The sequence below is a fragment of the Danio rerio genome, chromosome 22, assembly GCF_049306965.1.
Source record: "Danio rerio strain Tuebingen ecotype United States chromosome 22, GRCz12tu, whole genome shotgun sequence".
In the NCBI taxonomy this organism is placed as follows: domain Eukaryota; kingdom Metazoa; phylum Chordata; class Actinopteri; order Cypriniformes; family Danionidae; genus Danio; species Danio rerio.
Genome location: NC_133197.1, coordinates 21,832,227 through 21,904,315, shown reverse-complemented (window position 1 = coordinate 21,904,315; position 72,089 = coordinate 21,832,227). Strand labels below are relative to the sequence as shown.

Here is a 72,089-nt window from a genome sequence, read left to right as displayed (position 1 = left end):
CTGTGTATATATATGAATATAAAACAATTAAAACACTACTTGAAATTTCTCAGTGTTTCTGAATGTACAATATAGAATTGTGTTTTGAGTAAAACATAATAAAACATAAAAACATATTTCTTTTAAATATATAATAAAAAGTTGTCATTCAGAAAATTAATTTGCATAAAACAACAAGAAATTGTTTCAGTTTTTTTTTGTCATGTTTTCAGACAATTAAGTTTCTTTTTAGACTTCAGAAGAGTTAAGAAAACAATGTCAGAAATAACCTTCCAAATATCCTGATTTTTAGTTTAAACAAAGGAAAATATTTGCTATTCTGACCTATTTAAAACAAATATATTTGCGATGTTCTTTCTACGCAGATGCCAAAAAGGAACGCCTTAAAGGCTTTACACAAAACCCAGTAGCTACGATTCAGTGACCATGGTATTTTGTCAATATTTACGTTGCTAAAAACTGCTGTGTCAAACATCACCCTACATTTAAAAATGTGACACAGTTCAGTGCGTGTTTTCTGGTCCGAGTGCAGATTCAATTTGTCTTGTAATGCTAAATAAATAAGGAAGTCTTTTCGGGCTGGTCTGACTTGCTCTTTGTGTACATTAGCAAGCTAATCTTTCATGACACTTTGAACAATAGCAGATGCCCCTGTGAGTCATTGGTCAAGACCTGCGCTGTCATGTGACCATTACGTTTAAACAGTCTTTGGATAATGCTTATCAACAGACCAAGAAACAAAAATTATAGTACAATGGATTTTTGTACACTTACAGCACATAAGTAACTTCTAGCTTCATGCTGAACGCTCCTGCAGGTTTTCAGTGTTTCATTGAAACTTCTTGAAAATGGCAATAAATTTGTGAATATTTGTACTAAATTTACTATATAGAATGAATCACAGAACAATATATAAGTATCATTTCATAAACATCCTTACTAATATATAGTATAGTATATGCATGGTAAACTATTATGAATTAAATAATTGTAAAGTAACAGTGTTTTCAGACTTTTATATTCAATTTTTAAACAACACAATGGCAATTATTTAGTTCATAAGTTACGAAATCAATATTTGGTGGAATAACCCTGTTTTCAATCACAACAAATGAAAAGATCTGTTAATCTGACCAACTGGCATTGTCTGGAAAAAAATGAAAAATGCTCAAAATGACAAAAATATAAGTAAATTTGTAAAAAGTACTGAACGAAGCAAATATTAACTTTTTGCTCAAACCCAAACCTTATGAATCCAGTACATAGAGAGAAACTGAGAATTTTTTAATGAATTTGGCTCATTATACAAAGCCAGTTTCATTATTGTCACATTTTTTTCACGTAGTACTAGAAAAAATAACATACTACTATTTGAAGTTGTTAACTTCATTGAATTTGATTAGACTATTAGCATCGCGATCAAAAATGAACAAAGAGTTTGGAAAATTTTCCTGTTTATGGTTTTCTTCTGCAGTTACAATATGTACTAAAACCAACGGGACATGAAAGTTGCTATTTGCTAGGCTAATATTGCTATATACTCTCAGTTCTCTGATTCCCAACCCAGGCTCATTCTGAAAATGTACCTCTATATACATTTCTGGAGACCATCAAATAAATCCCAGGAGCTACGTTTTTTTTGCAGTTTTTGTTTACACAAATGCACGAGAGGGCTCTGTGTGCGCTTTTTGAGATCTGTATTTTCTCTCATAAATGCCATTCGCACCTGCTGTTTTCTCGTAAATCCACCAAAGGCCGCTGACTGACTGACTGACTGATTGACTGATCCACCCGTTCTTCACCGGACTCAAACCCTGTCATCTTGGTCATCTCCTCTCTATGTCTCAAGTTTACCGACGTACATGTTAAGCTAACTGGATAAACTAGTAACAGCGGGAAAGCCATCCATAAGGAGGTAAGCGGTCAGCTGGTAAGCATGAAAAGGAACGGCGTCATACTGCCCCGTAGAGTTCATTAAAAAAATTAAATGCAGCCCTACGTACTTCTGGCTACATAATTCACGATCTCCACAAATGTATATAGAGCTACGTTTTCAGAATGAGCCTATGTTGCTTATTCTAGCTTAATAATCAACGACCGTAGCTGAAGCAGGGGCAATGTCTGAAAACAGGCACAATTGCAACTTTTCATTTTCTGTCCTTAATAGACAATGTAACTACAGAAGAGTCAAGCTTTAAATAGGTCTAACGCTAATGGTCTAATCTGATGCAAGGGTCTACGCTAATCTCAGCTAAAAGTTCTCATGTCAAACACTGCAGTTAGGCTGAATGGACTCAAAGAAGTGGTGTTTATTTAAGTTCTACACAGCACCTACCTTAAATTTTTAAAGATGGTGCTATGTAGCTATATTACGTTTACAAGCCTATAAGAACCATTTAGCGATGCTAAATAGTTCCTCAACTACCACAAAGAACTGTTGAAGAACCAATTTATTTGTGACCACATTATGATCAGCGTTCATGATTCTCTTTATTTTCACTTTGATCAGCTAAAGAACCAATACTCTTGCTATATAGCTCTTAAATTTTTTCCCTATGATTACGAGCCTATAAGAACCACTTAGCAATCCTAATTAGTTCCTCAACTATCACAAAGAACTGCTAAAGAAGCAATTTTTTGTGAACGCATTATGATCAGCGTCCATGATTCTCTTGATTTTCACTCTGATCAGCTAAAAAGCCAATACTCCTGCCACATAGCATTAAAATTGTTTCTCCTATGATTACAAGCCTATAAGAACCACTTAGCGAAGCTGAAAAGTTCCGCAAATAACACAAAGTACTGCTGAAAAAAAAATTGTGAACAGATCATGTTTCTCTTCATTTTCACTCCTCTTTTCCTCGTTTTTTATCGTGTCTGTGGATTTCAGAAGATCTTGTTTTTAGATTTCAGTTCGTGCAGGGTGATTATCAGTAGGCCATCGAATGTATTTCCCGACTGAGCTTTCGGCCAGACGAGTTAATCAGCATATGGGGCGACTCATTAGCAGAAATGACACTCTGAGTAAGTCCAATCTGAAACATTTTCTTTTGAGGCCCCAAAGTGATTGCAACCTGCCGAGAGATGAAACCCAGTCGACCAGACCAATTACGCGTTTGTCATAACCTGAGGTTATAGAGACGCACTCGCTATTAATCATAAGCCAGCAAAAGTTCTAGAGTTTTCTAGAGTTTAATGTTCATCAAAAAAGTATTAGTTTATTTTGTAAAAATGTAAATTCTGTCATTAATTACTCACCCTCGTGTCATTTCAAACCACTGAGAACTCTCCTCATCCTCCATAGAAAGAAACAGACATTCAAAGTCCAGAAAATTACCAAATTAAACATCCTTAAAAGAGACAATATGCGGTTCAATCAAGTTTATTAAGCTACGAGAATACTTTTGTGCGCACATAAAACCAAAATAAGCACTTTGTTAAACAGTTTTTTTCTCCTCAGTGTCAGTATATTGCGCACATTTTTAAAGATTTCATAAAGTGCTTCGAAATGTGTGTTTTTTAATTTGATGTTTGATGTAATCGCAACTTAAAAATGACGAAAGGACGGGACATCGAATGAAAAGCAAATGAAAAACATCTTGAAGAGGGCGGGGCATGTCAGATGCAAGAGAGCATTTGATTGGTCAAGAAACTAAAGTATTTGATGAGAAACTAAAGTATGAAGTGATGTGAAACAAATTGTCGATCCATTTAGAAGATAGTGACATGTTTATATCAGTTTTATATTTTCTAAACATGAGTTTTGTCAGGATACTAGCTTATAGATTTCCTAAAACTATTAATAATAAAAATAACTTTAATTTCTAGGGAGCATTAGGGTGCACACTGCTCTTGAATGCGCACAATATACTGAAACTGAGAAGAAGAAACTGTAGAATAAAGTTATAATTTTTGTTTTATATGCCCACAGAAGTATAGTCGCAGCTTAATAATATTCTGATTGTGCCACTGAAAGTGTAATCCCCACCGGTCCTACACCATCCAACCCGTTCCGAGCTGGGATCAAACTGGAGAGTCGGTTGCTCTAACAATGAGTTTAAAGTCCATGGCCTGTAGTGTCACTAGAGCACCTTTTCGGGTTCAGAGAAGTGAGGTTTGCACAGCACTTCACTAGCTGGCCTCTATTACACTCACCCCCCTAAACCTCACTCTCATCCGGGTCACGGCACCAATGCACCATCCAATCTGTTTTCGAGCTGGGAACGAACTGGCTACTCTCTGCATGAGAGAACCTTTTCGAGTTCAGAGGACAGAGGTTTACCTGGACAGCTCTTCACTAGCTGGCCTCTGTTACAAAAGCTGTTTTGAGGACGGTATTTTTCTAGACTCTCAAGTGAGCGCGGCTGTTTTTTAAACACCTCCTTAAAGGTCTGCATGTGATAGTGCTTCGATTTGTGCTTAAATGATAAACAATTAGAGGCTCTTCTCTCTCTCTCTCTCGGGTCACAAAAGAGCCTGTACAAGTGTGATGAGGCCTCTATAGCGATGACGATAAAAACCACTCAAGTACTTTCATCCGTTTGTCAAATAAATGGGGAAAGAGCGCAGGCAGAAGACGGGCAAAATTTAGCATGATGTAATTCCTCCAGTTGCAGCAGAAGCCTCCGGTGTGTGCTATTATTACTGTTCTCTGTGTGAAAAGCATGAAAAAGGGTGGTTTGAGAACTCCCGGACCCCTGGTTAGTTTAGTAAATAGGTTGTGGCGTGAAGTTATTGTGGTGTGGAGGAGAAGGTGAAGCAGGAGGATTACTGGAATATCCTCAAGCTTGAGTGGGTTATGATGGAGCAAAGCAATTCTGATGGGAAACAGACCATACACATAGTTTCAGCAAAAATACTTTTTTTTCTGTTGTTGTGTGGTCTTTGATTTTTTTTTCTTTTTTTAACTATTTCCCAAATGATGTCTAACAGTTTCAGGTAGATTCCACAGTAAGTCTGATGATATTTTTTTTCTTCTGGAGAAAGTCTTATTTGTTTTATTTCGGCTAGAGTAAAAGCAGTTTTAAATTTTTTAAACACACAATTTCAAGGTGAAAACTATTAGGCCCTTTAAGCTATATTTTTATCGATAGCTTACAGAACAAACCAACATTATACAATAAATTGCCTAATTACCCTAATCAGCCTAGTAAACCTAATTAACCTAATTAAGCCTTTAAATGTCACTTTAAGCTGTATAGAAGTGTCTTAAAAAATATCTAGTAAAGTATTATTTACTGCTATTAATAATTCTAACTTCAACTATATATATATATATATATATATATATATATATATATATATATATATATATATATATATATTTTCCATGTGTAATTTGTCTCTCCAAGTATGGAATAAACAAATGCAATACTTCAGCCACTGTCATTTAGCAAACCATGTTTATTCAGATTCATTCAGAGGACAGTTTTGTCCAATTTACTGAATTATTATTTAATTAAATTCCTTTCTTAATTGTTGATAATCACACACTTTATATTATTATATTAATCAAATCAGAAAATCTTCATAAAATGGTCAGAAGGTTGCATTTTGCTCCTAATAATGCTCAAAATATTATCAACGTGTCCAATGATTCAGTCATTAAAGCTCTAATCAGTATTGAAATTAACGGAAATCTGTAAGATATTAACCTTCACAACTGAAATGTCTTTCCAGAAAGCAGTTCAAATGGTCTCCAATGAGGATGAACCCCCTCGACATCTCAAAGCATCCCTATAGACTGGAGCTCATTGGTCAGAATGGTCTCCTTGACATCCATGAAGACCTTGCGGATGTTGTTGGTGTCTGTTGCACAGGTAAAGTGCATGTAAAATCCTCTGTGCATTCCACTTTCTCGGTTTGAAGCTTCTTTACGGTACAGGCTGCTGATGTACGTCTTGGCGTCGTTTTTGTCTCGTTTTTTGCCTGGCGTTATGATAGGGTGGAGATGGAAAAGATTAAGATTAAGAAAGGGAGATGTTTGACATATCTCTGTTATAGAACAAAATCAATGCCAAAAGTATTAAATTAAAAAAGCTTGTTAAATAGCACAAACTGAAAAAAAATAATACACTGAATTAACAAGTTCTTGCATTTTAATGACTTGTATTGCAGGGGTTGTTATTTTAGGTCCTGAAATTTAACATATCTGTTTATTTAAGCTGTGAATATTTCAACGAAAAATATTTCACACACGTTTTCATACTTATAAATTCAATAATTGACATTCAATTTCCAGGTTTCACTTAGAAAATATTCAATACCCTTTAAAAATATGATGTATAATATTCAAAATGAATTTTTTTAGTACATTTTATTTCAGTTCAAATATTTGCTTCCATAAATTCAGTGGTTCAAATTCGACTGTTAAAATTGAACATTACATCCGGGAACTGCAGGAAAAGCAAAAGATTGCAGATTGAAGATCGCCAGCTGCTTTTTCACCAGCAGGTGGTGATGAAATAATTTAAGATTTTTAACCCAGTAAATTGGTGATAAAAAAAGCTAACAAAGGCACAAAAGTAGCATTTAATATTAATATCAATGCCTTGGACATTATAAGTAATAAAAGAAGTATGAGTAAAATTAGTAAATGTTGTTTTGGTCATCTATATTTGCCCTTATGTAACGGAAGCCAGTTGGTGATCGCGTTAACCTCACTCCTCTGATTCAGCGTTGTTCAGCAATCTTAGCCTCTTCAGAGCGTCTCCCTGGGTCACAGATTTCGACGGTCACAGAATATGGTGTAACAACGGCATGCGAGACAAATGCTCTGAGGAGGCGAAGATTGCAGAACAACGTCTGTGTGAATATTTGAACTGAAACCAACTGAAAATTGCATTTTGAATATTATTGATCGTATTTTTAAAGGGTATTGAATATTTTGTAAATGAAATCTGGAAATTAAATATGAATTATGGAAATCACAAGTATGAAATTTCGTGTTTGAAATACTTTTCATTGAAATATTCACAGCTTAAATAAACATATGTTAAATTTCAGGACCTAAAAATACAACCCCTGCAATTCAAGTCATTAAAATGCAAGAACTTGTTATTCGGTGTATTATTTTATTTCAGTTTGTGCTATTCAATAAGCTTTTTAATTCAATACTTTTGGCATTGATTTTGTTCCATACTCTATAGAAAAACAAAGGCACTTCATTTACATGCACTTTTTATGACATGACTAGCACTTTCTAAAAGAGTTTACTAAAGAAATTGTCGTTTTAAATTTATTTGTCAAGTTTAACTTTCAAATCTGATAATAATAATAATAATAATAATTTAACCTCACGTTGGATCAATTATATTTACACTCAGCCTCCAAAACATTCGTCTATCCAAAATGAATGAAATATCAGGTATTGCTTTGTAATTAAAACAGTTTTTTTATCGCAGTGGAGTTAATTATATCTATCAGACTCTGCATCTATGTTTCTGTGCATGACGTTTTTTAAGGACAATGAATACAGAAGTTCATCCAAAAGTTTCACAGAAAGTAAAAAAAATAATAAATCCAAAGTATTTATTTTTCGTACTGTATTTTTGAAAACCGCATCATATCTTACCTGTAGTTTATGCTGGTGAGAAAATGATTTGCATGTCAAGTTAGTCATTCAGAGACTTTTGAATGTAATGATTTTTTTCATTAATTATTTTTTAGTTTTGATGACAATAAAATAACCCATATACATTAATACAAGTAAGTTTTAGCAGATATCAGTTTTGTGGCTTTACTATTATACTTGTTATATTAAACAAACAGACCATCAGAACTGTCAGAACAACTACATTTTGTACACAGATCAAATGCATGCACATCATATTGTACAGTACAAACGACTTCTTTCATTTTATCACAATTTAAACCTGTATGACATTAAAGTCAATAAGATATTGTAGATTATGACAATTAGCATAAAAGACACATCTCCAAATCCCAAGGAGATTGCTTTGTGGTAAATTTGTGTATTCAAAATACTGTATTTTCTAGATCAGTGGTTCTCAAACTGTGGTACACGTACAGTTGAAGTCAGAATTATTAGCCCCCTTTGAATTTTTTTTTCTTTTTTAAATACCCCCAAATGATGTTTAACAGATCAAGAAATTTCCATTTCACAGTATGTTTGATAACTTTTTTCTTCTGGAGAAAGTCTTATTTGTTTTATTTCGGCTAGAATGAAAACAGTTTTTAATTTTTTAAACTCCATTTTAGGGTCAAAATTATTAGCCCCTTTAAGCTATATATTTTTTCGATAATCTACAGAACAAACCATCGTTATACAATAACTCGCCTAATTACCCTAACCTGCCTAGTTAACCTAATTAAGCCTTTAAATGTAAAGCCTTTAAAGTGTCTTGAAAAGTATCTAGTCAAAAATTATTTACTGCTATCATGGCGAAGATAAAATAAATCAATGATGTGAGATGAGTTATTAAAACTATTAAGTTTAGAAATGTGTTCTAAATGTGTAAAAATCTTCTCTCCGTTAAACAGAAATTGGGGGGAAAAAAAAAACTAACAGGGGGTGAATAATTCTGACTTTAACTGTACCACAAGTGGTATGCAGGCTTCCTTCTAGTTGTACACGGAGGACTTGCTGAATAATTAAAATAAAAAATCAACACACTTTTAACCCTTTGATGCGTACGATAACACAGATGTGATCAGGAAATTGATTTTAATAGGCTAAACTTTTTATTTTATTTTACATTTTCCAATGTTTGTTATGTATTCTATCATTTGAAGATAATTTCCTGTCCATATTTGTAACAGTTGTTGGGGCGTATCCCGTATTTTTATATTCTAATGGTGACAGGTATGATTTAATCACTTGCTTTTCTGACACTCAAAGCCTTGTATTTTGATCTTACAAACTGGATGTGTTTTTTTTTTTAATTGTGTTTTTATCTTACAAACTGCATTTGTGTATTTATTTATCGTGTTTTGAATTTATGAATTGGATTTTTGTATTTACGAATTGTTTTTTGAACCTATGAACTGAATTTTGTAAATGTGACTTGTGTTGTGGATGTATTAATTATATTTTGTAAATGTATTATTTTTTAGACTCATCTAAAATGACATAGAATGACAGAAAATGTTGTTTGTGGACGTTTTCTTGAGCAACTGTATTGACTCAAAAATATTTTTTTTTTATACAACTTAATTGTTTTATGTTCATTCCACTTATATTTGTAAAAGCGAACTAGGTAACTTAATAAATTTTTGTTGGGACAACAAAGGAATTTTCTGCATTTTTTACAGTGTATCACATGTAAAAGTAATTTTCAAGTCAGAACTCAAATTGTTTGGTGACAGTTAAGGGGTTAAATGCTATTTGAGAACAGTTTGCCTTATCAACTCAAGTTTAAAATGTCATTTGTAAGCATAACCCAAAGTTAGGTCAAATTTGAATAAAAATAAGCAAGCGGAGGAATTTAAAAATTTTTTTTTTTTTTGGGAATAAAAACTATTGTGATGGAAAATCATATCATGAGCTGCAATCTAATCATTTTGACCACAAAGATTCAGGAAACCATATATCTTTTAAAAGAAATGTTGCTGTATTGTATGACACCTTAGGGGGCTGTTCACACAGAATATGTATTTCCATTCTAGTGTGCTACTTTTCCATTGTTTTTCTATGTAAACGTGCATGCACTTGATGGATGGACTTGACCATTGGGCTCACGTCTTGCATATTTTGTTTTTAAGATGGCGTGACAACACCATTTATTAATGTCAGTTCCAAAGCAGTGGACCAATCAGAAGAACTCAGAGGTCTTTCTGTGTGAACAGCCCCTTGGAATGCCAGTCACACCATATTTCAGATTACAAAGCACACACAATATTCTGGAAAATACAGTATTTATAATATTACTAAAGAAATATTTATTTTGTAGTAACATTTGATAAAAGAAACAGTCAAATGGTGCAGTAAGTAACTCTCCACTATTTTGCTTTGTTGAAGAAATGAAGTCAAACATTTGTGGAAAGTCTCTCATTGTTGTCCTTCTTGCTTGCAGCTATGCTGTGATTGTCCCACCACCCCCTCGAAACCAAAAACAAGGTGAAGATCTGTCTGCATTATGTCGTTCCCGAGGACTGACACGGCAGCTTCCTCATAGTTTCAGAGTGAGTAAGAGGCAGTGATCTGATTATAGGAATGAAGTGTGTCACAGCATAAGAAACTGCAGTTTTTATCTGGCAAAATAATGAACAGAAGAACCCTCTGCTAATATTGGCACCCTAAGCAAATATTAGCAAAATACGGCTGTGAAAGAAATTGTTTAACCTTTTGATCTTTTGCTCTAAATATTAAGAACCCTGCTCTCACTGAGGACAAACAATTGCAAACAGCGCAGTTTATTCAAAAACAATTATCTCTATAAATATATAAGCGCCAATATTATTGCCACCCCAATGAATTCATACAAGCAAAATATTTTTGAAGTATATTCCCATTGGTATTTTACTTGTTTAGTACACTCAATTAATCATTACAGGGCTACAAATATGAGGTAAAACTTAGGCCAAACTTGCTCAGTCATTCATCACGACCAAAAGACCAAAAACAGCAGTGATTTATTGCAAAATGTTGTCGAGTTGTACAAATTGGAGGAAATGGCCAGTTCCACCATCAACATCAATGCAAAGAAATGTCAGCAAACTGCAAGTCTAGAAGAGGACATGTGTCTATATTTGCCAAAGAGGATGGTTTCAGTGACTGAAAATCTCCAGGAATAACAGCTGGACAATTGCAGAAGTTACTTATGTCTTACTGTGGGTTTACACCAAACGTGGAGCCCTGTGTCATTTGATTTAGTTTTACTCGCTGGATGTTTTGCATGAGTTACATTTTTTGAAAACATGAAAGCGTCAAACTCATCAGGCAGTCTGTTATTTGTGGTGCCTGGTACAAATTTGCCTCTATTCACATATTTGCATTCACTTTATATGTAACTTATTCACGCGAATACATCGATTCCAGGAGCCAGGGAGTGAGCACCGCCTTGTGGTACTATCGCAGAGAGGCTATAAGTAAACTTGCTCGGAATCTGTGCAGGATTTCTGCAGATTTTTAGCCCATCATTGAGTCTATGTATTTACGTGTGTAAATTTATATTTATTCAATTATTATATGTATTTAAATTAATTTCAATATTATTATGATATAATATCAGTAATATTAAAATGTTTGTATGATCTATGTCCAATACAGTTTGTAGAGTAATATTTGTAGTGAGTAATTTATGTCTTTTAGTAGAGATTTAATATGAGACTTGCTTTGTTTAGCAAATAAATTACTGTAGACTTGCTTTGTAAACATCAAATAACAGTAAAAAATATATATTATTTTTTTATTTCATATATTAAGTTTGTACTTATGATACTCCTAAAATCATTCCGTATAAATCTGCAGAATTTTTTTACAAAATTCTCAGCAGAAATAGCAAAAAATGTTCGCAGATTCTGTCTGGCCCTAAGTTTTAGTCACTTTCCAAAACTTTTCATTCAATGTTCCTCGCTTTGTGGAATGATCTTCTCATTACTACATGGACGGCGGATTCATTGGTATCCTTTCATAGATTTATACATTAGATGTCGCCTACCCTGTTGTTATCTATTGGAAGGAATGCGCCAATATAACCCCCATTTTAGTACAGGGTTGCGCTCCTTTGAAATGAATGCGCGACCAAGCTGCAGTGGAGGACTGTGGCCATCCAAAGCCAGAGATACACACATGAACACATATATCTATGATTGGGAGTTTTCCTGGAGGTCAGTATACAATTTCTTTTTAATTAAGAAAATTATAATTTCACATCACTTTTCTACATTGATGGATAAGTGATCGCAAAGGCATTCCTAACAAAAAGCTTGTGTTTGTGTGTACCCCCCTGCACACCTCCTGCTTTCACTTCTCATACTGACAAGGGAAGCGATTCGTTTGTATGAATCTCTGTTATGAATGACACCTTCACTAGCTGACAATAATACAAGATTCTGGCACCACAGCATCTCATTGTCATACTTCTTTTGCATTGTTTGCTGATTTTATACAACAAAACTAGCATGAGCGAGTATTTAATGCGAGTTGGTGCTTCTTTGCCTTATGGTGAATGCAATAAGAGACTATTATTATCATTAACGTTACCTGTTTAGCACAAAAGTTCAAAACATACAAAAAAAACAACAAAAAAAAAAACAAAAAACAATCTTACCTATGAAATGTTCTGCTTTTTTGTTTCGTTTTCTTTGTTTGCTCGTTACTACACCTGTAGACAGCGCTAACGTCCAGCATCTTCACGTAGTAACACTTGTCTTGACTAGTGCGGTTGAAAGGCATTTTTCCTAGGAGCACTGTACCAATGTGGGGGCGCTATTGACGCAAGCTCAGGGTCCCTTTGCGATATCTAGACCATATATCTATGGTATCTGTCAAACGACAACTAAAAAACCCATCTTTTCTGAGAGCACCTAACCCCTGGTGAATAAAACCTAGACCTCTTTTCTTTATCTCCACCTCAACACACACCAACACAAAATACTATAAATTCTGAGTGTGCCTCACACAGATGAGTGGGCCTAACAAACCACCTGTAGAAAACACACTCATTCATCTCACTGACATTTTGACCGACTCAAATACTGTGCATTTATGAAGTGTGCTTCACACAGATGAGTTGGCTTGGCAAACCACCTGTAGAATCAACTTCGCAAAAACAATAAAACTCTAGCAGTCTTAAGCCGTGCTCACACTGCACGTTTTGCCCCATAGACTTTTATTTATGCGCATGCGAATACAGCAGACCAGAAACGTAAGCTCAGATGACAAGTTTGGCAGTTCGCTGCATTAGAAAGTTCAAGCTTGGTGAACTCTGATCTGTGAAATCGCATTACTTGGCTGTGTGAGACCAATCAAAGATCAAAACATGACCTCTCTGGACAAAAATTTAAAATATGCACCAATTGCTCGCTTTTTAAAATCATATTGTTTAATCCCGCCCCTTTTTGTAGCGCCGTACGACAGAATTTTGCATGCTTAAACTCTAATGTGAGCGCGGGATTACTCTAGCTCTTAATTCTCTGAGCACAAGCAAGTTACTTTGTATAACTTCTTGTGTGTATTACCTCTTCTTGTTGAATGCCTCCTCTTTTATAAGTCGCTTTGGACAAAAGCATCTGCTATATGACTAAATGCAAATGAATACTTCCACATTTGGTGTGAACCCAGCATACGTGTCAGAAACTCTCCAAAAACTCAAATCCAAGCTCATGTACAAGAAAAAAAAACCCTCTACTCTCATACAAAAGGAGCAAAAGGTTAAACAACAATAAAAAAATCTCTGAAAAAAAGCCTGATTAAATCTTTAGCATTGAGTTATTGCCGTACCCAATCTGACCCAATCAATCGCCATTGTGAGCATCTGTGTTTTGTCACCCTTAAACAAAAAAAGAGTGCCAATATTAATGGATTGTGATTGTCGGAAGTAGACAAAAATCAAAAGTGGTGAAAGACAAAGAAACGGAAGGTTGCATAGAAGTGGCAAAATAACATCCAAGCTCAGTTTAATCAAGCCTGCAGCAAAAAAGCAAGGCACGTCCTGAAAAGAAGTGGGCCACTCAGAGCACTCCATATTCCCTCAGAGACGTGATGAGGACAGTGTCTTTCACGTCACCGAAAACCTTCCGGATGTTATTGGTGTCCGTGGCGCAGGTGAAGTGAGGGTAGATCTGTTTGGACGTCTTTGTCTCGGTACATTTGGCTTTCTGTTCATACAAATGGGAGATGTAGCTCTTGGCGTCCTGCACGTCCCGTCGTCTGCCTGCGTGGGGCGGCACCACAGAGGAGGGGAGGGGTTAGTGCAAGCTTGCAAGAGAACTGGGAGGAGCACATGCAAATTAAAAGAGGCGGGGACAGAGGGAGAGTCTGACCAATCAAATTCTTTTGTTAAGAGCTTCTGCTAGAAAATTTAAGGCACAATATGTACAGATTGTTTTTTAAAGTAAAATATCCAAAAGCCCACTAGAACAGTGTTATAAATTTTGCTGACTTATGCACTTATAACAAATGTTTTGAAGAATATTTAAATCCAGAGTTTTAAGCAATTTTATAACTCTGGCATTATTACAGAACATTAAGATCTATTAATTATGATAAAACAGCGCTGCTTCTTTTGGAAGCTGTTGAGTGTCATAATAAAAGCTTCGCTGCTTTATTGCCACGTCAACTTTACTAATTCCCGCAGCTTTCCTCTGCTTCTTACTAGCATGATAATACATTCTGAATACTTTAGCTCATTAATGAATTTAAGGTCTTTGCACACTAAAGTCCGAAATTATCATACCTGTTTTTTTTCGTATTCATATGCAAAAATTCGCCACTTAAACAAACCTTGTGGACACTGAGTCCGATGCGTATTAATTAAACCATTTCGAAAAAAAATGCTAAATGTTTCTGAGTCAATTTAAGCAGTGATACATTATTCTCCTCTCCATAATAGAAATAGGAAGAGAAATATGCTCACCCAATACTAACCTGCATAGAGAGGAAGGAGAGTTCTCCTCCTTATCAAAGAGTTGCGCTGGATTATCCCCAAATGCAAAGTTTATTTTAAGAAATCAGTGGAATTTTGATACATTTCTTATGATAGTTCAAATGTTTACGTACGTAAACAAATCCTGAACAGAGACTGGCAGTAGCTTTAGACATTATAATAGATGATGGCCGCATTGACGTATCAAAGCAACTGACTGAATCGGACCATGACGCGATTATGTCTATGTCTATTATGTTGATTTTGTGTCAAATGTATGAGCACACACTAGGGTTGTCACGATTTCATCAATTCAGGCCACGATACTATACCAGCTGAAATATCATGATACCAAGTAGTATCGCAAAACTGTAATAATTCACAACTCAAATATACAAAATAAAGCAAATTGTCAGAAATACTATATTTTATGTCATAATATTTAAGTTTAATTGCCTTATTATTGAAAACATATTATTTGTACAGACTTTCTCTGCTTTTTTGTATATACTGTGACTCCTATGTTATTGCAATAATAATAAATAAATAATAATGACTGCAGCAATCTATGACCCGTATGCAGACAGTTAAAATGAAATTAAAATAAAGTGGTCTGTTGATTATTTGCTGGCACAAACATTTGAGCATTTTAGTGACTTTTCCATATTGTAAAACCGTAAATGACGATACTACCATTTACAAACTACAGTAGCACCACCAGTATTTTTGGGCCATAGTATTGCGGTGCTACCTAAGTACCAGTAAACCGTGCAACCCTAGCACACACACGTGCACACGCACCCCAAACAGCAGCAGCGGAGAGGCGTGACAGTCACAGAATATATCGTGGGTTCTCAACTGTCCACCACATTCTGTTTTATATTATGCACTGTGTTTGTCATAAAGTTATCTGAGGCTCAAGTGACAGCATTTTGTATTTTGCCGTTCGTTGTACGGTGGCTCTGCACTGTCAAAACACCTCTGATAAAAAGTGCTTTTTCAGATGCCAAAAAAAAAAAAAAAAATCATATCCAAATTTTTTTAATGATAGACGAAAGTTTCAGAAGCAGTGTGTTAGTAGGATTCAAACAACATGAGGTTGAATTAATTTTTTACGTTTCAAAAATCACGGATGAAAATTTCAGATTCAGTGTGTAATAACCTTTAATTTCCGCAGTTCCTTAGATATAATGAAGACCACAACTCCCATGAGTCATCAAGTCAAGTCATCTTTGTTTGTTGTGAATATGTGTCCTCTAGTGGCGAAAATATACTGTGAAACATACTGCATACTAAAACATACTGTGCCTTTTTTATTGAACCCTTTTGGGGCGAATTGAGACCAAAGTTAATAGCTGATTTTTGTGTTGGGTTAATGTTGTTTAAAAGAGACAGTTACTTCAAAAATGCAAATACAGACATATTATATTGACATTTTTGATTCCTGTTGCAGAATATAAATGGACATGCTAAGCAGAATGTGTGCACACAGCTCTTTTACAAACAAACTGTTTATGTAATCAGAAAATCCTTAAATTTATTTATACATTTAATAACTATTGATTTAAAAGTTTTATCTGCATTCTAGGTAGTTTTAAAATAGCAAAAATGATTTAGGGAGCCAAAAAACGTAAAAAAAGAAGAATAATATGTTAATAAATGTACATACTCATTTATTTTATCAGTAACATTGTGATTAATATATTTAATGTTTAAAAAAAAATATGTGATATTATTAATCATAGTTATTCTTTAGAAATCATTTAGTTGGACTTTTCGGTTGTTACTTTCAATGTCTTTGGTCTACAAGAGATCTATAGCACTCAAAACGAGGCCATTTTTTAACAAACAAAGCAAGAAATTGATAAAGGCGAGGAGCATAGCTGTCATTGTGATTTTAAGTCTTGTTTTCGTACCTTGAAACTCAGGGAAGTAGGCTTTTAAATCAGACGACTGGATCTTTTCCTCCAGGATGTCCATCTTGTTTAGGAAGAGAATGATGGAGGCACTGGCGAACCACGGCGAGTGGATGGTGGTGTAGAAGAGCGACAGGCTCTCTTTCATTCGATTCTAGAGCCGGAGAGAGAGGAAGCGTCAGTTAATTAAATGAGATAGAGACATGGGGTGCTAGAGACATTACGTAATTTATCAGTGCTACATGTGAAGAGAAGGTGCAAACAAACGTGGATCTGTCAAGAAATGGTTGAGTCATGTTTCTCCTCAATGGAATAAAAGGTAATATTTGTGCATAAATAAAATGAAGCCTATTTTTAGGACAACTTAGATGTTGTGACGTTATTTTTTGCATGAGTAAAATCAAGACATTCTTTTGCACAGATAAACAACCTTTAAACTGTAGGTTTGAAATGTTGGTGCTTGGTGTGGTAATTAAATTTCTGCACATTTTCATTTTTTGGAACTTTATCAAAAATGTTACATTAATGCAATACAAAATTAATTAAACATCAATTTCTCTTGGTTACACTGAATTAAATGTATGACATTGTGTAAAAAACCTGGGTTGAAACTAGATGATTTTCGTAAGTGAACTTTTCTTTTTAAAGGTGCAGTATGTTAGTTTGACACCCAGTGGGTGAACTAGGTATTGCATGCCCGATTCAAAACACACCCAATTGCCATATTAAAAACATCAACACAAGTGTGTGAAACTATCGAGCCTAAAGGCTGATTTATACCATGTTCTAAATAAAAGCAACGGCGCACGATAGAAAAAATATTTTCCATATTAAAATGGATATTTTTTCATTTTACAACACCTAAAATGTATATTTTAAAAACAGCTTCTATTTCTTGCAGCTGAAAAACAGGATAAATGTTTAACTCTGGTGCACCTCATATGCTGTATTTATTCAGTGCTAAATGCTAACAATGTGAGTTTGAATGCCATTTTACATGACATTTATTGCCATACTACTGAAAGCAGCAGCAGATAGTTCACCTCAGATCTTAAAAATAAAATAAACCATTTTAAATTGAACTTAAGAGCTATGGCTCAGTGTAAACCAACACATATCAGTGATTCAGCATGTACATGTAATAATGTTTAAGAGGTTTAATATGTATTACTTAGATTATAAACCTTACCATTTCGTTGGAGTGCAGTGAGTGAACTATACTGTGCTATTCTGTTGTGTTTCGTCTGATGCAAACAGCCAAATTGCGAATCACTGCTCACCTAATGTTGATGTTCGTAATATTTATATTATTTGCTAATTAATAAACCACCTCATGTGGAACTATGAATCTGCCTCTTATTTCAGAGGCTGCTACTGTCCACCAGAGATCACATTTTGTTAATGGACGCATGCTTTGAGAGCCTTCATGACTGAATGAATGAAATACGCTGCTTTCCAACGAGGCAACCCAGACTGCTAAAATATAATTGGCTAAACTGGCATTGGGTGGGTTAAAAACAAAAAACAAAACAAAAAACAAAAACAAAAACAGACGTTCCGCCATATAACAGCAGAATATCTAACTTTATCATTGTTTTTTAGATAATTACTGATTACTATAATATTACTATAATATTTAATGTATTATATATATATATATATATATATATATATATATATATATATATATATATATATATATATATATATATATATATATATATATATATATATATATATACTATAATAAAATTACTTTTTTTTTTTTTCATTTTAGTATTTCAACATAATTGTTTCAAATTTTTAACATTAGTAAGCTTGTGTTATGTAGCGGTTTTTAACATACCTTGGAATGTCACGACTGACCAATCAGAACTGAGTATTCCAGACAGCCGTGTATTAACTTTACTTAACAAACATAAAGAAATAGTGTAAAATATGTGGTTCATTCCTGGTTTATATCTTAAAATTAAACTGATGATTCTAAAAATAGCTTTTATTGAGCGAGCTGGAAAGATGCCTTGTATTTGTGGTAAATATTTGTCAGAGGCCAAACTAATGCAATGATCAAATGCATTGATTGAGAGTGAAGGAGAGAGATAGAGACAAAAAGGCTGATGGAGCTGCTCACCTCTTTGCTATTCTCCTCCAGCACCTGATCGTACTCACTGAGGGAGGCTAAAAATATAAGCGATGTCACATTCTCAAAGCAATGGATCCATTTTCTCCTCTCCGACTTCTGGCCACCCACATCCACAATCCTTCAGAAAACAACACCCAAATGAAAAGAAGTGGTAAGATGGAAGATCAAATTCTCTTGTTTATACTCGCCAACGTCTGTCAAAACCAAAAACATTCAACGCTAACTGTAAACCACTATAATTTGTTCCTACTTCCTTTTAGTCAAACATGTTTACCTCACAATTCCCACAAAGAATGTGGAAGCACAGTTATGTAGTTGAAATGTGATCCTAGTGGTTTTAGCCTGTTTCAGTTATGTTTTTGTGTTTTTTTAAAGTGGCAGAACCCATGAAATTGTTTGGGGAAAAGTGTATTAAAAGGTAAAAGACTGAAAATCATTGATTCAAAATGCCCCATTACACAGTTACGAAGTACATATAAAGTATTTAAAGTAGTCAATTATGCTTTGAGTATGTTGCTATTGTTGTTTTGGAGGTGTCCTGTTTTAGATAAACATTCATGCAAGGTTAATTTATTTACTCATATTGTATACAGTACACTGCAGTAACAGATCTTTTCTAACATTGTTTGAAATGGTTCGTTCCAGGATCCAGTCCCTCCAACCCCCTTCTACTCTTCTCTGATTGGTCAGCTGGCCCAGTGTGTTATGGTTTGGTCAGATGGATCTGCTGTGCTCTGATTGGTCAAATAGCGCAGTCTGCTGTAATTGGTAGGTGGGCCAGTCTAATATGATTAGCCAGATATCCATGCTCTGCTCTGATAGGTCAGATATCACCCTCTATTGTGACTGGTCAGATGAATCTATGCTGCTCTGATAGGTCAGATAGCGCAGTCTGTTGTGATTGCTCAGATGGGACAGTCTGATGGGATTGGTTAGATGGCCCTTCTCTAATCTAATTGATCAGATAGCGGAGTCTGTTGTGATTGGCCAGATGGCCGTACTTTTCTCTTCAAATCTTTTCAATCTCTTCTGTCTCAGTTTGTTGTCCATAAACAGCTGCATGAACTTTAATGCAATGTTTATTATGAAAAGTGTATTGATGAGGGTACCTGAGAGTGATCTTTTCCACACTGAAGGAGTAATCGTTGATGCCTGTGGTGGGAAAGCGCACTCGCAGGACATCCTGAGCTGTAGGGATGTAGTCTGGAGCCGTGATACGATCCAAATTCGTCATATAGCTAAAAAAAGAGAGAGAAGAAAATGTAACATACTTGAGTATATGCATTTCAGAACTGTGTGAGTGTGATAAAGTGCTGTGATGTTTGCCTTCTGCTTTATTGGTGTTTGTGCTTTGGACGGCAGTTTAATTAAACGTCCTGGTTTGTTTGTGTTTCTTATCATGGCCAGGTTTGTAGAAGTGAAAACACCATCGGGGAAGCAGGAGGAGAAAACCAGAAGGACATGCAGAACTGTGTTGGGGAGTGATTAGGTAACGATTAACAACAACCCTCTGATGAGCTTTACAGGAAATTTGCTCAACAATAAGCTTAATTTAATAGTCGTCAGGGGTGTTAGCAGCATTAGAAGAAAAATATATAATTTCTGCTTTGTAGTGTTTTGAGAGCTGAAAATAAGATGGAAATAAGACACAGCTGAAGACAAAAAACAGTGCCACATGTGTCATTGAAAGAGAATATAAAGAAAGCTGTTTTTATGTAGTGTTTAATGCAACTGAGTGGTTTACTGCAATACTGGCTTGTTTATCGATATAGCTGCATTGCCCTCCAATGGTGCCTTTTGGATCTGCACAAAACATTTCAGCTTTTTTACAACATTAACATCTCTATGTAATTTTATATTCATTTTATACACTAAAGTTTTTTTTACTTACATTAAACAAAAAGTTAAATGATAAAAATATTGTAATACTATATTTATTATATATATAGTATATATAGTAATATTATATTTATTGTTTACCTAATTATCAATTTAATGTTTAAAATATAATATAATATATATAAAATAATATTGTTTATTTAAGTATATAACAAATTCTAATAAAATGTAGTAAGATAAACAAATATAAATGAATGGCAAAATATAATATCAGAAATGTATTTATATTTATATAAAATTTGTAAATGTAAAATTCTAATTAACAAAATAAAATAATGAAAATTAAATAAATTTTAAAAAATGGAAAAACTATTTATATTGCACAAAAAATTAACTAAGTTTAAAATTATTAGATTTAAGTTATATTTACTTAAAGATTTAATATATCAGTTAGTTTAGTAAGTTTGTTTTTATAGCACATCTTTTACAACCCAACGTTGCTTAAAGTGCTGAACACAATCAATACTAATTAAAATAACGTCAAACCGCACATACATAACAACTAAACATAAGACAAAACCCTTAACATTAAAAAGGCTCAAATGCTAAAGAACAATCAGTAATTAATATCTTAAATTCTAATAAATAATTAGTTCTTGTTCTTTTGCGTGTCGTTTGATCAATTTGGTTCATGCTGAAATCAATATTCCATGTCCAGGGGTTTACTATTCAGTATGTTTTAATTTAATAAACATGTTATTGTGTAGTCAAAGGGAGATTGAGGCACTTACTATTCTGTGGAGTCCAGAAGCTGGTACTCTCTACGGCGACAGTAACAAGCCTTGATTCCTGGATCGGCCCAAAGCCGCCGAATTGCCTCCACATACATTCTGTCCAGCTGCGTCACCTGACGGATTTCCACGTCTTTAAACTGCCGTCCATATGCCTGAAGAAATGAATGGAAACATTTGGGGATATTGTGTAGATCTTTTTATTTTTTTTGTGTAGCAGAATATATAAAGTACAGAGTTCTATATGTGGTACTATTTATGCAAATATTAATATTTTTATATTTATGCAATTAATTTATTTTATTCTCTATATATAGACATAATATACAGTTTATATCACTTAACAAATTATCAATTTAAATTATATGATATAAAAATATATATATTTGGTATAATTCAATTTGAACATATCTTAATATTTATCTTATGTTTATGGATTTTTATAGTTATATATACTATGTTGTAAAGTGTTTATATAACTTTATATATGTATGTGTGTTTGTATATAATATATTTTTGAGTGTGTGTGTATATATGTGTGTTTATACTATGATTATAGTTTTTTTATTTGATATCATAAATAGACATGCACATGACAAAAATCACTCACACACACACACACACACACACACACACACACACACACACACACACACACACACACACACACATATATATATACAGTTGAAGTCAGAATTATTAGCCCCCATTTTAATAAAAAAAAAAAAAAAATATATATATATATATATATATATATATATATATATATATATATATATATATATATATATATATATATATATATATATATATATATATATATATATATCCTAAATGATGTTTAACAGAGCAGGGAAATTTTCACAGTATGTCAGATAATATTTTTTCTTCTAGAGAAAGTCTTCTTTGTTTTATTTTGGCTAGAATAAAAGCAATTTTTAATTTTTTAAAACCATTTTAGGGACAAAATTATTAGCCCCTTTAAGCTATTTTTTTGTTGTTGATAGTCTACAGAACAAATCATTGTTATACAATAACTTGCCTAATTACCCTAACCTGCCTAGTTAACCTAATTAACCTTATTAAATCTTTAAATGTCACGTTAAGCTGTATAGAAGTGTCTTGAAAAATATAAAGTAAAATATTATTTACTGTCATCATGGCAAAGATAAAATAAATCAGTTATTAGAGAGGAGTTATTAAAACTATTATGTTTAGAAATGTGTTGAAAAAATCTTCTGTCAAATAAACAGAAATTGGGGAAAAAATTAAACAAGGGGGCTAATTATTCAGGGGGGCTAATAATTCCGACTCCAACAGTATATATGTATGTACTTACTTTTTGAACTTACATATATAGAATTTAATGTATATTTAATGCATATTATTTTTAAAATAATTTATACGCAGTATATCACAGTTTTTGACAAACTAAAATAATAAAACTATTTATTTTGAGAGAATGACTCCATAATCTTTCAGCATGCCTATGAACGTGCCATGTAAAGCCAGTACCAGTTGCTTGTGTAAACTGTGTTCTCAGCGGATTTTAAAGGGACTTTGTGCACTTCATTTCAATTTTAAAACTGTGATGCTTTAAAAAAAAAAGTATCATCCCTTTCTTCACTCACTTACCTCATTCTGTGGGTTTGCGTAGGGAATTCTCAAGCTTTCCATCGCCCCCGTCATTGCCCTCATTGCTGTGAAAATATTCTGATAAACATTTTTAATGTATCCACGTCTGTCTTCTTCCGAAAATCCCTTTCCATGAATGATCCTCATCTGCTTGATAAAAGTGGTCTTCCCGCTTTCTCCAGTGCCTGAAATTAAAAGTCAATAAATCATTAATTTTTCTTCAGCTTAGTCTGATTTATCAGAGGTGGCCACAGCGGAGTCAACCACCAACCATTCTAGCATATGTTTAAAGCAGAGGAAGCCCTTCCAGACGCAGCCCAGTACTGGGAAACACTCATACACTCTACATTCACACGCACACTCATACACTACGGCCAGTTTAGTTCATTCAATTTATCTATAGCGAATGTCTTTGGACTGTGGGGGAAACCTCTCCACCAGGAAGAAACCCACACGAACACGGGGGGAACATGCACACAGAAATGTCAACTGGCCCAGCCGAGACTCAAACCAGAGACCTTCTTGTTGTGAGGCGACAGTGCTAACCACTGAGCCACCATCAATAAATCAAATACATGTAAATAATTAATATCATATCATGTATACAGAAGCACTTGTTCTTCAACCGGGTCATGAATGACAAAAATGGAGAAGAGTAAGGAATGCAAGCTGCAGGTGGTGGCCTGCAAGACTGTTCTCATGTACACAGGAATGTTATCTGTCCTGTTAACAAAGAAATCACGAAAGCGAGACGCTTTGCAGAGTCAGAAAGTATGCGGTCAGACATGTTTAAACTGAGATTAACATCATTTTCTCCACCAGTCTCTGCTCCAAAATCTATTGTCTTCGTTTAATTGATTTGAGCGAGTATTAGCTAGTTATCGCTGACTCACAGCTGCTGCTCTCAAACCACAAATATTTGACAGGCAAACAATCGCACATCATATCAGTGTGAGCGTTGACAACACAATTCGAATTCTTCTGCATTGCGAAATGCACCTTTGCGCCCACTCCATTACCAAAAAAAAAAAAATGTCAAGCATGCTCTGATCTTGATTTTTTTTCAAGAACGTGTCCTTTGTGATCTCACGTGACACATTTAAAAGTTGTTGAAGAGATTAGTCGTACTAACTTGTCAACTATCTTCGTGTAGGTGGACAGAATGTTTTTCTTTGTTTATTTATTTCACAACAAAGGACAGTGTACATTAATCAACATTCCACAAGCACCATGTGTGGTTCTTGTCGGAAAATATGTCGAAAAGTCGTACATGACGGTAATAGTTTGATTGCGGTGTTTACTTCAATAATGCCACTAATACATGCATACTCCACATGTCTTAATTCCATTTCAGTTTAGTTCAGTTATGACTTTAGTCGCATTAAGGTAATCAAAAATCGCTGTTTCGAACTTATGTAGGCCTACATTTCAAAATTTATGCTTAAGTGAATAAACAGTTAGTAAACACAGTGCATCTTATTGGACATCATTTATTTCCATCACCAATTATCATAGTAGAACAGTTTCTCAAGCAGTTTGTGATGCATTTTGGAAACAGGAGATGAACCCCTCGTCTAATGTGCTCCCTGACTTGAAAAACCCGCTCTCAAAAACTTACTTTTAGTGATTATTTGGGTAGCACACATATTCTGAATGCCTTCGACAGAATTCAAATGAGCCATTTTAATCTAGATTAATTCCAAAATTATAGTTAGATTCATCTAGATTTTAAAAATTAATCCATGCCCACCTTTAAAAAATACACATTCAAATTATAAACAAACTATACAATGGCAAGGGGATGTGACATGTCAAGCAGTGATTTTCTTTACAGTACATTTAAAAGCTACTTTTAATTTTCACAAGAGTGTGCTGTCACTGTGATATGTTCATTTTCCTCAACAAAAAGCAGTCAAAAATATGAATTCATGATTTAATTTATTTTATTTTACTTTTGTTTAGAACAAAAAAATCATTTAATACTTTAAAATATATCATGATGATGTTTTTTTCTGATCAAGTTCTGAAATCTCATCATGCATATTTAGAATGAGAATCACCTGATAGCAAATTTAATTATTTTGAGGATCACAGTGCAGCACCAAAATACTGATACAGTGTGTAATATTTTACTTTTTCAAATATTCAAACCACTAAGTTTTACCCATTTGACTAAGCCTTTGTCTTTTAAAGTATGCTGAAGTTCAGTATTATGACGTTTCCTGAAATATTTTCAGTAAATAACAGTAGGATCAAATATGCAGTTTCATGTTTACATTAATATGACATGAGAATTGTCCTCTTTTGTGTGTTTATTATTTTATAAAAGAAAACATGAAACATGTCAGCGGACACCTACAGTACATTTAACATGCTTTATCAGTTTATAAAATGTCTGTTGAAGAATGTATTAAATTTGTGTCTGTGATTTGTCAACTTATTCAAAATGTCACTGCCAATCAAAGCCTGCATAAACAAGTATTTTCAATAATAATTGTTTACTCTCTTACTCTTAACATTTAAGATGACTCGGAGATCCACTTAAGGCTATTATAATTTAATAATTTTTAAATATACGAACTCATAAATAGCTGAAGAATCTCACCCAATAAAAGCACTTTGATTTCCCTTCTCTCCCGCTTCTTCTGCTCTGCAAGGATTCTTTTGATTTCATTGTGAATGACGATGGCGTTTTTATCCTCTTCAGACAAGCAACAGATGCACGTCGTGTAGCACCATCTCCAGCAGCCCATCTCCCCTAATAGAGAGAAAAGGAACATTTAAACTTGATAGAAACATCTGACATGTACTGTAATGTTCGGTTTAGAAAACTAAGCACTTAATAAGTACATAATAACTATTAACAACTACAAAATAATAACCAAAACGTGTAATTTAAAACGCGTAGCGAAGTTGTTTTGAATTGAAACTGTTTCGATGAACCGATCGAACCGGTTCACAATCCGCTCTCGAGTTCAACTCGTGTTCTTCAGTGAAGACTTGTAGCTATATACGTTAGTATATTTGTAGCAAATTGCACGGATTTACAAATATGCTTTGTTTTAAGGATAGATTTATGTTGCAACGATGTCAACTGTGAAAGTTTGTAATATGCCATCCATAGACAGGTGCGTTGTGATAAAAGATTCACAGAATCGTACATTGTTCAAAAGAACCGATTCGCAAAAATGAGCCGAACTTCTATTATCAGTATACTTAAAAATTGTATGAAATTCCATTTGAAAGTATGTATACCTGTGAATTACACGCATGTCTACAATAAGATATTATCTGTGTAAAAAGCAAAAGAGTTTAATTTTGATATTGATGTAAAAGCTCTATTGACACATTTCCCAATCTCGGACTTCCCCTAAGAAGAAAAGAGGAAACCTAATACTTGTTCCAGGTGCGCGATTTATTTTTGCTACAATCATTAAAAATGAGAAAAGTCAAATAGAGAAGCGCGAATCTCTTACCTGCATTCGTCGACACACCTGTACAGAGTCAGTAATGCCTTTACGAAACACAATCCATTATTCCCTAAATCGAACTGGGTTTGGACTAACGTAATCCTGTTGAAGTTTTCTCAAAAGTTTCCCCTTGTACATCCAAACTCTTCTGTAAACGTTACTTCATTTCCCCTTTGGCTTCAGTCAGCTCTACCTACAATCCAGGAAAGTTCTCCTTCAGCGCAGACTGTCCGTCAGCAGATTATGGGCTGTCTCAACACCTGGTCACCTGCCTACTAAAGACAGCGGTTTGGGGAATCAGGATGCGCGCGCACCGCACGCGCTCTCTTGTCTGAATGTTGCTGACAGATTATATTAGCGCGCGGGGGTCTCGAGGCGTGTTTCTGAAAGTTTTTAGTTTGACTAAATGCGACGCATGCGTATTTAAAGCAAAACTAGTATCGAGATGTTGCCCCATCTGAATGCCTCCCTAGGCGTGTACCAGTCAGCATTTTCATGTATCACTATCATCTCCTAGGCAGAGAGCTTGCTGTGTTTTGAGACAGGCATTAGATTAACAGCAGAGTAAGCGCTGAAGTTATGTAAACATTAAAACTGAATATAATAAATAAACTAATAGGCAGTACTTGGTAAAAACATTATTACACTGGCTTTACGAAAATAAGCCATGGGTTTACAAAAAATTAAAGCATTTGTAGTATATAAAATATATAATTTCTGTCTGAAGGCAGAAAACTACAAAACTTGTTTCACAAGTCACAAGGGGTGTAAAGTTCTTCAATGGCCGTGCAGGTATTTGACACTCCTCTCTCTTGGGCTCTACTGAAAGTCTTTCTTTTGTCTCTACAGGCAGAACCGGTTTATCAAGCCTTTCACGGTCTTGTGAGATATTGAGATTGCCTATAGTCCACATATTGCCATAGAAACCAGGTAAGTCAAAGTCACACTCAAAAAGACACTAACCCAATTGCCAAATACTGTTCTAGTTTAGTTATCCCAGACTAATCCAGTTTCCAGCAAAAAAATAAAAATAAAATTATATATATATAAATAGTCCATACTTAATTTGTGTGCACAGATTTTTGGATCTTAAGTTATTTATATGTGTCTGACATAAGTTTTATCACCTATCTAAGTTGACAGCAAATAATAACTTGACTTCTAGTTGATCATTTGGTATCAGAAGTGGCTCATATGAATGGCAAAGGCCTCTAGATTATGCTTATTTTACCAAAATGAAATATGATCATGCCTTAACTTTAATTGTTTAATTAGGACGGTAAAAACTGACTTTGCTTAGACAAAAGTCTTGTCACTTACCTGAAATAATGTATAGAGTATAAAGTCATGGTGCAGTGGAAAAAGTATTAATATTGTGACTCCCTTGAGCTTGGACGACTGCATCCATACATCTCTACAATGACTCAAATAACTCAAATAATGTAATCTGGAATGGCAAAGAAAAGTGTTCTTGCAGAACTCACAGAGTTCATCAAGAATCTTTGGATTCATGTTCAATGCCTCCTCCTTCATCTTACCTCAGAAATGCTCAATAATGTTCATATCTGGTGACTGGGCTGGCCAATCCTGATGCACCTTGACCTTCTTTGCTTTCAGGAACTTTGATGTGGAGGCTTAAGTATGAGAAGGAGAGCTGTCTGCTCAAGACTTTGCCCTCTCCTGTGGTTTTTAATGTAATGGGCAGCACAAATACCTCAGGCTGTTGATGTTGCCATCCACTCTGCTGATCTCTCGCACTCCCCCATACTGAATATAACCCCAAACCATGATTTTTCATTCACCAAACTTGACTGATTTCTCTGAGAATCTTGGGTCTATGCGGGTTCCAATAAGTCCTCTGCAGTATTTGTGATGATTGGGATGCAGTTCAACAGATGATTGATCAGAAAATTCTACCTTCTGCCACTTTTCCAAATGATCATCTAAAAGATATTATTTGTTGCTCTTACAACTAGGATCGACAACAAGACAGGTAGTGTCAGGTAGAGTATATATGTCCTGTCTGCCATTGTTGTTTAGAATCTCAAGAATTATGGTATAATATGATTGATATTCACAGACATATATATATATATATATATATATATATATATATATATATATATATATATATATATATATATATATATATATATATATACTAATCAGCATTTTCATCAAGAAATGATGCTAAAGATTTCAGGCCCCCAAAATGCTGTTATCATGTAAATGAACAGGCAAAACTTGTAGAAGCTTTTAGTCATGCAAATATACTGTTTAAATGAAAGCATTCCATTTGTTTATGTATACATTTAAGCATGTACTGTATAATGACTTTCATGTTTGGAGAGTAAATCATAGGCCGGTATACTAAGGAAATGTTACTTGCTTTTTTCGTTGTGTATGATGTTAAAGACTTAGAAAAAAAGAACAGCTCCACCTTCAGACCTACTTTCAGCTTTGTTTGGTTCACAGCTGGTTTGGGTGGAAAAGGTGACCTGGAAAGTACTTGAATGATGAGGGCTTTTGCATTCAGGCAAGTACAATTAAAACAAACAGCGTGTATTAGGCTGCTGGGTGTCCTGCTAATGTCAATATGTTAATACTTTCAGTTTCATTATAATATAATATAATATAATATAATATAATATAATATAATATAATATAATATAATATAATATAATATAATATAATAATATAGTAATAATTTCATTACAAGGATGAGGAGGATATGTTTTTTAAACCTAGGTTTTTATGTGTGAATATTATTTGCATCATCTGTTGTGACGGCTGCAGTGCAATAGAATATCTGTTCCCTTCAAATGCAAAACTGATTGTTTTTTTGGCACACACAATCTACCTGCAATGCAATAAATATGCAGATTCAGACCTTCAAGAATGATTTAGCTTTGATACTAAAACGATTCCAATGTTTTGGATTTTTTGAACTGCCATAAACGATATCAAATTGAAGCATGTGCTTCTATTTACCAGAATATGTACTTTTTCCCCTTCTTTTGTTCAATGACCTATTGTCGGTTGGAAAATGCATGTATCCTCTGTTTCTTGTGTTATAGGTTTAAGTGGTCATGGGATGCTGTGGCTTTTTGGTTACAACAAGACACTGTGTTCTTGTATTATTGGCCTGTAAAGCAGCTAGATTATGTGTATGCTTAGTGTTCCTGGAAATCCTTGACATTGTATTTAATTTAATATTTTTGACTGGTCCAGTGTTAACTGCTGCTATAATCTGTTTTAACACAGCACTGTGACTTTCTTGTCTGCATGTTTACATATTGCTGAAAAACTGTTATATGCCAGTAGATGGTGACAGTTGACTGCATTTTTTATTTATTTACTCGGCTGATTCTATAAAAACCATTATACTAGCTTAAGCAATTCACTAGCACTGAACTAAATGAGTAGATGAAAACAGGTGAGCAAATTTGGACCTTGAGTGATATAATTTTTGAAGAAATGCCATATTCTGGCAAGATGAGCATGTAGAGAATACTCTAATTTGACAACAATAAATAACTTGACTTCTAGTTGATCATTTGGTATCAATGTGCTAATATAAAAGGTAAAGACCTCTAGATTACGCTTATTTTACCCAAATAAAATATGATCATGCCTAGATTTTTAACTATTTAATTAAGAAAGTAAGGTCTGGCATTGCTTAGTTCAAAGTCTTGTCACCTAACAGGAATAATGTATAGAGTATAAAGTCATGGTGCAGTGTAAAAAGAATTAACATTGTTTATGACTCCTATGAGCTTGGACGACTGCATCTATACATCTCATACATCTGGAATGGCAAAGAAAGCGTTCTTGCAGGACTCCCAGAGTTCATCAAGATTCTTTGGATTCATCTTCAATGCCTCCTCCATCTTACCCCAGACATGCATGTCTGATGACTTGGCTGGCCTGGAGCACCTTGACCTTCTTTGCTTTCAGGAACTTTAATGTGGAGGCTGAAGTATGATAAGAAGCGATATCCTGCTGAAGAATTTGCCCTCTCCTGTTGTTTGTAGTCTAATGTGCAGCACGAATGTCTTGATACCTCAGGCTGTTGATGTTGCCAACCACTCTGCAGATCTTTCGCACTTCCCCATACTTATTGTAACCCTAAACCATGATTTTTCCTTCACCAAACTTGACTGATTTCTATACAAATCTTGAGTCCATGCGGGTTCTATTTTTTGCTCTTACAACTGGGATCAATCAGGTAGTGTATGTGCACATCAGAAGTCCGATTTCCCTTTTTGGAATGAGAAAACTGATTACTGCCATATTCTGGTTTATTCATATATTCTGGTTTAAAGATTCTGCCTCTGAATAAGCATACTTTCTTACTATTTAGTAAACTAAAAGCAGACTGTGGGGATTATTATGTTTAGAATTACTGTATTTATAAAACATTTTATGCAAAGTACCCAGAATGACCTGCTACTTCTGAAGTGTGTTTCCAATTGACACTTTATTATCCCATGATGTCACGAGACATGAGTGAAATGACTCAACTAATGCTGGACAAGATGGTAAATGTAGAATTGGACACATTTTCCATCTTTGAGTTTGGGAAAAAATTGGTTGTTTTAGTTTTTGTTTTGAGTTTTACTATATAAAAATGGCTCATTATTCATTCATCCATTTTCTTTTTGGTTTAGTCCCTTTATTAATCTGGGGTCGCCATAGTGGAATGAACCGCCAACTTATCCAGCATATATTTCTCACAGCAGATGCCCTTCCAGCTGCAACCCATCAATGGGAAACATCCATACACACTCATTCACACACATACCACCATGGACAATTTAGCCTACCCAATACACCTATACCATGTCTTTGGACTTGTGGGGGAAACCCGGAGGAAACCCAGGAAGAACATGCAAACTCCATACAAAAATGCCAACTGACCTAGCTGGGGCTCGAGCCAGCGACCATCATGCTGTGAGGCGATTGTGCTACCTCAGAAGCTACTTCTGAAGTGTGTTTCTGATCGACACTTTATTATCCTATGATGTCATGACTCATGAGACATGAGTGAAATGACTTAACTAATGCTGGTAGTTCATGTGACGAGGACAAGATGGTAAATGTAGAATTGCAGAAATGGATCATGTAACTCTCTGGAACCAAGTCTGCCATGTCTCTTGGAAGTATATTTGGAAGCCAAAGGAAGCATACTGTTAACCCTCCCATTTTGCACAGATTTTCCTGTGTTTTACCAGTCTATCTCGCTATCATCCCTTTTAAGTATTTATCTATATTTTTTCCGGTATTTTTAATCTTTCTATGAAAACTGAAAGCAGCATCAAAAGAGCCGATCTCAAATGTGAAATAATTGTAAAAGCTGTTCAAAAGAGAAATGCTTTCGCTTTATTTCACATTTAATTTAACTCGAGAATTTAGTTCTTAAAAGCATATTGAAATTGATATTAAAACAGCTGCGTTCACTTCATTTCCATTAAAGCTATCCATTGAATGTTGCCCTACTTATGCAATCTATAACTCGGTCCAGTCATGTATCGATACTGACTGAATAAAGCCCTTCTTAGTAATAAAGACACTGTTTACAGATCAGCTTCTGTTCACGAGATTTGAAGAAGCATTGTTTGAAAGTAAATGAATGATTTCATTATAAATCGGTGGATTCTTAGAGTGACACTGCTGTTATCAAACAAAACAGTGGATCAAAATGAGAGATTCGCTGCTCTTCACTAAACAACTATAGTAACTTAAACTTTTACATCCTAATGTTGAACGGTATGCTTGGAAACGTGAAAACATAGCAACTTTTGGACAGCACGTTTACATTTATCAACTAACATTACATGCCTGTGTGACTATGCCAGGGGTGCTTAAACTGAAAGGTTTATGACATCATCAACCCGGTTGTATTTCGCTGTAGTATGCTCTGCTATGTTAACTATGTAAAAGGCAATTTCTCAGTTTCCATTGAACGTTGAATGTTGTAACTTTACAGATCTTGTTTATGCACACACAGCTACATTTCACACTAGGTAAAGTTTGAAATGTAAGATCGTAGTGGACCACCTCTATACATGTTGAGGCATATCTACTCATCCAAAAAGAAAAGACACTAAGCTAAGATATACAGTTATGGACTAAAACCTTTGTTTGGTACATTACATAGATTTATTTGAAGCACAGATTCTGTTTTTTTTTTCCCATCAGTATTCTTTCATTCATTCATTTCCTTTGGCTTGGTCCCTTTATTCATCAGGGGTTGCCAAAGTGGTATGAACCGCAAACTTATCCAGCATATGTTTTATGCAGTGGATGGCTGCCCTTCTAGCCACAACCCAGTACTGGGAAACACTTTTGAACTTACACTCATACACTACAGCCAATTTAGTTTTGATTCAATTCACCTGTAGCACATGTCTTTGGACTGTGGGAGAAACTGGAGCACCAGGAGGAAACCCATACGACCATGGGGAGAACATGCAAACTCCACACAGAAATGTCAAACTGGTCCAGTCGTCACTCGAACCAACAACCTTCTTGATGTGAGGTGACAGTGCTAACCACTGAGCAACCATGCCACCTTGCCATCAGTATTACTTTTTAAAACAAAAAATGGTTTGATAAACACTATATGCTTAGAAGGTGACATATTGATCGTTAGTGCAAACATATTTTGGACACATTTTCCCTCTTTGAGTTTGGGAGAAGTTCACTGTTTTAGTTTTATTTTGAATTGTACTATATAAAAAAATGGCTCATTATTCATTCATCCATTTTCTTTTTGGCTTCGTCCCTTTATTAAGCTGGGGTCGCCACAGCGGAATGTTTAACACAGCAGATGCCCTTCCAGCTGCAACCCATCAATGGGAAACATCCATACACACTCATTCACAGATGCATCACTGTGGACAATTTAGCCCACCCAATACACCTATACCATGTCTTTGGACTAGTGGGGGAAACCTGGAGGAAACCCACGGGAACACAGGAAGAACATGCATACTCCATACAAAAATGCCAACGGACCCAGCTGGAGCTCGAACCAGCAACCTTCTTGCTGTGAGGCGATTGTGCTACCTCAAAGCCTCAGGACAAACTGAGGAATCCAGAATTGTTCAGTGAAGTTCATTACAAATCTCCCTTTTTATACAATAAACTAAGTTTACCTTATAAATATAGATCATTTATCAATTAACCCAGCATTTTGGTCAAGTCAATAAAAAGTGTTTTTCAGTGCACAGTGGATTGACGTTAAAATCAATGCAGTGTAATTCCAAAAACATAAATGTGCCTATTTATGCCATCTCAAAGTCCTGTAAGGCCTTGAGGAGGAGAATGTCTTTCACGTCAGAGAAGACGCTCCGGATGTTATTTGTGTCCGTGGCGCAGGTGTAGTGAAAGTAGACGTTTTTGGAACTCTTTGTCTCAGAGGAATACGCGTTGTGGGTATATAATTCTTTGATGAACTGAATGGCATCCTGACCGTTCCGAGGTTTTCCTGGGGGTGGCGCCAAAACCGTAGAAAAAAAGCAAGAAAGAGTGAATCAGGAACAGAAAACGTAATCATTTTGTATTTCACTTCGTTTAATGTGTGCACCAAACTACCTTTAAATTCCGGAAAGTAGGATTTCAGATTTGAAAACTGAATCTTCTCTTCTAGGATGTCTATTTTGTTCAAGAAAAGGATGACGGAGGAATAAGCAAACCACTTTGAGTGGATGGTTGTGTAGAACAGAGATAAACTCTCCAGCATGCGGTTCTGGAAAGAAAGAGAAGAGCAAACGAAAAAAAAAAACTGTTTATCAATATTATACATAAAGGGCAGGAGAAATACACTATGATAGGAAAGATACAGAATCTTACGTCTTTGTTATTCTCCTCAAGACGCTGGTCGTATTCACTAAGGGAGGCCACAAATATGAGTGACGTCACATTCTCAAAGCAATGGATCCACTTTTTTCTCTGTCCTCGCTGACCACCGACATCTACAATCCTGAAAAGAGTTGAGTTTTTATCCGCTTCTCTATTTGGTCTATGGTGGTTAGTTGTGCCATTGATCTGGATTACTGACACAAACTCACAGACGGATGCCAATGTAAATGCATGTGTTTTTTTATCGCAGTGTTTTATTTGTCTTTTAAATATGTATGCTATCTTAGACCTCAAGTTCTTTTTCTCTACTTTTAAAGGGGCAGTTCACACTAAAATTAAGATGACTACTGACATCCAAAATACTATGGATGTCAGTAGCTACGTTTCCATCCACCTATTTTTTATGCGCATAAGAATTGGTTGATGGAAACGGCAAGATGTGCATAAGTTTTGAAAATGAGCATAAGAAACGTACGCGCATAACTGAGGATAAATTTTTATTCAATAAGAGAAGATGCGCATAAACTACGATGGAAAAACTTTTGCCGAACAAACTCCAGTATGTGCATAAAATATGTAATTTTGTTATGAGATCATGTGATGATATAAATGGCCAGACTGGCAGGCTGAGCACATTGTAAAACATGTAAAATGTTGTTTTGGTCATTCTAAAATGCCATTATTAATGTTATTATATTATTAATCACCTCCAAAATTCCCAAGAGCGTTTGTTCTCCACGTCTGACACCTTTAAACGCCACCACATGTTCATTGCATGTCGGCATACTGTCTTCTGATGCGCAAGTCATTTATTAAATAAAGAAAAGATTCACGCAACTTCTTCTACCACAAGAAATTCTGTTTTTACTTTTGATATTTGGCGCCAGTTAATCAGGAAGTTACTATTTTGTTCTTTTTGACTCATTGGGTGGAAACGCTGCTTTTTTTGCCTGTCTTTCATGCAATACCAGCTATGCGCATACATTTAATTCACATCTTTGGATGGAAAATAGCTAGTAACTTTTTTTTTTTTTCCAAAATTCTTCTCTATCTTTTAGGGGTGTCAAACTTACTTTCTGGAGGACCGCAGCCCTGCACAGTTTAGTTGCACACTTGCAGTACCTGTATATTTCAAACGAGCCCGTGTTTAATTAGGGTTGGAACAAAACTAGAGAGCTGCTGCCTTCCAGGAACTGAGTTTGGAACCTGCTCTTTAGAAGTTTACTAAAAGAAACACAAACAGGTTTGGAACTTGTAATTTTCCAGGTAAACTAGCCCTTTAATTAAATTCTATTCATCATTTTTAACTGCTTTTTGTTTCTCTCAGAGAAAACGTTTGGAAGTTTTTTGCTTATAATATTAAAATTTAACATTTCTTTTGTCTCCTTCTGCTTGTATCTTTGTCTGTGTTCAAACTAATTGATTTCTTTTTTGTACAAAAAAAGAAAATTATACATTTCATTTATACATTCTAGTTTGAGGCGACACAGTGGCGAAGCAGGTAGTGCTGTCACGTCACAGCAAGAATGTTGTTGCAATGATCACATCTTTTTAAAGTCCTTCCTGTGATTTGTAATGACCCAAGATAACGTCATGAATAAAAGTGAAGTGAAGCATCTGATGCTGGTAGGTCATGTTATAACAACAGATAGCAAATGTAGTATGTCTGGATTCCATTCACACTAGTCATATTTTACACTCTAGACTCAAAAATGTGAGGTTTTCATACAACATTAGCACAAAGATGAGCAAATCTAGTGTTGGGTTAATTATTTTCAGTTCAATTTAAAGGACATTTTTTAACCCAATAGTTCCATATTTTACTTTTTTCAGTCTAGAGTAAAGATTTCACTTTTCTGACTGTCATGAAGATCTTTGTCAGGTCTTTTCTTTGCATTGGCTGAAGGTTTGGATTTTTTTATTCTTGTTTCCTGGTTGGCTGGATTATGTTTTTTTTTTTTTTTGACTGCAAATTGATCCTCTCTTCTCCTGTTCCCTGCCATTGTGTGACAAACAGACTTTGGACCTTTAGACCAATAATGTAGATTAAAGGGTAATGTTGTCTGACTGCATTGAATAGCAAGACCTCTGTGTTTTATCAGGTGCTAAATGTATTTGATTTGTATTGCCTGTAAGTGTTTTTTCAGAAAAAATTGGACAGTATGGAAAATGCAAAAAAAAAGAAAAAAAAAAAGAATGAAGTGATTTCTAAATTAACACATTTTTTAAAAAGTTGCACCAATTTACCACTTTGTTATGTTGCTATTCCTTTTCACAACACTTTAAAAGATGTTTAAGGACTGAAGACACCAAATGATGAAGAGTTGCAGGTGCAATTTTGTCCCATTCTTTCTGCAAACAAGTCTTAAGGTGGGCAACAGTATGGGGTCTTCATTGTCGCATTTTGTGCTTCAAAATGCACCACACATTCTCTATTGGATAACAGATCGGGACTGTAAACAGGTCAGTCAAGTACCTGTATCCTTTTCCTCTGCAGCCAGGACTTTGTAATGTGTGCAGAATGTGGTTTTGCATTGTCTTGTTGACATGTCCATGGGCATCCCTGGAAATGAAGGCAGCCTACTGTGCTTCAACATTTCTATGTACTTTTCAGCATTAATGGTGCTATCACAGAAGTGAAGGTTACCACTGACCCAACCCAACACCATGACAGAACCTGGCTTTTGTACTTGTTGCTGGTAATAGTCTGATCCTTTTTTTCTTTGGTCTGGAGCAACAGCATCCATTTCTCCATACCTGACCCAAAAAACTTCTGACAATAATACTAGTATCCACTGTTTGATGGTCCATCCCAAACACCTTCGAGCCCAGAAAAGTTAATGGCACTTCTGGACACTGTTAACATAGGGCTTCCTTTTGGCACAGTGCAGTTTTAACTGGCATTTGTGGATGTAACCTTGTATTCTGGTGCTTGACAAAGGTTTGCCAAAGTAGTCCTGAGCCCATGTAGTACTTATAGATGAATGACGATTCTTGGTGCAGTGCTGCCTGAGGGATCGGAGATCACGTTTGTTTAGCGAAGGCTTGTGCCCTTGTCCTTTATGCACTGAAACTCCTCTAGATTCCTTGAATCTTGTAATTATGTTATGCTCTGTTGAAAATGAAATATTCAAATGTCTTCCTATCTTTCTTTGGGGAACATTGTTTTTAAACTTTTCAAATATTTTCTCAGGTATTTGTTGGCAAACTTGCGATCTTCGGCCCATCTTTGCTTCTGAAGGTCTAGACCTTTCTTGGGTGCCGCTTTTGTACCAAATCATAATTACAATCTCCTACAATCTCCTGTTGACAATGACTCCTGTTTTTTTTGCAAGAACAAAAATTGTAATTGTAATGTTTATTTAAAAAAAATAATAAATAAAAATCAGGAGGAACACATTAAATATTGTTTATTGTATTGTCTGCAATGAAATACTATTCAAAGTAAATTTAGAAAATCACTATCTTTTTTAATTGTGTTTTCCATACTGTCCCAACTTTGTCCAATTTGGGGTTGTATATGAATTAAGACCTAAATATTTTACTTTAATGTATCACAGAAAAAAATAATTGTTTCTTTCTGCCAGCATGATTTACGTTATTATTGGCTTTAGTTGTTCATCCCCTTACCTGAGAATCATCTTCTCGAAATTGAAGCTATGATCTGTGATGCCACTAGTGGGGAATCGGACCTGAAGAATATCTTGATTTGTAGGGATATAGATATCAGCTGCGATGCGGTCCAAGTTACTAAGAAAGCTTTAAAAAAACATATATTGGTATAAAATTGCATATGAAGGCCTTATTTTCATAATATTCATTGTGAAGCGATGTTACAGCATCAGGAAAGTAGACAAAGGTTCAGGGGCTGACAGGAACTGTTAAACACACTTACTATTTAGTTGAGTCCAGTAGCTGATACTCTCTGCGCCGACTGTAGCAACTCTTAATACCTTTGTCTGCCCATAGATGACGAATAGCCTCTACGTAACTTCTCTGCAACTTTGTTATCTTATGTGGGTCTTGATCCTGGAACCATGTTGCATAAACCTGATAATACAGACTTAATGAGACTGACAATACAGTACAGAAACTAGATATCTTTCATCTTTTTCACTTATTAAATCACCTCGCTCTGTGGATTGGCGTAAGGAATCTTTAGCTCGCTCATGGCTTCTGTCATTGCTTGCATAGACTTGAAGATGTTCTGGTACACCAGTTTGGTGAAAACATGCCTCTCGTCATCTGAGAAGCCCTGTCCATGAATAATTCTCATCTGCTTCAGAAAGGTTGTCTTTCCACTTTCTCCAGAACCTAAATGAAAGCAAAAAAGTCATTTAACAATGCTTTAACTAAAAGTTCTTGTTGATTCAAAATAAAAAATTTAATGGCAACCTGCAATTTGAGAGTCGTAAAAACATCCAGGCAATACGAAGTCATACCTGTGGGTAATGATTTCCTGAGTTTCCACCGTCACTCTGTGTTAATGTTCATTTTAAAGTTTTGCATGAGAAAGTAGTGAAAAAAATGCCAAATTTAGAGTTGAGGTGGTTTACGACTGAGAAAAGAGGTTTACATTCCACTTTTTATAAAAATTACTTTTATTTTACAAGTCATCTAGAGATAAACAGTTGAGTTTTACCATTTTTTAAAATTTATTTAGCCAATCTTTGTGTATCAAAGGAGCACTTATAGCTTAGCTTAGCATAAATTATTGAATCAGATTAGACCATTAGCATCAAAAACGTTTTTATTAAAATTTTCTTATTTAAATGTTGACTCTTCTGTAGTTACATTGTGTACAAAAGGCAATATAAAATAAAAATGTGCTATGTTCTAAGCCTATATGGCTAGGCATTGTACTCTCATTCCAGCCTGGAAAATAGCAACTTTTAATTTCCCACCAGTCTTATGGACATGATGTACTGTAACTACTGAAGACTAAAACTTCACAAAATAAATTAGACTTTTACTGTTACTAAGTTACAATACTACAGTCGACTCAAACAAGATGGAAAAGCACCTATTTCACATTCCTGAATTCAAAAAGAATGACAATAACATTCAGTTTCTTGTATAGTTGGATTGTTTCACTACAAACGTGGTCAATATATCTTTAGTTTGTATCCATGGATACTTACCTGAATGTTAATTATTTATTTCTTGACTTTTACATTAGAGTCTGGTAACACTACTGGTCAAAAGTTTGGGATAAGTTTTTTTTTAAATTATTAATTTTATTTAAAAATTTAAAAAAGGCGGCATTTATTAAATGTAAAAAATGTTATATAGTCAAATAGTTATTTTTTAAAAATATTTATTAATTATCTATTGGATGTGAAATGATTGAAATGATTACTCCAGTCTTTATTCCTTTTAATACTATTAAAATTAATAACATTATTATTGATAATAATAATTAATATTAGAGTGATTTCTGAAGGATCATGTGACTAAAGACTGCAGTATAAAGCTGACTATTCATCGTTAAAAGCACTGGAATAAATTATAAAATTAAATTATAAACTACTTTTGAACAGTTATGGCAAGGCAGTGGTGCAGAAGGTAGTGCTGTCGCCTCACAGCAAGAAGGTTGCTGGGTCGCTGGTTCAAACCTCGGCTCAGTTGGCGTTTCTGTGTGGAGTTTGCATGTTCTCCCTGCCTTCGTGTGGGTTTGCTCCGGGTGCTCCGGTTTCCCCCACAGTCCAAAGACATGTGGTACAGGTGAATTGGGTAGGCTAAATTGTCAGTAGTGTGTGTGGATGTTTCCCAGAGATGGGTTGCGGCTGGAAGGGCATCCGCTGTGTAAAAACTTGCTGGATAAGTTGGTGGTTCATTCCGCTGTGGCAACCCTTGGTTAAGGGACTAAGCCGACAAGAAAATGTATGAATGATGTGTGTATATATATATATATATATATATATATATATATATATATATATATATATATTTATTTATTTATTTTTTTGATGAACCTTGGTGAGCAGGATAAGCTTATTTTAAAACATAGTAGTAAAATGGTAGTGTATATAACATATAAAAAAACATATATCCACAATTATTAGTTATTATGTTGGCTTGAGAAAGCCAACATACTGTTATACTACTCTGTCCTTGAAAACAAACGTATCTCCTCCTAGGCCGTTTATGCCACAAGGCCCAAATGTGGTCAAAATGTGCTTTCTGCATTTAAGATTGTTGCTATATCTCCTCATGCCTGTAAGACTTATAATTTTATAAATAAAAAATGTTAAATATTAAATTTTTATAATCCGTACATATAAAAAAATTATACAAGCCTCAAATTTGGCCAAAAGCTGTATTTAGATGCGTTAGATTTTGTTGCTATATCTTTAAGGTTTATCAGACTTATAGTTTTCCAATAAATAATTTTTAAGCATTATTTTTCTCAAAATATGACTAGCCATTTTTGACTTAAACTCAATATTTTTTACTGATATGGCAAGCCATTATTGCATGTATCACCTTCACACTTATTAAGCATTGTATTTTCAAAAAAATACAGCAAGCCATTTTTACATAATGTTCATTCCCTTAGTCCCTTTATTAATCAGGGGTCGCCACAACGGAATGAACCGCTAACTTATCCAGCATTTGTTTTACACAACGAATGTCCTTCCAGCCCAAAACCAGGAATACATAATGTTCAAGTCCAGTTTTTGCACTCATAAAGACTGTCATAGAAACATCGGGGTTCATTAAGATCACTCATATTGCCAAGAAGCTTTGATGTATCATCTCTAACCTGTCAAATGTCCCCATAGCAATAAAACAGTAAAACCTAGCAAATATTTAAAAATAGCAATATCTCTACATCAGAACATCTTAGGGACCTGGGCATTGGCTTGTTTGACTCATGCTAGCAAATGAGACTTCCTGTGTACTTTGCATGGTAACAATGATAATGGAAGCCAAGTGCTAAAAACGATTAGCTACATGCTATGAATGATTATCTAAATGCAATAACATATGCTAGGAATGCCTACTAAGTTTTAGCATTTGATCAAACATGTACACGAGCATTACCATTTAGCAACTAGTTAGCAACCACCTAACAATGCCATAAACATTTGACTTTCTCAAGCCAACATCAAAGTTTATCAATGAACTTTAGGTTCATGTATGTCATATGGAAATGTATGATTTTCAAATATAAAGTAGTTCAATATTGAACCAATTGACATGGAAACACAGGTAGACTTAAAAAAAAAAAAGCATTTCATAAAGAGGAACTTGAGTCGCATCTATTGAAATGACCTCAACCAGAAAAGTGAAGTTAGTTTTGAGAACTAAATGTTTAATCAGCTCTTAGATCATCAGGAATGTTTCCTCAAAATATGACCCAAATCCAAAAATTACATTAACAGACATAACATTTAATGCGCTGAATAAATTCATTTCAGACAAAGAAAATAAGAGTTTATCTTATTCCATTTCTTTTATGTCTTTGCAAGTTTTTAAAAACTCACCTAATAAAAGCACCTTAATTTCTTTTCTTTGTTGTTTCTTCTGCTCCTGAAGAATTCGTTTGATTTCATTATTTATGTCGATGGCATTCTTCTCTTCTTCAGACAAGAACCAGACAATACATGGACAGGTGTAGTAGTAATGACCCATTTCAGAGACAGAGTCACTACAAAAACAACAGTAAATCATATATTTAATTGTTTATTAGGATATCCAGCATGTTTGTAAATTCTGCATCTCAAGCACAAAATAGTGGAAATCTCAACTCTGTTAGCTTAAGTTTTTTTAGTAACAAAATCTCCAATTACAAAATGTTCCAATTACATTTTAATTTAAATGTTAAATTACATTAAATCATTTTTAGTTTGCTGTAAGTCGTACATCGTCTGTTAGGAAAATTAATAGAAAATGACTGAAATGTACCAGCAATCCTGGAGTGAGTCATATATAGCCTATAGAATGCAATCCTAATATTTCAAAAGAGGTTTAACAGTGCAAGTCATTGTCAAAATTACTGTGATAGCCAATTTGATTAGAGAAAATAGACTTTAGGTTACTGTTCATAGAAGTGACCTGGGATTTCGGTTTGAGGAAGGTTTAAAGAAATAGTATTTGACCATTTTTTTATAGATGCAAATGTACAAAGTAGTACAAGCAATGCAAACTTGACAGTTTTTGATTAAAATGTATTCTGCATCACAAACACAAAATGGTGGAAAATGGCAAATGTTAGTAGTTATAAAAACTTTAACATTAGTCTAAGTTAAACAACATTTAATAACATAATCGAATGTTCTAATTACATTTTACTTGACATGTTAAATTACATTAAACATTTTTAATTTGCTGTAAATTGTTCATTGTTGTCTGTCATTAGATATTAAGGAAAATTAATGGAAAATTACTTAAAATGTCAAAAAAAAAAAAAAAATTGGCACACTGCCATTTTAGCTCTCAATTTTTTTTAATGCAAAAATGTTTCGACCTACATGATCAGGTTAAACAGGACAATTGGAAAACTCAAGAAATAGTCAAGCTCTGTTCCTCACAACTGCAAACAATAATCACACCAGCCAACCAACGACACAGTGAACAAGGGGAAAAAACCAAAACAAATACACACATACAACAAAATATATATGACAACATAATACATACAATTACAAAAACGATTTCAAAACAAAATCCAAATTTAAACTCCAGCGGAAACAAAGTATTCAGTGTACACACCTGCAAACAATAATCACATCAATCAACCAACAGGCCAGTAACGGAATACATATGACAATATGAGATACATACATACAATTACAGAGAAGAAGGTGATGTGTAGAGCTTGACTATTTCTTGAGTTCTTCAATTGTCCAATTGTCTTGCTTAACCTGATGAAGACCATCTAAATTGAGAGCTAAAGTGGCAGTGTGCCAATTTTCTTTTGACCTTTTGCCACAGTGTTTGTTTTTGATCGAGCACCTGCCTTTGAGAATCCCAGATGTGTGCATATTTCTGTTTTTTGTTGCTAAATGACTAAAATGTATGTCCTAGAATAAGTCATATATAGCCTATAGATTGCTAGCTTGACAGAGATTTATTTTTAACTGTGTTGGGGAAAAAAGTAATATATTACAATCTGTAGTTAAAAAAAAAACATAACTCTCTCTCTCTCTCTATATATATATATATATAGCTTATATATATATATATATATATATATATATATATATATGCTTTAAACAACAAATACATGACAATAGAACAAATAGAACAAAAGTTTCTATAGCACTATTCAAAAAAAGTAAGTGTTCAGTTCCTTATAAACAAAGTAAAACAGTTTTTTTTGTTGGAAAATTTACACTTATGAATTTGAAACTTAATCAACAAAAGAAATAGATTAATAACAAAAACTTCATTATTCAGATAATTAAAATATACAAAATTTCCGTTTTTAAAATGCTAATTAAAATGAAAGAAACCATCATACCAAAGCTTTTTAACATAACCACAGTGCCAAAAGATTGGTGTTTCCAAATGCAAAGAACAAAAAGAGCAATTTTTGTCAATATCCTTTTTAAATTTACTGAGAAAATGTTTAACCGGATAGAATTTATGAATTAGTGTAAAAGATATTTCTTTTATCTTACTTATCAATCTTGACCTGAGATATTTAAAAAGAGGTTTAACAGTGCTCGTCTATGTCAATACTACTGGCAAAGTCAATGGGATTAGAGAAGATGGGCTTTAGGTTACTGTTCATAGAAGTGAAGTAAGATTTCGGTTTGAGGAAATATTTAAAAAATTGTATGTGACCATCTTTATAGATTCAAATGTACAAAAAATGGTACAAGCAGTGCAAACTTGATAGTTTTCCATTAAAATGTATTATGTAGACTATTTATAATGTTACTTTAGGTCACATATGAGGATAAAAACAATAAAACTGTTAACGATTACAATTGGCTTAAGAGTAATAATGAAAATTTGCAAATTGCAACCAGCAGAACCTGGAATATATATATATATATATATATATATATATATATATATATATATATATATATATATATATATATATATATATATATATATATATAATAAACATACCCATAAAACTGGTTTGTTCAAGTCTTTTACAAGACTTTACAATATTATGGGTGGATCCTAACCACTGTGTAAATTTTGCTCTAGTCTTTCTGTGCTAAAATATATGAGTCTGAGTCTAATGAAAAGAAATTAAAAATATTTGGAAACCAACCGAACAATCAGACATACATTACTGTATTAAATAACTATAAAACAGCGTTAAATGTCTCACCTTCATTCGTCAAAACCACCGAGTGAAAGGGAAGACATAATCCATCTTCCGTGAAGTGAACAGCGGCTGTGCCAACAGTGAGTGTTATGTCATTTGCGTCACGTTGGTTCACTTGGCTACAGTACAAACTAGTCAAGCTTCCCGAAAGTCTTTAATGCATAACATGCAGGGTATGTAAGCCAGAGGAATGCGCCCTGACGTTATTCCTCAGGTTACGAACTACCGTTTACAGTGGCACGCATGTTTTTAACTTAAAAGTGCTTTTTACAAAATGTTGATTTATTATAGACCTATGGTTTCTTTCATTTTAATGTATTTATTTAGCATTTCATTAAGAAGGTATTTTTATTCAATTTGAGGATGTAAATTGACAATACTGTGTCAGCTTTTGTGGAGTTATTTGCTATCTCTCATGCTCTCTCTGTGGGTTTGTGTTTATGAAAACACAAATGTGTTTAATGACATGGTATGACAGTGTTACAATGTTGATGTGGTAGGCTATATGAGGACATGGCTTTTGTCCTCATCATTTAAAATACTTTTTAAATCCTACTTAACAACATTTTTTCATTCAAATGTTGCCACGGGCTTCCTGTAAGAGTTGGTTTTAAGGGTAGAGTAAGGCAATTTAATAGGCAGTTTTACAGTATAAAATACATTATGCCTATGAATTGTGGGCCCCATAAATAGCATACTTAAACATGTGTGAGTGAGTGTGTGTTTACAGATTGATGTCAATTTGGCACTATTGAATAACTGAAGTGTCAACCCATGCGTCCTCTGCACTTATTGGTGATTTTTCCCCTTAAATTTTGAGGCATGGTGCATGAATTTATTAGCATAACATTTACAATTTACATCACCCCTTCTGTGTTATGACTATGGTTACAGCCAAACAGTGACAGTTGCATTATATGTTTTCTTTAATGAAAGCAACATTTAAATGAGAGAAAGTCAATCAGCAAACAATGGATAGTTTACTTTAATTTATTACCCAGCACTCTCTCTCTCTCTCTCTCTCTCTCTCTCTCTCTGTGTGTGTGTGTGTGTGTGTATGTGTGTGTGTGTGTGTGTGTGTATGTATTTACATAGACAACAGTTCTGTCTGGTTCTTAAATCTAATTGGCTGATAGCCTTGTAATATTCTGCAAATAACAGGACTGGTCCAGGTCTTCCCTCTTCACCTTTGTGTTTTACTCCGCCCACATACAGCAACAAGCAGAGGACACTCTACAGTTTGACAAATATTGCTGCTGTTGGCAGTGGTGTACTCCTAAAAAATGGTGGTGTACTATTATCCACCCAACCCAAATTTAAAATAAAAGTATAAAAAATAAACATTTTTTCCATCATGAACTGAACAAATGTAATTTCCAGCACATCTCAATATACAGCTTATTTCAAAATGAAATAAATGATGGCAGTCAAACATTGTCTAAGATCATTTTTATATCTAGTTTAACCAATCTTTCCACAATATATATAATAAGTATACATTTGTCAATAAAATAAATTGGTTGTATGCTGAACTGTACACCTGTCACACTCTAAAATTTAATATTTATTTGGTTAAGAGCTTATTAAAAATAAAAAAAAACTAAATTTGTAAATTAAATAGAGCATGAACTTATATATTGTGAACACACTTTTAATGTGTGATGACAACTTTTTATATATTTTTTCAAAACGTGTGTGGTGGTGGAAATGACATTTCCACAGTTTATTGTGAAAAAATCAAAAATAGCTTCACCGATTAGCTTTGAATTGATATTAGCCTTTCATGTATACAAGACAATCTCATTTACCTTCATTTCGTTTGGTTTTTAAAAACATCTTTGAAGGTAAACATGTTTGGAAATGACTTGTATAAAATGTATTTGCTAATCAAGCAATATTTACCTTGATTTTTCTTCAAGTGTTGTTCATAAAAATGCAAATTCCCTCCATCTTGAACATGTTCTCAGATGGCACTATTCATTTTCATAGAAACCACCTAAATAATCTTTCATACAAACTTTTAAAGTGACATTACAGTGTTGTGGTGGAAATGACACTCATACTGTGCGACAGCTGTATTTTGTATAAAAAATAATATTGCTAATAGTCTCAAAGTAATAACTATAAAATATTTTATTTATTTCACTAGCGCTTAATTAAGATACATTAATAGATACCAGATAAATAATATTTTAAAATGGTATTTTCATTGTTGAAGTTTAAAACTCTGGGGGCTCTATTTTGATGGTCCATGCGCAGAGTGCAAAACGCAGGGCGCAAACGCTTTCAGGGCGTTACAGAACACATTTGTGCTAATTTAAGGACGGGAAAATCTGCTTTGCGCCGCGGCGCATGGTCTAAAATGGTTGAGTTTATTTTCTTAATCAGTTATAGGTGTGTTTTGAGAATAAACCAATTAGATTCTCATCTCCCATTCCCTTTAAGAGCCACACAGCAAATTCATCTGAGTTAAATTCTCGGTGTTGAAGCATTTCAGAGTAAAGTGTTGACGTTAAAGAGTTAGATTTTGATAAATGAATATAATAAGAGTTAGAATTGATTTTATTCAGTGCGAAATCAAGGAGTTATCGTTTCTACACTTGGTGGTGTTATTTCCAACATCCGGGAACTCATGCAGCCCCAGTCACTGAAGAATTTTCCATACGCCATTTTCCATCTGAGGTTTAGAACAGCAACTGGTGAGTCAAACTACCTAAATGTTGGTATTTTACTGACTTTCTCTAAGGAAATACAGTTGTAAACATATTGTTAAGTTAATAACTTTAGAATGGAGTGACAATTTTAATCTTCTGCGGTTCATTCATGGTCGTTTGTGTATCTAGCTTAACTGCATTACTATTGACTTCTTTTCAAGAATGTTTTATATATGCTCACGCATACATAGTGCATAAAAACATCAAATGTTCATATTCAACACATTTCTGTCACGCGTAATGCCATTTTGTGCGTTGTTACCCATCTGTAAAATAAAATCGACACTTCTCCTTTAATTCGAAGCAAACTAGCGAGGGAATCACCGGAGCAGCCTAACCTTAGCCTACTCTGCCCGGATGCTAACGGCAACACAGGACGGTTTCCATAAGCTCTGGAGAGTTTCTAAAACATATCTGGTGAGTAAATGAACATATGCTTACTTGTAAAAGGCTTCCTGACTAAAACATATGATTGTTTGTTATTCGTGTACGTTAATTTGGTTGTTTTAAACACCGCGGCCCTTTTAAACTGGTTCATTCGTGGCCGTCCATAACTTATACCATTAGTCCATAGACTCGTGTGATAACGTACGCTTGAATTATATTAAGCGTTGACAACCATTAAAGTCGGAATGTTAACATTAATGTCTTTAAATGACCGCGTTTGCACTTTCTCAGACTTTTAAGGTTACAGAAGTCTCCCGGAAGTTGTGGGACTAACATTAACGTTATCCCGCAAATGCACAGAGACTCCCAGATGCCCAAGTAGATGCCCGCAAATGAATGATAATCTCCCGGAAATCGCGCGTCTCCCGCCCGGTCATTAAACACTTTGCACACCCCTCTCCACCGCATCCCTCCCAGCTCTTCAGGTACGTCGCGCGCAAGTCACCCCCACCGCTCTTTAGCTACGTCGCGCGCAACTCATACCATTGCTCTATAGGTACTCATTTCTCCCGCTACCTCCCGCAAATCAACTCTGTATCCCCCGAAAATGACTTTTCCCAACTCGGGATGTCTGACGTTAGTAAGTTAGGCTATTTCTGTAGTCAGGAACATCTTAGTCAAGCTTTTTCTCCCGCATGATATTGTGCTTAAAACTATAGGCTAAACTTAGCATGTACTGTACACAACATTTCCGTTTTATTAAAGACAATTTAGTGCGTTGTAAACAGCCACCTGTCTGTAAAATTAATCAACTGATTCATATTTGAGCAGCCTAATGATGATACAGGTTTGATTTGTAGATTTATTATCAATAATCAACATCTGAATCAAAAGATATCTGAAAAAGTGTGAGGCATACTTTGTGATGTTCATCTCTTCTTTTATCTGAAGGTTATGCATATGTGTTAGATACTAATTTTTTGTTGTTTTTTTAACAGCCACAGTTCTCTATACAATAACACAAGACCCTGTGACGGTGGCTGATTAGAGACGGATGGTGTATTTCCAGAGTTGGTGAAATGACCAAGCACACCTTCTTGGTCATATGTGGTGATAATAATATAGGTATGTTTGATAAAGTTCTGTATTTGTTTCACAATAAGCTGAGAGGGTATTAGAGCATTAAAGAATAATGAATGACATGAAGGTGATAAGTTTTGTATTGTGGGTGAACTGTTACTTAAATAATGTTTTGCTCTTTACTTTGCACTTTTCCTCTTCTGCTTATCCTAATATTTTAGATTATATTTGGACCTGAAACATCTGCTAGACTCCAGTAAAGGTGGCCTCAATACTGGACCTGAAAGGGCCTAACAAGTTGAATCTGGTAAAGAAACACGCACACACACGCATGCACGCACGCACACGCTTACAGAAAACTGTTGTTTATGAAGTTTATGAATATTTTTTACACTGTGGGCAATATTTTGGGGAAATCAGCATCACTAAATGATATAAAAGATTTTAAGCTCCTCTAAATTTTGCTCCAAGTGTTGTGTTAAATTCAGGATTCTGGACAGACAGCTGCCTGTTTTTCCAGTTCTAGTCATAGTGGTTAACCTAATTGTTTTTGGAGATTCCAACAGTGATGTATGTGTTTTTTTCTACTTTTCCATATCCTGTCACCTCAACCAGCTGGGAGAGTCAAGTTGTGGATCATCATGAAGATGTTCAAAAGGTGAGTTTAGATTTCTTGAATGTTTTATTTACTTTAAATGTTCTTTTAAATATATCATAGAATTTGATTGCAATTTGTTTTCAAACATTTTTCTTAGTCATGCTGGAGTCTTGAAGAGTTCTTAGATGAGCATCACCCTATATCCGTGCATCAAGAACCACCAGACGAGCGATCAGCAGCTACTACATCATCATGGATAAAAAGGTCATCCTGTGGCTGGGAAGCACTTCATTCACAGGACATGCTTGATGAGATTTCCTAGCTCCAGTTTGTTTTCACACAAGTTTACAGCATTTATACCTTCATATAAACTGCTGTGTTTGATATGGAGGAACAAGGAAACACCTGAAGTGAAAGATTTGCACGCCAAGTTTAAAATGTAATTTCAGAAGAAAACTATGAGTTCAGAAGAAAACTATGAGTGACGCTATATTGAACTTTCAAATTGCTCTGATAACACATCAAGTTTGGACCAAAGGACTGAAACAGCCTTTTTGAGCACTGGTCATACATATTTTGTTGATACTGTTTGTACTAATAAAACATTTAAAGCATATTTGACATTGTTGCATTTTAAAAACTGAATGAATTGTTGAAGTGGTGAATGTTTTCAAATAAAATGTTTTTTCTTTTGTAATTTACAGTCTATTTGACCTTTTTACCATATTTACACTCAAGAGAGTTGAATAAAATAACAATATATTACACCAGGCGGTGTTAAATATAGTTAAATTTTTTAACTCTGCCCAGAGTTAAAATTAACCCTTACTTCAGTGTCAATGTGCCAACCCTTTTGAAAGTGTTGATTTAACTCTGTTTTGAGTGGACCCCATGAGACACTTTCAAAATGTTGAAATTAACACCCATAGAGTTGTTTTGGGTCCCCATAATTTGCTGTGCAGCTGCGTCGCGCCAAGAGCGCATTTGCTATTTACAGGACGCAAAGTAAGTCTAAGTGGAAAAAATGAGCATTTCACTAGCAAACAGTTAACAGGTAACAGTTTTTTTTTAACAGAAAACTGTTAAACAGAGCATCTACTGTGAGAATGAGAGATAATGGATCACTTTCACATTCGCTCTTTGATAGGGAAACCTTTACGCACAGACATCAATTAGTCTATAAATAAATAATTTTGTTTGTTAAGCGCAAATATTCGTTTCAAAACTATTTCTAAATTCAGTTCTAATTTCCAGCAAACAAATAAACGAACAATAATAACAAAATGTGCTCAAAAACCTGAGTTATATCCTAAAACACATGCTGTGCCCCATATGGTCTAAAACCTGACAGGTGGGCAAATCTAAGCTTGTTTTTAATAAAACAAATATAAATATGGATATAATAAATAATACTGCTAATAATAACATTATACAAAAGCAAATTGTTATGAATGAACTGAAAAAGCCTCCCGAGATGAAGAAGACATAAAAGCAGTGATTTTTCATATTTATGTAGGCTAGAAAATAATATGTTTTGTAATATTTTAATCCTTTATATTTATATTCTATATCTATTGTTATTATATCCAATATATATCCTAAATATTAAATTTTTTTCATATGTAAAGATATTTGCCTATTGCTCTCTTGTGCGTATTAAGCAGTGCATAAGCAAGGCACAACTCTATTATACTATATAAAACTATTATAGATTCTCAAAATAGCAACGCGCCAGCAGTGTGCCTCAGAACGCCTTTCTTTTTAGACCAGAACACCTATGGGCGCACAAATGAGAGCTAATGCATTTGCTATTTAAACAGCGTAGTGCAACGCCTCAAAACGACTCTTGCGCCAAGCTGAAACTACCAAAAGACTACTGCGCCACGCCTTGCGCCACATTGCGCCGGGTGTATGATAGGGCCCTGGGTGTGCGACAAAGTGAAAACATTGAATTTGACACCTAAAAGGAGGTTGAATAATATGAAAAATATATAATAGAAAGCTAGTAAAAAAATTTAAAGTAGGTTTTAATGTTAGTTTGACAAAGAAAAAGGAATTTGAACAATTATATATATATATATATATATATATATATATATATATATATATATATCTATATATATATATATATATATATATATATATATAATCAAAGGACATAAAAGTGCCCGTAGTTGAAGAATTACCCATTTATGAAATGAACCTGCTCCATAGCAGGTTTGAGCTACCAGAACTGTTGCTTTGAAAGTCTCAGATAAGTTTTGAAGAACGAAACGATCCTGGATCATGCCAAATCATCAATATCCAAATCCAGCTAGCTGAGAAATCCACCTACAAAGAACTTACCCCTGGGCTTCAGTTCATGGCATCAGGAAAACACAGTGGGGACTTCCCTGCTTGCTTCAGCCTATGTAACCCGGTGTGCGATAAAACAATGCAGTCTTCTGTAGCACACCGTCATGTTGTCTATACTAGTGTTGTCCTGGGGTCTGTTCTTCGTACTTCGCTTGAATGATCGAAGATGATTTGACAGATCCTGGATCTTTTAATCTTGATAACCAATCTCTGGCTATTTTGGTTCTTCAAACAAGTTTGCGAATCAGATTAAAATGTCTGGATGAATTGATCCTAGATCGCTGCGTGTGTTGTGAAGGGCAATCTATCGATCCTCGAAATCATGATCAGCAATGCAACGATTGGCTGACAGCACAGCAGCATAATGACATCATCTGAGTAATATTCAATTATCCATGTGAACAAAATTACATCAAATTTGTAGTAAGCGGTTTGTTAAAGGGCCATGAAACCCCCTCGTTTCAGCAGTGTGTTTTCACACCTCTACTTTGGAAAAAGTCAGAAAAGTGGGTGTGTCCAGCTCTGTTTAGGGGGGAGTGTCGGAGGAAGAAAAGAGGCTTGGTATGGGAGTGTCTATTTGGGCGCGCTGAATTTCAGAGTCAAAACACACACCCACAGCAGACAATGTGACTGTGTTTACATGGACATCTGTAGTCGAATTATTTGCCAAATTATTAAATGGTGGACTTTAACTGCAGTTTGGCTCTTTCATTCTGTAAGGTGTTGGTTTAGGTGAGGATTGAACCCGGGTCTCCTGGACATAAAGCTGGGGCTTTTCCCAGTTGAGCTAACTCCTCACTAGATGAACCCAAGAGCAGAAGAAAAATAAGGGAACTTGAGGCTTTGGTTTCAGAAAAAATAAACAGATGATCTTTACTAGAAAAATAGAATTCAAAAGTACAATAGAAATAACTGAAGCCGAGCTTCTAGTAAACAGGCAAAACAAATTAGACACAAGGGTCAAAAAACACAACAGTAGAATGTGACTTAGCTTTCTCTAGACAATCTGGAGAACACCGGGTGGTACTGGCTCAAGACTGAACACAGTAGCTTGTAACACACACACTTATATAGGGCAAGACACAGGTGTTGCAAATCAAGCTTGAGTGGTGGCACACAGCAGATGGTGAGAAAGTGGTGCCATCCACTGTTCAGGAGGAAGCATGAAACTTGGATCATGTTGTGCAAGGAGACAGGAGCACCTCCTTCAGGTCAGGAGGAGGAATGCGGCTTAATGAGTTCTTACAGGAGCCTCTCCTCTAAGAACGGCTCCTGACGTTCTTCTGGAGCTTCTTTGGGCACGATTGAAGTCAGTGATAAGCACTGGGTCCAGTATATCCTTAGCCGGCACCCATGATCGCTCCTCTGGGCCATAGCCCTCCCAGTCGACAAGGTACTGCACCTTCCCACGGACCAGTCGAGAATCCAGAAGCCTGCGTACTGTGTAAGCCGGTCTACCCTCAATGATCCGGGGTCTTGGTATGGGCTTGCTGGGTGGGGAGAAAGAGGAACATACAACAGGTTTTAATTTGGACACATGAAAGGTGGGGTGAATCCTCATGGACCTGGGCAGGAGTAGCCGGTAGGATACAGGATTTATCTTTCGGAGGATCTTAAATGGACCAATATAGCGTGGGGCTAGTTTGCGAGACTCTACCCGAAGAGGAAGATCCCTGGTTGAAAGCCACACTCTCTGACCTGGGCGAAGTGTGGGCCCTGGCCTTCGGCGCTTATTTGCCTGTCTCCGCTGCTGTTCGGTAGCTTTAAGTAAGGCTACTCGAGCTCTCTGCCATGATCGTCTGCATCGGCGGACCAGTTGTGTAGCAGCAGGGACACTGACTTCTGGTTCCTGTCCTGGAAACATAAGGGGTGGGAAACCATACTGGCACTCAAAAGGAGACATTCCTAGGGAAGAGTGGTAAAGGGTGTTATGTGCAAACTCAGCCCAGACCAACCGGGAGCTCCAAGTGGTTTGATTGTCTGAAACCAAGCATCTCAAAGACCTTTCAATCTCTTGGTTTACCCTCTCTGTCTGACCATTGGATTGGGGGTGAAAGCCAGATGAGAGACTAATGGAGGATCCAATGAGTCGGCCAAATGCCTTCCAGAACCTGGACGTGAACTGTGGCCCCCGATCGGAGACCATGTCCTGCGGAAAGCCATGGATCCTAAACACATTCTGCATGAGAAGCTATGCTGTCTGACTAGCTGTTGGGAGTTTGGGCAAAGGGAGTAGATGACATGCCTTAGAAAATCTGTCCACCACCACCAGAATGACTGTATTACCTTTGGACTCTGGTAGGCCTGTAACGAAGTCCAATGATATATGTGTCCATGGATGTTTAGGTATAGGCAGTGGGTGCAGCAGGCCTTGAGGTCGGGTTCTTGGTTCCTTGTTTTGTGCACAAACAGAGCAAGCAGCAACAAAGTTGCGGACATCCTTCTGCAGTCTTGGCCACCAAAATTTCCTCTGGATGAGCTTGTGGGTTCTAGTAGTCCCAGGGTGCCCCGATTGGAGGGAAGCATGAGCCCACTGCAACACTTCAGAGCGTAAATGATTAGGTACAAAGAGACACCCTGGAGGACAATTACCTGGCACTGTCTGTGGCTGTGCTCTCCTGACCGTCTCTTCAATTCCCCACTGGATTGCGCCGACCACTCTCGAGGTAGGTATTATTAGTTCTGGTGTGGTCTCACTGTCTAGAGAACCAAACTGTCTTAACAGTGCATCTGGCTTTGAGTTCTTTGAGCCTGGGCGATAAGAGAGAGTAAAATCAAAACGATTAAAGAAAAGGGCCCAGCGAGCTTGCCTGGAGTTTAACCTCTTTGCCTCTCTAATGTAGGTGAGGTTCTTGTGGTCGGTCCAGATGAGAAATGGATGTTTGGCCCCCTCCAACCAGTGTCTCCATTCTTCTAATGCCACCTTGACTGCCAAAAGCTCACGGTTCCCAATGTCATAGTTCCTCTGTGCTGGTGTAAGCCTGTGAGAAAGATAAGCACATGGGTGAAGCTTGTTATCAGTCTTACTTCTCTGAGAGAGGACCGCTCCTATGCCTATGTCAGAAGCATCAACCTCCACTACAAAAGGAAGCTCTGGATCTGGAAGAGCTAAAATGGGGGCAGATGTGAAGAGACTCTTCAGTCTGTTGAAGGCCTTGTTGGCCATCTCAGTCCACACAAATGACTTGGCAGTCTTCTTGGTGAGGGCAGTGAGGGGTTCTGCAATGGAGCTGAAGCCTCTAATAAATCTCCGATAAAAATTGGCAAACCCCAAAAATCGTTGTACCTCTTTAACTGAACGTGGTTGTGGCCAATCCAGTACTGCCTTAATCTTGCCAGGATCCATCTGAAGGCTACATTTGGATACAATGAACCCAAGAAACGACACTTTGGAGACATGGAATTCGCTCTTCTCCAGCTTAACGAACAGTCTGTGTCTCAACAACTGGGAGAGAACCTGCCGGACATGTTGTACATGCTCTTCATAGCTACTTGAAAAAATAAGTATGTCATCCAAGTAAACGAAAACAAATCTGTTCAACATCTCCCTGAGGACATCATTAATGAATGCCTGGAAGACGGCTGGGGCATTTACAAGGCCAAAGGGCATTACCTGATATTCATAGTGGCCTGTAGGGGTGTTAAAAGCGGTCTTCCACTCATCTCCTTCTTTGATCCTGACCAGATGGTAAGCATTTCTGAGGTCCAACTTTGTAAAGATAGTGGCGCCCTGCAGTATCTCAAAAGCAGTGTTCATTAGGGGTAATGGGTAACGATTCTTAATGGTGATGTGATTCAAACCTCTATAATCAATACAGGGTCGAAGACTCCCATCCTTCTTGGAAACAAAAAAGAAGCCTGCTCCTGCAGGTGAGGTTGAAGGGCGAATGAATCCACTGTCTAGAGCCTCGTTCAAGTATTTCTCCATGGCAGTTCTTTCAGGAATGGAGAGGGAGTACAATCTACCTCGAGGTGGACTTGCTCCAGGTACAAGTTCAATAGAACAATCATATGGACGATGCGGGGGTAATGAAGTAGCCTGAGACTTACTAAAGACTTCACTGAGATCCATGTATTCTTGGGGAACTCGAGACAAACATGGAGGAAGAACCTTAGGTGGCTCTGGCAAGGGGGCTGGAGACTCGAAAGTTAATGGCTTGAGCTTGGGTATTACCCGCACTTCTGTGGTAGGTATGGATATAGTGTGGGTTGAGGGTGATCTGGAGGGATCGGGGTGAGGTCCAAGAAATGTCTCCAGTGGCTCGAGAGGATGGCAAAAAGAAAAATCAGAAACACAGCAGTTAGTACCCCAACTCTTTACCACACGCTTGGACCAGTCTATAAAAGGGTTGTGGTGGAATAGCCAAGGGAAACCAAGCACTAAGGGGTGTTCTGGTGAATGGATCAAAAAGAACTGTATCTCTTCCCGGTGTGCACCTATCTTTAACTGGAGGGATGTAGTGCAGTGACTAACCTGTCCTGAACCAAGAGGTCTGCCATCTAGGGCTGTAATGGTGAGGGGTCTCTGGAGGATTATGGTTCTAATACCCAGCTCACTGGCCACATTGATATCCATAAAATTACCAGCAGCTCCAGAGTCAATGAAGGCACTAAGATGGTGAAGCTGGTTGCCTTGGGTGATAGTGGCTTGAACGGATACTCCGGAAGTGATGGCACAGGGGGAAGTATCTACTCTCGCCCGGGACCCCCTCTCCCTGGACGAGAGCTGGCTTTTCCCTTCAGTTCAGGGCAAGTGGAGCGGAAGTGGCCTGGCTTTCCACAGTAGAGGCAGCATCTGTCTTTCATTCGCCGATCCCGTTCGGTCTGGGTCAATCTAGTTCTCCCCAATTGCATTGGTTCATCAAGATCATTGGACTGAAGGGGCTGAGTGATGGTGCTAGAATGTACATCAGGGTCAAATAACCTGGTCTCTCTACCTCGTTCCAGTTGTCGTTCTCTTAGGCGATGGTCAACACGGATGGCAACATCAATAAGGGACTCAAGATCTGGTGCAGGATCTCTAAAGGCCAGTTCATCCTTTAATTCAGAGGACAAGGCACGGTGAAAAGTGGCTTTTAGTGCTCGCTGGTCCCATCCACTCTCTGAGGCCAGGGTTCTGAACTCGATAGAAAATTCTGCCACACTCCTCTCACCCTGAGAGAGTTGAAGTAGGCGATAACTCACATCTCCTTTACTGGCTGGATGTTGGAAGACCTTCTTCATCTCCGCAATAAAACTGGTACTGTTGCTGGTAAGGGGAGATTTCTGGTCCCATAAAGATGTGGCCCAATTCAAGGCTTTGCCAGTAAGTAGAGTGATGATATATGCTACCTTACTGTTCTCTGTGGGAAAGCTGCTGGGTTGCAATTGAAAGGCCAGCGTGCACTGTGTGACAAACCCTCGACACCTCTCTGGGTCTCCATCAAATCTCTCAGGTGCTGGTAACTTGGGCTCAGATGAAGCAACAAAAACTGTTGGAGGAATGGCTACTGGTTGGCTTCCTTGAGAAGTTAAACGTTGAGGATTTAGTAACTGGAGGATCTCACCAAGAATCTGCTCATGGTTCTGGATAGTGGTTGCTTGATCAGACAAAGCAGACAGAATACGATCAACATTGGAAGGTGGTGAGGCTTCTCCTGCTGGGTTCACTTCCATGGTTCAGTCTTGCTGTAAGGTGTTGGTTTAGGTGAGGATTGAACCCGGGTCTCCTGGACATAAAGCTGGGGCTTTTCCCAGTTGAGCTAACTCCTCACTAGATGAACCCAAGAGCAGAAGAAAAATAAGGGAACTTGAGGCTTTGGTTTCAGAAAAAATAAACAGATGATTTTTACTAGAAAAATAGAATTCAAAAGTACAACAGAAATAACTGAAGCCGAGCTTCTAGTAAACAGGCAAAACAAATTAGACACAAGAGTCAAAAAACACAACAGTAGAATGTGACTTAGCTTTCTCTAGACAATCTGGAGAACACCGGGTGGTACTGGCTCAAGACTGAACACAGTAGCTTGTAACACACACACTTATATAGGGCAAGACACAGGTGTTGCAAATCAAGCTTGAGTGGTGGCACACAGCAGATGGTGAGAAAGTGGTGCCATCCACTGTTCAGGAGGAAGCATGAAACTTGGATCATGTTGTGCAAGGAGACAGGAGCACCTCCTTCAGGTCAGGAGGAGGAATGCGGCTTAATGAGTTCTTACACATTCAGGGAATTCATTAATGTCCCTCCCGACAAACATGATATTTGATTCGAGGCGCTGCTCTAAGCGTGTATTTTTCATGCAATGTTTGATACCGCACGGCGAATGAGAAAAAAAAAACTCAGAATTTCCCGGAAACTTAGATACACATGGCAGGTAGCGTCAGAAAGCCGCGTGTGTTATTCCGGTCACAAAATCCAACACGAGGTTATAGTTTGGTTGTAACTGTTAGTGCTAACTATTGCACTCGGTGCAATAGTTTGTTTGATACGAATAAAATACGAACTGAATAAACAAAGAGCACTGGTCGCTCACTTACCAAATCTGTGGAGACAGGACAATCACCAGCAACTAGAGCCGTGTCTTTATTTAGAGGAGACTACAAGCGAATCTGGATCTCAGCGTTTGCAGATGAGAACAGCTCTCAGGTAAACAATAATCCTCCTTAGACACGAAAGTTATTGTTGTCGAGCGTCGCGTACACTGTAATCCACACGTGAGTCTGAGCTCTCACAGAGAGAAAATGAAAACGAAACTTAACTGCAGCAAACTATAAAAGCAACACTTCACGCTTGTTTTGCCAACACAACGTGACGTCTTTGCCGTCTACACTCTGACAGTAATGAATATTAATGAAGTTGCACAATAGAGCGTGCTGATTGGTTTGAACCAAGCCTTACTCATGCATTAATGCAAGACACTGTAAGATGTAATAAGACTCACTCTGGCACAGACGTCCAGTCTGCACGCTGGAATACAACGCTATTATGTCATGACCGTGACGCAGCTTCAAAAATTCGTTTCAAACCGGAAGTATGAATTTGCTTGACATAATGCAAAAACAACCAATTTACACTTTTTAGTGAAATATAGGTGTCCTAATAGTGTTTTTAGCAGTGTGGAACACATATACGACTGTCAACAGCTCAAAAAATGTGTTTTGGTGTTTCGTGACCCTTTAAATATGACGCAATAACTATCCACCTTGTTGTGGGCTGCATGCTGTACACTTTCATGTGTCAAGAGCAATTTATTTAGTTTTACAGTTAGTTGTGTAGGGTCCACCCAGTTGGCCCAATGCCGGTATCCACTGGTGGATGAAGGTTCACTGCATGTTCGGTCTTTCCAGTGCACAATGTTGATTCATATTAAACTTAACTCATATCTGACTCCAATTTTAGTATGAGGTGGTTTAGAATATTAATATATTTATCCTCGTTTTATCTGACTCCAATTATAAAACATTAAGAAGATTATATCAATATGTAATTTAGATAAATGTTTGTTTCACTAGTAACTATTACATCCGTTCATTCGGGTGCTCATGTCGCTCAGAGAAATCGCCTCGGCCGAAGGCGTCCCTCACGGTCACACTCCGGTCAGTCTTGAATATTAAACAGAGGTAAATTGACTAATACTTTAGATGGCCGCTACCAGCGCGCTCGTTCTAAAATACTTTAGTTAGTCCCGCTTAGATGTACACCTTTGAGTTAAGACAATCATCATTTCTAATTAGAGGTTAGGGCATTAATATAAATGTACCCGACTACTGGACTCTATAGTAACTTTGGTTTTCACCAAGCCCATAGTTTCCCATATGAACTTAATTTAGAATAATACTACCTTCAAACAAAGGTCGGGTACCCAATCTAGGTTAGTCGTGCAACACCTTGTTGACCTAGACGGAAGTTATCGCCCTTTCCACCTAAGTACACATGAATCAATATCAAGAGTCAGCCGGATCGCTAAAACACAATTAGTGTGCCCAATGCTCCATCTCAATTGGATTTTAGTCCGTCTACTGACCTGACGCAAGACGTGCGGAAACAAGGATACAGCGTAATCTACTTGAATTAATAATTACAGAGTGAGCAAAATATGGTCAAACATTACAATTTATTAGTCAGGTAAATGTATTATGCCAATTCAATCAGTTAATTCATAAATGATCAATACAAAACATCAAATTATCAAAGATAAATCCAAGATGAAAAAGATGCATTCCTGACTTTGTAATATACATAACATGGCGCAAGCCATGTTATGGGCTGATCTGGTTAGGCAGAATCGCGCTGAGTCTTTCTTAGACCTTACCTTAAATAATCCAAGAATTCCCTCAAGGAAGGGGGTGTGTGTATAGAAAGTCACACCCTTCACAGTGGTTCAAAAGATGCCTGAAGTTATATATTTATTGTTTTGATTATGTCTATTTCTGAGAGAATGAGACCATTGTACCAATCGCACTGAGACATTTCAAATGATATCAAACATGATAGCTAAAGTCAGCTTGGTTAATCTAGAACATTCAAACATTGAAATGACCATATGCGTGAGTTGGGGGATGAAGCTGAGTTTCAGCATACTCAGATGCAAATGCCACTTTTCCCGCATTCCCCCCTGGTGGGTTGTGGAGTCCATTGGCCCTGTTTTCAGCTCATGTTTTGAGTTGTCAAAGACATCAAAAATATTTGTAATACCTTAATTCTTACAGTTGTAAAGAATCACTGGATGTTTACAAAAGCATTTCAATATTGGTAAAGATGTCTGCAACTTCTGTGAAGCATCAAATCACCAGCATATTAACTGTCAAAACATGTTTATGACTGCATAAATATATTATTGCTTTTAAAAAACTCACATAATGTAACAAATATGGCCGACCAGACACATAATTATTTTGCTTTTATTCCACAACCGAGCCAACTTTGCCCAGAGAAGACTCAAAACCTGATTCCAAGGTATTTATGACCCAAAAGGAATGTGCCATGCAGCATCGAACAAAGAACGGTTCAGGACTCTTTAAGCTGCTTGTTTAAGACTGATGTTTTCATATAAACTTTACTCTCTTTGTGTAACCATGTGTTTTGCAACATTTCCCTTGCTCTTGTATTAACATTTTCATTTTAAATACTTCTGTATAAAATGTTTAACTGTACTGAAGCTAAGCAAGCTCTTTTACTGTTCGTGTTTAGACTTTTTGTAAAACTTACTTGCTGTACTAATTGATCATTGACATTTTATGTTAATACGAGTGCAACATATTAACATTTTAAGAGACTTTAACATTTCTGTTCCGATTTGCATAAAATTAGCCAATGCAAATTCTTCTGCCTCGGACAAAGCCCCATAAACTTATTATGCAGAGAGGTTAGTTCTAATTGGTCAACTTTCCATGGAGGATGGATCCGAACCCGCCCTATATAAGCTTGGGACCAAGCTACGCCTCTCCCTCTCTCTCGGCTCCAAAGCAACTCTCTTGCTCTCCCGGCTCCAAAGCTCTCTTGTCCAAACTGCAACTCTCTGCCCTGAAACTCTCTGCAACTTCTTCAGAAAGAACTCTTAACTCTCTTCTCTGAAACCTCTTCATCTGCAACGATCTAAGGACGAGACCTAACCAGAGAAACCTCCAAGAAACCAGGCGGAGACGCAGACGGAAAGGGTTAATCGCACAGCTCGGACATTTCACATCTCAGAATCCTTTTGCTGCTTCAACTTGAAACTACGGACTCCCCCCACTTCAAGCCTCGCGAGGAACAAAGGAAAAACCAGCCGAACCACGTGCTCAACAACGGGAGCTCTGACACGGACAGACCGTAAGTATCCACTCTCTTCCAACATCTAAACTAGTGTGAACTAAATTCAACCCTGACGAGACAATAGAAGGGTGAGTTTGATTATGTTTGGTTTGCTTGGTTTGCTCTTACAAACTCCAACGTTTTCCCATCATTACATCTTCTCAACCTCTCTTACTTTCCCTTCTTCACTCTCCTCTACACTTGTATGAATGTGTGTTTGTGTTAGGTGTTAGTTTCTGTTAGATTAGTTAATAAAGTTTAATTTTGTATGAAGAAAAGTATTTGTGTATATTTATGAATCTAATGTTTTAAACTTCGATGTTGTTACCCTGCTCAAACTTAATGGGTTTATTTTTGATAGCATCGCGGGACGATTCGTTTGTTCGGATCTAAAGAGTCGATTCATTTGAAGCCCCGTTCAAATGAATCTTCCTCCTTCTTTAAGCTAGTCCGCAATATATATAATGGTCCAGAAGACACGCTACCACTGTAATCTAAATCATAACTCGCAAGCGTGGTTATATGTACAAACTTTATACAAGTATCTACTGATAATTTTGTGATTCACTGCTGTTTTATGTTTATTTACGGTTATGTTGGAAATTAATATGTGCTCTGCTGAGTTTTAATGCTGGAAAATTCAACTCTGTGACTATATATATATATATATATATATATATATATATATATATATATATATATATCAGAAAAAAATAGTTATATGCCAATATTCAATAATTCAGTATATCATAATGATAAACATGCACAATATTGTTGCATCCAACACGCCATGAATTATTATTATTATCTACACTTTTAGAGTGTCTTTTAAGATTGTTGTATTCTGCAAAATGTTGAAGGTTTAATAGGCCATTTATTTTCAAGCACGACGATTTTCTCATGTTAATCTGGGCTACGACATTAAGATTTCATTGACTATTTGTTTGTCTTTTGTTTATTTTCTCTGTACAGTAAAGTCCTCTTGTTAAAATCAGTTCATTTAACTAAAGTAGTTTAGTTTATACTTTATTTTAGTGTTACCTACTGTACTTTATAATCTTTTTTTGCATGTATTTAATAAGCAATACACTAAGTATTGTTGTTGTTATCATACCTGTTAAAGTAATCTGTTTCACAGTTTACCTCAATATCTGGATAATACCCAAGCTTCCGCAATTGATCACAACATGAAAATCTAATACCGTCAGAAGCTAAATTACCAGGTTTTGACACCACAATTGACAAGATCAGTAGAGGTAATGTATATCAAGCTCCCATACTGCAATTCAAAAGCATAAAGAAACACACATAAAAAAACATGAATCACAAAATAGGGAAAACTTCTGATTTACAGATTTTCTTTTACAGTTATATTGAAAAACAGGATTAAATGTTGTTAATATGCAGCTAATGTGTACTTTATCATAAGCCTAACTATCCAGGAGTCTTACCAAATGAAGTGGCAATGATGACAATAGCAAGAGATCCCCCCAGCCTGCTGCTCATCAAACTCCATGATTGGTTTTTGGGTAAAGAGAAGAAATTTCCAGACGGGGTAAGTGTATTAATTCAACACATTTCATGCACGATACACTGCAAGAGGGTTTGTCTAGTTTCTTATTGTCGTCTTGAGTTTGTAAATCTAAATTCTTAAATCAAGAAGCATTTCTGGACAAGATAATACCTTTGTCTTGTTTTCAGAAAAGCTTGTGGGTTTAAATATGCCGGTGCGGTAAGCGAAATAAACTCCTTTCTACTTTAAAATCTATCCTGAATGTAACTGGAAGCTAGTGTAAGTACTGACCTGAGGACTGCTTCCATGTGCTTTATTTTAATTCATTGCATTTGCTTTCAGAAAGTGAAGGAGATAGTGTTGGTGATGGAGCATCATCATCCGTGCAGAACACTAGCAGATTTCCTGAAGGAGCACCAAAACCTAGAGGAAAGAGACGTGTGTACGCTGATCCTACAGATTGTCAAAGCAGCGCAGGAGTGCTTGAGGCGTGAAATTTGTCATTGGGATATTCATGAAGGTAATATCCTGTCATCGGCCCACCTCTGCACATTAAGCTAATTGATTTTGGCTGTGCGATGCAAATCTGTCATGGTAAGTCTAATTTTTTTAGGAGGAAACCGTAAACTTTCAATTAGTCTCTGAGAATCAGTCAAATGGGGCTTTAGCTGAACTGTTTGTCCAACACTCCACTTCTCTTCCTGACAGATCGATAAGTACACCAGCGGCCAGGAACAAGGATATCTCTTAAGGAAGCGGTTGAAATTACGGTGAATCAGCTGTATTGCCTCATGAAGGAAATGGCCAGACATTGTTCCAAAATACCTGAAGGTAAGAAGATGACTCTTAACCAACAAGGTTCAACCCTCCTGTTGACTTATGGGTCAGAAATGACATTTTAATAGCAGAAAAACCCTAAACAATGTTTTTCTTTATCTTGAGGTTTGGTGACGGTGTCTAAAATGAGATCAACATTAGGAAAATATATAATTTTCTACTTTTATATTTTAATGAAGACTGAACATATTTAATTTTTAGATTTTAGCACGTCATATTAAAACATAACTTGATTGAGGACACGGAACACATTTTGTATTTGCAGTTTTCGCCGATGCATTTATAAAGCGGCTCTAAAAAGCAGCTGGAAGACAGAAAAAAAGGTCGCCTAGTTTCTGCTTTCACTAACCAAAAAAATGCTGTTTGCACGATTTGGTTAATATCATCCAAATAGCCTACTTTAAAATTAATATTTTAAACCTCCTCCGGTTTTTGTAGTTTTTACAAAATATCTAAAATCTTTTTTTTTTCAGATAGATCTTTGTCAAATTAAAGTTTAATATGGCTTTAAAACGGTTTGATTTATGTTTTGTATATACCTAAACTGTTATAGCTAGCTTTTGTTTCTTTTATATTGGTTTATTAATTTAATGTGATATTATATCTGATATTTAAAATTCTTTAAATTATATTTCAATATACCTTAGGCTATTTAACAAGATATGGCACTATTGTTTTGTCTCTACAAAAGTGGACACATAATTTGTAAAGTTGAATGTCTTTCTGTTGTGTTCATATTGTGTATTATTTCCAAAATAAATTTTAAAAAGATAAAAGCCGCTCCCAGCATCAGAGCTGTGAAGGGAGCGCTCTTTTGCTTTTTCTCACACACATACAGGCATCTAAACGCGCACAAACACACTTTTTAATCTTAACAAAAACTCTTGAAGACCTTTCCTTAATATGGTGTAAAGATTATTATGCGTAATTGAAACATCAAAGAGGATGCAGCAAAGTCACTTATAAATTAAAACTTTATTATTTTACGCAACAGCCTTACATTTAAAAGGGAAACATAAGGGCGATCATACGCAAAAACACCCCAGCCTATTGCGGCCTAAGGCTAGATGTTTTCTTTCCCTTATTTATTTATTTGTTTGGCGCATGTACTCGTGTGCGATCGGTAAACTAGTGTCCACCTCTCCCTTTACTCCGCCCCGAAGCCCCAGCTGGCCCTCTTTGGCCCTAGGTATTCGGTGGGCCGAAAAAGGCCGGACGCTGGCCCCGAGAAAGCCCCACTTTTTCCCGATTAGGCCCCAGAAGTGAAAGTTGAAACGCGACTGGCCTTGGCTCACCCTGGCTCGCGCGCTTTAGGCGTGTTAGTGCAAACGCAGCTAGTTAGGGCATAATGGGGGTCATTCGGGTCAATTTTGAGCTGCCAGCTATGAAAGCATTTTACACCACAAAAACTACTGACACAAACACATGATAAGAATCTGCTGCCTTATCTTTTATACTTGCTAAACACTCTTTACACTCCTGCAGGTTCTGTTATCATGACAAAATCCCCTTTACTGTTGTGAGAGTCGAGTGTTGAACACTGCTGAAATACTGCACACTGATGAGTGGAAACCCTAGCATTCACAGAATGTTTGTGTGTGTGTGTTATGTTTTCACACGTCAATTGTGTGTCCACGATTGACCAACTTTCTTTTTTTTTTTAAATGTTACAGAATTCATGACATTTACGGCTACCTGCTGGTCCCCTGTGAACGCTGAGGATGAGATCCAACACACAGTAGAGGAGATTCTGGATCAGCCATGGCTACAAAACTAATAAAAATGAAGACTGTTTTAGACATGAGTAGTTTATGCTTTCCGTCCAGAACCAGGACCAGTTTTAGAGGAGATTTTAGAGCACAAGTGGTTCAGCATACTGCTAACTTATTAATTTTTTTTCCATGTTTTATGCAGCGGATGCCCTTCCAGCCGCAACCCATCTGTAAAACCCAGCCTGATCTCACGAGAAAAGTTTATTAGAAATAAACTACTCCAGTATGCAAATAAATCCCCCTTTCCAGCAGTTTGATTGATTAATCTGACTATTTCCCTAAATATGATTATTTACTAACCCAGTTCATATAAAGACACTATGTCCTGTCTAAACGTGAATCAACCTGCTTTCCTTTAGTTTTTTAAACAATTAATGCTGTCCTGCTGCAGATTGACATAGACGCCATCAGCAGCAGGAAACAGGTTTTCATTCTTCCATTTTTGTCATTTGTTGTTTTGCTGTTTTCCACTTCTGCTTCCCAAATTCTGCACTTCCTCCTGCAAGGGTTGCAGTCAGAGCTGCATGTAAATGAGGGCCGGTTGAAGCGTCCCCATTGGTCCACCAGCTCTAGACCGACAGCTTCTCCCCCAGCCAATCAGGCGAGGAGGGAAGCTGATGTCACTATAATGTGCGCACAGGCGACGCCGGAGATTGAGTGTTATCCGCTAATCCTCAGCTGGGGTAGAATCTGCAGCAGGACAGCATTAATTGTTTAAAAAACTAAAGGAAAGCAGGTTGATTCACGTTTAGACAGGACATAGTGTCTTTATATGAACTGGGTTAGTAAATAATCATATTTAGGGAAATAGTCAGATTAATCAATCAAACTGCTGGAAAGGGGGATTTATTTGCATACTGGAGTAGTTTATTTCTAATAAACTTTTCTCGTGAGATCAGGCTGGGTTTTACAGATGGGTTGCGGCTGGAAGGGCATCCGCTGCATAAAACATGGAAAAAAAATTAATAAGTTAGCAGTACATTCCGCTGTGGCGACCCCAGATTAATAAAGGGACTAAGTCGTAAAGAAAATAAATGAATGAATCCCAGATTTAAAAAAAAAAGTTTCTAAATGTAACTCCATTTGTAATCTTTAACATTTTCATAGGTAACTGTAATTTAATTACACCTTTTTTCTCAGTAACTGTAACAAATTTCTGTTACTTTTATTTTGTAATTAAATTACGTAACGTCGTTACACGTAACTAGTTACTCCCCAACACTGCTGTTTACTGTAGTCACTTTCTATATTTTTTCCCTTGTATTAAATAAATAAAACTGCCACTTTTAAAATTGAAAATGGTAAAAATATAAACATATAAAATGTATATGTAATTTAGGCTAATTAAACAAAGTATAGGCTAATTTACATGTTTCACTATCATGATAGGAAATAATTTTTAATATGAGACCAAACACATGATGATTCACTCTGATATGCAGTTAAAATTAGTATTTATTGAGTGCTTCTGTCACTGTTTAATTCTGTGCATGTATGTATGATATATTTAATGCCACGTGCACTGTAATATGTTTTTTGGTTAATTTTGAAAAAAATAAACATAAACATGGAGGAAACAGCTGTGATGATGAGGGGAGCACTGAGGAAATGGTAGATAGGGAAACCCGACTGCTCCTCCATGACCCATAGGAGTACAAGTGATACAAGTATATCTATAGCAAAAAATTGCAAATATGCAGATATTATAACAATCTATCGATAAACACATTAAATGAAAGTTGAAAAAGGTAGGGCGAAAGTCTGCCGCTGTTTTCATATCAAGTTTAAATGGGACAGAGGCGATAATTCAGCCTGATCTCACGAGAAAACGTAAGTATTTTACGTTTTGCCAGTTTAGTGGCTAATTCGTACGAATTCGTACGAGTTCAGTCGTACGAAATGGTACAATTTTTTAAAAAGGAGGCGTGGCACCTGACCCCACCCCTAACCCCAACGGTCATTGGGGGATAAGCAAATTGTACTAAATTGTACGAATTAGATCGTACGAATTCATACGAATTAGCCACTAAATGAAAAAGTTACGAATTGCCATGAGATTGTGTTGGATAATTTAGTAGTGTACAGTTCATGAGCAAATCGCAAACCTTACGGGAGCTGAATAGAAATATGGGGTGGGGTGGGGGGGTAAAGCGACACCCATGCTGTTTTATAATTTTACCTGAATGTTTTAGCAAGACATCATTCAGTTGACTTGACATCAAATTTTCTCACAGTTGCTGCGGTTGTCAGGGGCAGGGAATGGCGCAAGTCAAACAAAAAAGCACCAACTGCAACACATTAAGCTGTGAATTAAAAAACATTTGTTATAAAGTTAAAGGAGATGCCTATACACGTAAATTAAGGAAGTGTAATCAGCAAAACAGGTGAGCATAATGAGGGTCAGAGGTGGGAGTATGTCTCAAGTCATAACCTTCAAGTCAATTTTTGTCAGACTCAAGTCAAGTCAAGTCACTGCTTATTTCAAGTCACGTCAAGTCGTAGCTTGGTCTAGCAGGTCACTTTCAAGTCAATTTAATTTTATACATATATATATATATATATATATATATATATATATATATATATATATATATATATATATATATATATATATATATATACATACATACATACATACATACACACACACACGCACACAGTCTATACAGTATTGAAATGACACTTTTATCACTAGTGAATTAGATGGCTTTCTGCTCAGGCTCAAAGCCATTAAAATATTATACCAGGGGTGGCCAGCCCTGTTCCTGGAGAGCCACCTTCCTGCAGATTTTAGTTGCTACCCATATCAAACAAACCTGAACCAATTCATTAGGACCTGAACACCACGTAATAATTACAGGCAGGTGTGTTTGATATGGGTTGCAACTGAAATCTGCAGGAATGTGGCTCTCCAGGAACAGGGTTGGCCACCCCTGTATTATACTATTAATTAAATGAGACCCTAAATGACAAAACCAATCTTAAAGTGCACAGGTAAATTTTTTTAGGGAAAAATTATTGAATCAAAATTATATATATATTTTTTTGTTTTATCACAAAAAACATTATTATATTAAAAGTAAAGATCAACTTCCTCAAAGACATTTTGTACATTTCAATAACTTCAATAAAAATTTTTTTGATTAGTCATATAAATTGCTAAGAATGAACTCTAAAGGCAATTTTGAAACTTTAGATTCCAGATAATATATAAAGCCCATTTCCCACACGTTACAGACAGGTTTTGAGATCAATGGTCTGAAATGGTTTCTTGTTAATTCTTAAGAATTTAATTCTTCATTTTTTCCCCGATAAATTGTTTTTAAAAAGATGCATACGAGTAAAAACACTGGAATATAGCCTAGCATTTAACATTGTTTTAATGCAATCTTTTTTTTATTAAACCTAACCCTTTACATGTCAAAAGTGTAAACGTTAAACATTAGCATACAAATACAATACTATTAGTGCTTCTTACAGGTTTGAAATATACTTGCGGTGGTAGCCGGATTGAAACACACCATTTATCCACATCACATAAATAGTTATCTATACGACAAACAAAACATATATATATATATATATATATATATATATATATATATATATATATATTTTTTTTTTTTTTTTTTTACAATACTTTCATTTATTTTGACTACACTGTTTACTTTCAATGGGTTAAAGTAAAAAAAATAAATAAATAAAAAAAAATTTAAATGACATCCACTTTCTCTTACCTATTCAGGAGCAATGAGCACCGCTGACAGGCCAAATCTGCGTCTCTTTCAAGTTCAAAGCAAACTTGAATGCAAAAGCATTTAGATATGTATATAAAATAGCCTATGTATTAGCCTAATGACATCATCAAATTAATAAAATATACAGCAAATGAGAAACAAATGACAGAAAAAGGAATAAAAACAGAATATCTCGAAAAATATTCATAAATAATCATATTTACAAGATTTAAATGTGTAGATTATTTAAAGAAGGCTAATGGTTTGATTACTAATGGTAAAGGTATATTTGCAGCCAGTTTAAACGAGTAACGAGAGAGGATTTTCCTCTACAATCGCGGATGTTAGGTTAATATAGGCGGATACACAACAGTGTAGAAGAATGATAATAATTGTAAAAAAAACGTGTCACTAAATATACTTAGACGGCCCGCCCAAGTAAAGTATCGTATGTGTGGCAAGCACTGAGTCAGACTAAATAGTATAAACTTTGATTAGCCGTCTTGTTTGTAATCAAGTCGAGTCTTTTTTGGATATTTGTCAAGCAAGTCTCAAGTCCTTAATTTTGTGACCTAAGTCTGACTCAAGTCAAGTCATGTGACTCGAGTCCCCCATCTTTGCTGAGGGTCTACGCAATTATTGATCCTCGGAAGTCATAATACCCAAACAGCTTGTGGAAAAAAGTAGGCATACTGCGTATACATGCGTATGGCCTCGACTACACCACTGGCTGTTGGATAACATTATGTACTTTTGACGTTTTTTATGCAAGAATGTAGTTTTTTAGATTGCAACTATGCAGTTTATTTATAAGGATAGTGCCTATTTTAAAATATTTATAATTTCTGAGAGACAGCGCGTGGGCAACCATTAGCCTTTCATTGAGCAGACCAAAGAAGGTTGATGTTGTCTATCCACAAAATGGTGAAAGAGACCGCATAATAAGCCCTTACAGGCGAGGAAAAACCCAGCATAATTTTGAACTACAACTGATCAAATCATTAAAACTGGTAAGTCACTTTCTAAGTCAATCTCTTTCTTTTGTATGTTGCAGTTCTGTATTTATTATACCGTATAATTGTAGTGTATTGAGCGTGAGATGGGACTTGCATATTAGGAATGTATGTATTTTGTGTTGGCCCTGAGTTACTTTTTGGTTGGCCATCTGTTTGTAATGAGTCTCCTGTTTTCATTACTACACACTAGTCCAGTAAAAAAAAAAAAAGAAGAAATGGCCCCATGTGTTTAGCATTTTTCCTTATCACAAACACAACAGTAATCTGTTAGTGTTTGTGCTGCTTTGACATTTTCTGTGTTTATTATTGTGATCCCCCGATTGCAACAGAGAAATACTGGGAAATCTCTGTAGACAGATGGCATTTCATGCTGTTCAGCCTTATAATCTTAAAATTTGAGCAAACTCACCTGTTTTGTCATCTCTTCAGACCTTACAGCTCTAAAATGCCGTTGGTGAATGAGCAACCGTTTCGGCTGTTCTGACATCAGCTGCAGATGTGAAGGAATGCCGAAAGAAAGCAGTTCCTCATCCAAAAGGGTTTTGAGACTCATATATAATGTTAAATTTTTGTGTATAAATTTAATTAACACAACAATCTGTAAAGAGTGTGACCACATTTTTTCGTGAGATTTAGTTACACGTGTCACACGCTCTCACTTTATCCATCATTCATGTCCCAACACTCACCCTTGTGGTCTCGACCCCTTGAAAGCCTGTGCACAGACAGCAAGTACACAATTGTCCAAGATCTAACAAGAGCAAAGCTTTTTAATGCACAATTCTAAGGCGTCCACCCATAATCAGGAATCGTGATTTATAAAGTTTTGTACTCCTTTAGGCTCTCAGTAAGGACAATATCTCTGATCTATAATCAAAGAGTTCACGGGTTTTTGTGGTGTCCATGGCGCAAATAAACTGACAATGAATGTTTCTGCAGGTATTTGTCTCTTGGCAATGTGTTTTTTCTTCATAGAGCTTTCTGATGAACACCATTGCATCATGAACATTCTGACGTTTGCCTGAAAGTGGAGCCAAAACCACAGAAGAATGAGAAACTTAACAAAATATCACACAAAATGCTCCTTTTTACTTTAATATGCACTAAACTATACCTTCAAATTCAGGAAAGTTGTTTACTAGATCGGAGAACTGAATTTTCTCTTCTAAGATGTCTGTTTTATTCAGGAAGAGGATGATTGAGGTTTTAGTAAACCACGGGTTGTGGATGATAGTGTTGAACAGAGACAAACTTTCTCTCATACGATTCTAGAAGCAAAGAGAATTGGAGGGTACATCATACAACATACAACATCATGGAATTTTTTAGCAACAGCAGAATTAATAACCAGTGAATTATTATAAACATACATGGTTTTACATTGTACTTATATACTTTTTACACTGTTTTACATTGTGCTTATATTTTAAAATGTATCTGCATGTAATTTCATCTAGTTGCACTTTTAACCACCCTGGTGACCCATTCCTTAAACCTAAACCCACTATTAACAAATCTGTCTCAAACCTTAATCGTATCCCACTTCAGTAGCACCAGAAATGTTATGCAATACACTATTAATACAATAAGAACTTTGTACTTTATTTTTAGATGCAGTTTTAAGACCACTTATTATGAAATATGTGTATTTGTAAGTACTGATTAATGCATTCATTAATTTTCCTTCGACCTAGTCTCTTATTTCTGTGTGGGGTCGCCACAGCAGAATACGCCACCACTAATTAACGCATATGTTAAAAAAAAGCTAGTATTATTCCAAAAGTGTAATATAATCAGTA

General features: G+C 35.9%; 3 protein-coding genes and 2 long non-coding RNA genes across 8 annotated transcripts in view; 2 read left to right on the top strand and 3 right to left on the bottom strand.

The window, feature by feature from the left end:
- Positions 1–5,384: 5,384 nt before the first annotated feature.
- On the bottom strand, positions 5,385–26,676 carry gna15.1 (guanine nucleotide binding protein (G protein), alpha 15 (Gq class), tandem duplicate 1). Of its 2 annotated transcripts, none has more exons than XM_005170450.6 (8): positions 26,350–26,670; positions 25,479–25,631; positions 22,874–23,058; positions 21,239–21,393; positions 19,718–19,846; positions 18,597–18,726; positions 16,466–16,619; positions 5,385–5,928 (listed from the first exon to the last, which is right to left on the bottom strand). In XM_005170450.6, the coding sequence occupies exons 2-8, from the start codon at positions 25,624–25,626 to the stop codon at positions 5,726–5,728; spliced, it is 1,104 nt and encodes a 367-aa protein (XP_005170507.2). In that variant the 5' UTR covers positions 25,627–25,631; positions 26,350–26,670; the 3' UTR covers positions 5,385–5,725.
- A 5,808-nt stretch (positions 26,677–32,484) lies between these two features.
- gna15.2 (guanine nucleotide binding protein (G protein), alpha 15 (Gq class), tandem duplicate 2) lies at positions 32,485–45,092 on the bottom strand. Of its 3 annotated transcripts, none has more exons than XM_002667364.7 (8): positions 44,510–45,092; positions 41,700–41,863; positions 38,339–38,523; positions 38,105–38,259; positions 37,840–37,968; positions 34,201–34,330; positions 33,943–34,096; positions 32,485–33,835 (listed from the first exon to the last, which is right to left on the bottom strand). In XM_002667364.7, exons 2-8 carry the CDS (start codon positions 41,845–41,847, stop codon positions 33,633–33,635), a joined length of 1,104 nt encoding a protein of 367 aa, XP_002667410.3. In that variant the 5' UTR covers positions 41,848–41,863; positions 44,510–45,092; the 3' UTR covers positions 32,485–33,632. The 3 variants fall into 3 exon arrangements, with proteins under 3 accessions (XP_002667410.3, XP_073793913.1, XP_073793914.1); XM_073937812.1 differs by having other exon boundaries at positions 41,713–41,863; positions 44,510–44,592; XM_073937813.1 differs by lacking the exons at positions 32,485–33,835; positions 33,943–34,096; positions 34,201–34,330 and adding an exon at positions 35,829–37,528.
- A 2,053-nt stretch (positions 45,093–47,145) lies between these two features.
- On the top strand, positions 47,146–49,982 carry LOC141380323 (uncharacterized). The gene is made up of 6 exons (XR_012398174.1): positions 47,146–47,205; positions 47,525–47,637; positions 48,606–48,732; positions 48,909–48,994; positions 49,303–49,345; positions 49,443–49,982. It is a non-coding gene; the product is annotated as an uncharacterized lncRNA (long non-coding RNA).
- Positions 49,983–62,859: 12,877 nt separating this feature from the next.
- On the top strand, positions 62,860–65,561 carry LOC137489014 (uncharacterized). The gene is made up of 3 exons (XR_011008344.2): positions 62,860–63,522; positions 63,637–63,759; positions 65,439–65,561. It is a non-coding gene; the product is annotated as an uncharacterized lncRNA (long non-coding RNA).
- Positions 65,562–71,094: 5,533 nt separating this feature from the next.
- Positions 71,095–72,089, bottom strand: part of gna15.3 (guanine nucleotide binding protein (G protein), alpha 15 (Gq class), tandem duplicate 3) — an 8,943-nt gene continuing 7,948 nt past the window's right edge. Inside the window, 3 exon segments of the mRNA XM_068216459.2 lie at positions 71,095–71,157; positions 71,160–71,311; positions 71,405–71,558. Of these exon segments, the coding sequence (XP_068072560.2) occupies positions 71,107–71,157; positions 71,160–71,311; positions 71,405–71,558 (357 nt within the window). The 3' untranslated portion in view covers positions 71,095–71,106.

Excerpts from the sequence above, each read along its gene's own strand:
- gna15.1 (XM_005170450.6), bottom strand. The coding sequence starts at position 25,626 with ATGGGCTGCTGGAGATGGTGCTACACGACGTGCATCTGTTGCTTGTCT. Across the intron at positions 21,394-22,873 it reads ACGCAAACCCACAGAATGAG|GCATATGGACGGCAGTTTAA; the intron begins GTAAGTGAGTGA and ends TCATTTCTTCAG. Across the intron at positions 18,727-19,717 it reads GTGGAAAAGATCACTCTCAG|GATTGTGGATGTGGGTGGCC; the intron begins GTACCCTCATCA and ends TGTTTTCTGAAG.
- gna15.2 (XM_002667364.7), bottom strand. The coding sequence starts at position 41,847 with ATGGGTCATTACTACTACACCTGTCCATGTATTGTCTGGTTCTTGTCT. Across the intron at positions 34,331-37,839 it reads TTCGAGAAGATGATTCTCAG|GATTGTAGATGTCGGTGGTC; the intron begins GTAAGGGGATGA and ends AACTCTTTTCAG. Across the intron at positions 33,836-33,942 it reads CTACTTTCCGGAATTTAAAG|GAAAACCTCGGAACGGTCAG; the intron begins GTAGTTTGGTGC and ends CGCCACCCCCAG.